Source organism: Chrysemys picta, chromosome 2 (genome assembly GCF_011386835.1).
Source record: "Chrysemys picta bellii isolate R12L10 chromosome 2, ASM1138683v2, whole genome shotgun sequence".
Classification (NCBI taxonomy): Eukaryota; Metazoa; Chordata; order Testudines; family Emydidae; genus Chrysemys; species Chrysemys picta.
In genome coordinates this window covers 199,057,580-199,129,668 of record NC_088792.1, presented here as the reverse complement: position 1 = coordinate 199,129,668, position 72,089 = coordinate 199,057,580, and the positions used below count along the sequence as shown (strand labels likewise).

Here is a 72,089-nt window from a genome sequence, read left to right as displayed (position 1 = left end):
GTGTATGTGTGTGTGTTTATATTTCTTGAACTGACAATCTGGGATCTGAAAGGCAAGGTGTGTTAATTCTAGCTTGTATATCACCAGCCGAAAGAGTCTGCAAATAGAACATACAGTAGTTAAAAATTCCACTGGTAACATGTAAGCCAGAAGAAAATATAACTCATACCTGTATTGAGTCAGCAATACTAGAAGGATTAAAACAATATTTTTTAATGTCTCTAAGAGTAAGTAGCTAATATTTGATTCTTACTATATGCAAGGAACAGATCTTTTGATCAGGAATGTCATTTTAAAATATTTTTTGCATTGACTAAAAAATCCTTTAATGAAACAAAATGACATGCTGCACATTTTCCCCACAAAGGGATAAAATAGTATTGTAAAAGATATGATACAAAAGAGGACAACTAAAATGACAAAGAATGGACTTTCCATAAATATCTCAGTTATTCACAATGGCAATGAAACTAGTTCTGCATATTTGGGTGAGAGGCAGAGTCAATGGGAAGCTCACTGAAGTAAACAAAATATTGGAGAGGAAAAAAAGAAAAATAATGCCAGATTGCTCGGGCACTATTCCAACTAAGAACAAAAGGATGATAAGTTGAGCTGTACTCTGCGTACTGAAAGAACGCAAGCCCCATTTCTTTATACAGAGTAAATAAGGACTTGTCTATCCACGATAGTTATACTGGTACAAATAAACTGTGAGTTTAAACTGCTATAGTTATACTGATATAACTGCCTCCTGTGGACACTCTTATTCTGGTGCAAGACAGCCTTTTTCCAGTTGAGTTTATGGTGTTTTGCAATAAGAGCATCTAAACCAGGAGTCTCAAACTCAAATGACCATGAGGGCCACATAAGGACTAGTACATTGGCCTGAGGGCCGCATTACTGACACCTCCCGCCCCCGCTGCCCTCGGCCCCGCCCCCATTCCACCCCTTCCATGAGGCCCCGCCTCGTCCCACCCCTTCCCACCCCCAGGGGGTGCAGGAGGGGTGTGGGGTGTGGTGGGGGCTCAGGGCAGGGAGTTGGGGTGTGAGGTGCAGGAGGGGTGAGGGGTACAGCAAGGGGTCAGGGTGTAGGGTGCGGCAGAGGGCTCAGGGCAGGGGGTTGGGGTGCAAGAGGGATGCAGGGTGCAACAGGGTGATCAGGGCAGTGAGTTGGTGTGCAAGAGGAGTGCAGGTTGCAGCAGGGGGTTCAGGGCAGGGGGTTGGGGTGCAGGGTGCGGCAGGGGGCTCAGGGCAGGAGGGGTGCAGAAGGGGTGCAGAGTACGGCAGGGGGTCGGGGTGCAGGAGGGGTGTGGCATGGGGCTCAGGGCAGTGGGTTGGGATGCAGGAGGGGTGCCGGGTGAGGCAGGGGTTGGGGTGCAGAAGAGGTGCAGGGTATGGTGTCCTGGGGTGCAGGAGGGGTGCGGCAGGGGGTTTGGCTGCAGGAGGGATTTGGGGGGCAGGATCTGGCCCGGCGCATACCAGGGGCAGGGCAGGCTCCCTGCCTGCCTGCCTGTCTGCCCTGCCCCCGCAAGAGGCTGGAACATGGGGAAGGGGGGGGGCGGAGGGGCTGTGTGTTTCTGTTGCTTGAGGCACCACCTCCAGCAGCTCCCATTGGCCGCGGTTCCTGTTCCCGGCCAATGGGAGCTGCTGGGGGTGCTGCCTAAAGCAACAGCCACACACAGCCCCTCCGCCCCCCTTCCCCACATTCCAGCCTCTTCCCAGAGCTGCGCAGGGCAGGCAGGCAGGGAGCATGCCCTGCTCCCGGTGCACGTCCGGCCGCCGCTCTGGTAAACACTGGGGGAGGGCGGGGGGCTGTGAGGGGCTCACAGGCTGCAGAAAATCACCCCTGATCGGGCCGCGTGAAGTTATACTGGTATAACTATAGCTATTTAGCTCTGCTAATGTCATACCAACATAACTGGAAAAAAACTCCCATGTAGACAAGCTCTAATACAGTAGAGTTTGTTTTTAGTGTTTACAATTTCTTATGGAGAACCAACTCCTCTCTTCCATGATAATTGCATGAATAGCATAAATTTGTTTCCCTCTGCGTCATGCAATCAAAACATTTGGCCTGGTTTTTGGTTCTGAGAAGCAGAATCTTATCTCAAAGAAATATGGGACTGAATTTATCCCTAGCATGAGTTAATAGAGTTACCACCAGGCCCATGATATCTCATCATCTAAACTCCCACAGCAAAAGCCATTCAGCCATCATACAGCCATGGACAATTCCTAATGACTTTCCATGTGGCATCAGAGATACTATTCACTATGGCTGAAAACTTGTTTTATGGCAGTAAAGACAATAATCCTTAAACATATATGAAATAAGTAGAAAATGGGGAAATTGAGTTAAGGAAAAAAGTAGAGCACATAAATGGAACATAAACATGAGTTAAATATGGTTTGATTCTGCCACCATTACTTATATTGATTATAACTTTACTCTGTGAGTAGTCCCTTTGAAATAACTGAGATGCTTACAAAGTCAGGACCATAATGATTTGCTATAGTTTTATTTAGAGTTAGAATTAACTGTTCATTCAGTAAATTATATACAGAGACATTTTGTATTCAAGCAAGTGACACTAAAGCAGTATAAAATTGCTATTAGAGGAATAATTGCAATATCTTAGTGGGAGAGGAGTAACAATAATATTAAAATAGATGATGGACAGGTTTCCTATTAATTCTGGGTCATCTTTTGACAGCTTTTGGAAAACAAGCCTTTTAAAAAAATTATTAATGACATAAATTGACATTTTCACACTGAAGACTTTCTACTTTTGAAAAGCTAAACTCTCGTGACTTTACTAGAACAGAGATGAGGAATTTCAGGCTAAAGTGAATTGTTTTTTCCGCAGTGAATTTGTTTAAGTGAATCCAGTGCTACTGAAAGTTGTTGGATTGACAGTCCAGTCATCTTAAATTCCCATCTTTATTCACAGAATAAATGAAATGTGCTGTACAAACTTTCCTCCCCATGGTGTCATCATATGGTGACATTTATTCCTTAGAAATTTAAACTTTCTGGTATAAAAACCAAAAACCTATATTTTTTTTGGCCAAAACTTTCAGCCAAAATCCAAATATTACGATTTAGAAATGGTTCCATAAGTCTCACAATGCCGCCTGGGAGTTGTAGTTTGGGTGCTTCATGCTCCCATTCTCCTGTAAGTGCAGTGCTTGTGGCCAGATTGAGTCTCCCATGATGCACATAGTCTCCCCCCTTGCTGAGCTGCTGCAGAGGATCATGAGAACTGTATTTTAGCTAAGATGCCTGGTCCATAGGAGAGAATGGAGATATAAAGCACTCAAACTACAATTTCTGTGAGGCACTGCAGCATTATAGGCAGATGCAGTTTGATGTTTAACTGACTTGGAGCTAAATATTTTGGTTGAGGTCAAGAAATGGAAATATTTCAATTTATGTTGAATTTATCCAGAACAAAATATTTCATTTTCATATTCCCGATGAAATGAATGGAATGGGAAAAAATGATTGTGTGGAAACTGCATTTTCATTAAAAAAAAATCATGTCAACAGAAAATTACCAACCAGTTACAAGAGAGACATAGAAAAGGAGAAACAACACCAACAGAGAGGGAAGGGAGGGAATTTCTTTCTGTGATTTGGTGTAGAAATTACCTTGAAATAAAAACAACCACTATATGAACTTGCATGTGATTTAAGTTACTTTTTCCTGTTAAGAGCTGAATTGGTCTCTGCTGAGAAATTTGAAAGGTATGTATATAAGCTGGGAGAGTGAATTCTAAGGTAGAGAAATGCTCTATTTGAAATGGTATTTTCCATTGGCAGAAACAGTTTACAGCTCCAGTGTTATGAGTAAAAAGAAAAAAAAATCCTGTAAACCAGTTCCTCATGATCTTATTCAAATGACACTTGGCATGCAGCAAGTATGTGAACATCCATGATTTTGTGGGACCAGAGTGGATGTTTTAGGGAGAACAGAAACAGAAGTATTAATGCTTTGCATAGGCAGGTTTGTGGACAGTCTCGGAAAACATTATTTTCCAGTCTTAGGACAAAACAGATGTGTCAACTCCCTTCAGTATATCCTGGGAAAGTGCTAATGTTAAGTATGTCCCAGAAATACAAGGCAGCTGTGTATCTGAAGGCGGCTGTGTGACACATTTTTATATTGATGTAAAGACAAAGGTAATAAAAGTGTCATAAAATTTGATGAAAGAATAGAAACATTTATTCAAGACTTTGACCTTTGATATGAGTTGAAGCTGCCTACAAAAAACAATAAGATTTTCAGATCACAATGAAAATGACTGAGATGAGAACTCAAGTGATTCAAAGGTGATTAAAAATAAAAGCAAATCTTAGGCTGTGCAGTCTAGAGAATTCAGTTAGATTACTGACTATCATATCAGCATCTAAATTGTAGCGTACAACTGAGCTGAGAGACACTTTTTTAAAATCTCTATTTAAGTTAATTGTGATTGCTCACCATTTTTCATGCACAAATCCATAGGAGTGATTTTTAACCTTCATTACATGTGCTTCAGTGCTAAAATATTCTATGCACTGTAATGGCCATGAACCGGGCTGGCCTTACCATGAGGCAAACTGAGGCGGCTGCCTCAGGTGCCAGACTGGGAGGGGGGGCACCAGTAGGACCCAGAGTGTAGAAAATTGTGTCTGCTGCTGGTGCATATGTATTCTCTGTGCTCTAGATGCACAGAGATGGTGGAGGGTGCTGGTGGAAGGAGGGCACAAGAGACATAACAGGCAGGCAGGAGAAAAGGTGAGAGGGAATAACAGAAAGCAGCAGGAGCTGCAGGGAGAGAGAGGAGGAGGAGCCTATTATGTACCTCTCTAGCACCCCCAGGAGCCTGGACTGATTAACGCCAGCTTCTCAGGAAGCTTCCTGTTTCCTGCTGCTTCTCTGAACCCACTTGAGGAGAACAGGCAGTCAACTGAAGTAGTAGGAGCCAGTTAGGCCCTTAAGATCCTGATATCTTCCCTCCCTCAGGCCCTGCTACCAGCTTGCTTATTTGTCCCCTTCAATTGAGTGTTGAGAGCCACTATAGCTGGCACAGAACAGCAGTCATGAGTAAAAGAAGAAAATGCCCCTCTGGGGCAGCATTCAGAAAAAGAAAGAAAGCAAAGGAAGCTTTTCTATCTAAGCAGGAAGGAGCTCTCCTGAGATACATAGACACAAACATTCCCGGTGAGCCTTCTCACCCCAGTGAGGATGTGAGTGGTCAGGAGATGCCTGATCTTCCAGTTAGTCAGAGTGCAGGTAACCTGGAAGCTACTGCAGCATCCATATCTCCATCTCAAATGGATGTAACCATGCACATTCCTGAAGAAAGGTGTAGTTCAAAGAAGAATGTGGTGGAGGCACAAGAAACAGCTGCTACTGAGTTTAGTTTCTTAAGTCTAGATGATCCAGGACTGTGGACCCACTTGAGCAGTAGCCCGAGGGACTTCCTTGTACTGCATGGGCCACAGCAAGTGAAAAACTTCATGTTCCCCAAAGACAATGACAATAGAAGTTTCCATCCAACACATTACTGGCGTGAAATCCCCAATGGTGACAAAGTGGAGAGGCCATGGCTTATGTACTCAAAAACCCAGAATGCTGCATACTGTTTTTGTTGCAAACTCTTCCAGTCTAACGTTCCAGCCACATTGGATTCTACAGGAACAAAGGACTGGAAAAATCTGTCTAGAAATCTGACATGCCATGAGAAGGCAGCAAATCTCCAGAGAGCATTCCATAGGTGGAAAGCGCTTGAGATGAGACTAAGGTTAAAGGCCACCATAGATGATCAGCACCAAGAGAAGATTGTATCAGAGTCTATTTACTGGCAAAATGTTCTGAAAAGGCTCATTGCCATTGTGAGAATGCTTGCTACCCAAAATCTAGCACTGCATGGCGCTTCAGATCAGCTGTATGTGCCAAACAATGGAAACTTCCTTAAAATTGTGGAGCTGATGGCTGAGTTTGATGCTGCTCTCCAGGAGCATCTAAGAAGAGTCACCACCCAAGAAATGTACACACACCACTACCTTGGAAAAAAACAATTCAAAATGAGATCATACTGTTACTGGCAACAAAAGTCACACAGAAGATTGTGGCAGATTTTAAGTCAGCAAGATATTACTCTGTTATTCTGGACTGCACACCTGACATCAGCCATATGGAACAAATTACTTTAATGGTGCATTTTGTAACAACAACAGAACCTAGTGAAAATGTCCCTGCAATGGTGACTGTCAGAGAGCATTTTCTAGAATTTATTGACATTAATGATACTACAGGAGCTGGTATGACAAATGTGCTTCTTAAAAAGCTGGAAGATATGGGAATTGCGATAGCTGACACGAGAGGTCAGGGCTACGATAATGGTGCCAACATGAGAGGAAAGAACAGAGGAGTGCAGACATGGATCCGAGAGTTAAACCCTCGAGCTTTTTTTGTCCCATGCAATTCTCTTTCATTGAACTTCAGTGATGCAGCTTCAGCTTCTAGTGAGGCTGCTGAATTTTTTAATGTAATTCAAAGCATATATGTATTTTTCTCTGCATCAACTCATTGATGGCAAATTTTGAAGCAACTTCTGGAAACATCCTCTCTGACACTGAAACCACTGAATGCCACACAATGGGAAAGTTGAGTGGAGGCGATGAAGCCTATCAAACACCAAATTGGGAAGATAAATGACGCCATAGTTGCCATTATGGAGGATAATGCTATGGCAGGGACTGTTCGTGGGAGAACAGTGACAGAGGGAAATGGAATCACCAGAAACATACATAACTTAAAATTTCTGTATGGCTTAGTGTTGTGGCATGACATACTGTTTGAAATAAATGTTGTAAGCAAGAAACTCCAAGGTGTTGACCTTGATATATCTGGACCAATGGAACAACTGGACAAAGCAAAGTCATACCTACAGTCTTACTGTTCAGATGAGGGATTTCAAAACGTTCTGAAGAGTGCACAGAAGTTGGCAGAGGAACTTCACACTGAAGCTTTTTTCCCAGCCATTCAAGAATACAAGAATCATTGAAGAAGAAGACATTTTGATTACAAGGCACGAGATAATCCCATAAGAGACTCCAAACAACAATTCAAAGTTGAATTCTTTAACCAGGTGCTAGATTGTGCAATACAGTCAGTTGAAGAACGTTTCATGCAGCTCAAGGAACACAGCAGTACATTTGGGATGTTGTATGATATTCCAAAACTCCTCACTATACCTGAAGAAGACCTGGACCAGCAATGCAGGGCACTAGAGACAGTGTTGACACATGATGACATGCACGATATTGATGAGAGTGATTTAGGTGATGAACTGGAAGCCTTTTCAAGATACATTTCAGCAGGATCATCTCCAAAGGCTGTTCTGGAATATATGTGCACAAATAAGATGACCCTCTCTTTCCAAATGCTTTTGTTGCTCTGCGCATACTTCTAACACTCCCTGTAACAGTTGCCAGTGGAGAACACAGCTTCTCCAAGCTGAAGTTAGTAAAAACACATCTACGCACCACAATGACACAGGAGAGGCTGGTCAGCCTTGCAACCATCTCAATAGAGCATGAGCTGACCCAGACTGTGTACCTTCAGCAGGAAACAGTTCAAATCTTTGCAACCAAGAAGGCACAGAAAGCGCCACTTTGATTATTCAAACAGATAAAAATGCCAGTGTTTACTATGCAGACAAGAAAAGTTACATTTGCTGTTCAGGCATTTGAAAGTTAAGTGTTACTTAAAATTTTTGAACAAGGCATTTTAAGTTGTTGGTTCTCCTTTATCGGAGTAGGTAGCAGAGCAGTACCATGAGAGGAGTAGAACAGGAAGAAGGCAGAATTGAGCTTTTCAAAGTTTTGGCCCAAGCGAGGGGGCATGGGGGCATCATTTGAGCTCCCCGCCTCAGGTACCAAAATGTTGTGGGCTGGCCCTGACCATGAGAGTTGCTTTGGCTGATGTGAAACTTTCTAGACAATTTTCAAACATCTTTTGTTTCATCCACTAGACAAATGATTACATTTCCCTACAGATGAGGCAACAAAGTTCCTGTCTTGAGACAATGCATACAGTCACAAGGTAATCATTACTGACAAAATCTAAGAGCAAGGTCTCCACCCAGATTTCTAGGAAGTGGAACATTTTTATGACCTTTAAAGAGTTTGATATAATGAAAGTTTGGGTTTATAACAGTGTTACTGGGGTCACCTGATAGTTGTAATACGTTTCTGTGAGTGAAAGAGAGTTAAGAGATAATTATGGAAGAAAGGAATTTGGATGTATTTTTGTTCAGTTTCGGATCATCACAGCTGCTGTCAGAGGTTTATCTACAAAGAGTCTGACAGTCAGTCATATGCCTTCTCAAAATTAAAGTTTCCCCTCAGGGATGGCTTCCCTTATACTGTAGTTGGAGATCTTGATAGCAGTGGTTTCTGAAGAACCCTCTGGCATATTGCAAGAAGATAATGAGGGAGGAGTGTTTTCCTTTGTAAGCTAGAAAGTTATGGAACAAAAAGAGTCAAATTCATCCTACAGAGACTGAGTTTCCTGATTGTTTTTCATTGATTCATTGCTAATGTTAAGCAGCAAAGAGGGATCCAGTATACTCCCTTTTATACCTCTCACTCCCCATCTCTCCCTCAACTATCAAGTTTTGCTTCTTGAAGAAAATATGCCCTCTAGTCATAGTGCTTTGACATTAGACTCATGGTATTGCAGATTCCCTTTGTACACAGTGCTGGAGAACAGCAGGAAAGGAAGCTATTGAGGTTTCAGAGCCCTAGCTGATTTGTTTTTGTGAAGTCACAAATCCTGCCTACTAGTTCTACACTTTTTATTTTTTAATAAAAACAGCAGCTCCCTGACTGTGCACTTCTTTGACTTCAGCTCCCAACTATGTTTTAATGGCAACTCCTCTCAAAATTACTTCCAGTACTGTGAGATCAAAACAGCATTTGGGAACCATTGATCTCACTTGGCCCAGCATAACGGTCAGTGGGGCAGAGGCAGAGCTGGCCCAGGCTGATGGATGGTGGTGAAAGGTCAGCTGGAGAGAGCAGGCCAAAAGCCTGTGGCAGGAATTGGAGTAGGTTGCGGGCCTGCAGAAGGAACAGGAGCAGGCAAAAAACTCAGGCAATCTGTAACACCATAAGGCAGAGGAATAATTCCCAGTCTAGTGACAATGCACAGACTAGCTTGCTGCTCCTCTTGTGGGATTAAATAGCTCTCCCTGGAGGTCATCAGTCCTTTTCGTGGATTGGCTGCTGCAGCACACCTGCAGGATGAGTCATCACAGGCTCTGGGTGAGGGTTTGTCTCACAATAACTGCCCAATTAAAATGAAGAAGACAAACCACACACTGTGCACACTTGACTAAAGAACATTGTGCCAGATTCTCCAGTCATCCTGAGTTCTGGTAAGTGTAGGGATAGTAAGGATGGCAAAAGTAACTTTAACCCTCCTTTGCATCTTCTCATATTCTGGGGCAATCTGGAATCCTACCTGACTACATCTAATTTAAAGCAGTCTCATGGTTGTCAAGAGGCTGCTTCACAGCCAAGAATAGCCAGAACACAGCATGCTGCAGTCTCAATCCTTCCTTCCTACAGCATGGAGGCTGAAAGTATATACAGAGCCTCTCTCTTATCCTACCAAACCAAATAAAAGAGTGATTCAGATTCTGTCTGTAGAGGACAGTACAGCAGTAAAAACAAGCTAACAAATCTCTCATGCATTTGTTACCTACAGTCATATCACCTTGTATTATGTTCCCTTCAGATCATACAAGCTAACCAGTGTCAGGTCTTTTTCATGCTTGGTTGGGAGAATGAAGTTAAGTATCACAGGAAATAGTATGGATGACTTAGGGGATACTCTTCCATCTGCCTCAGGACTGAATCATTGAATAAGCTGTGTAAAGATGGCTGTGTTTCACATCGGTGGTGGATGCATTACTATGGTAGCTATAGTAATCACTGCACTTAGTATGTAAAGGAAGCTTTGAGATGAGAATTATTTCATATCTATGTCTTATCTGAATATTAATAACAATACATATTTTAAAAATACATAAGAGGCAGATTCTATCCTACACTATTGCTCTGCTTGGGATAGGATTGAGGTGGAAGGCATCAAAGAGCCAACACTGACAATGCTTAGATCTGCTGTTGGACAACTGTAAATGTTGCTACTGGAAGAGATTTCTTAATCCCCTAAAAGATGTAGCAGAATGTAGTCCTGCAATGGCACATCCCTGTTCCTGACACATCTCCTCATGGCGGCTACCCCAGAAGGCATAGCCATAGGCTCTTGATCTGACACAGATGTGCCAGACAGGAATTCACCTCTGACAGGGGAATTCTCTGCTTGCAGTTTGCAGGTAGAATCCCCTCTTTTTGCCACAAAAACAGAAGAGAATCTGGCCCAATATACAGTACTTGGAAATGACTTAGTGGTTTAGGGTCCTGAGTAGGAAAGAGGATCTTTTTTTGACAGAGATTAAGCTAATGTCACTGCATATTTAGGGAAGGATGGATACTGAGGAAAAAACACATACACAAAATTAAAAATACTAAAGACAAAGGAGTCTAATTTTCAGAAGTGCCTAACACTTGCACGTTCCACTGATTTTAGTTGAAGTTGTGGGTTTTCAGTACCTCTGAAAAATCTGGCCCCTAGTTATTTCCATCTTCATATTTTTTGGCTTAACAAGCTTTCTGAGTGTATCTGAGCTAAATGGCAGGTGCCCCTGGTGCACAGTAAATAACAGACCATTCAACTGTAAATTCCTCCTTTGAGGTAGAGTATATTTCATTTTGTATATCAGTCATAACTTGTTGCAGTGTTTCCACAAAGTCAGAACATATTTCAACATAGGGGGGGAAGAAAGAAGTATGCTTGAAAAATTAGACATAAAGTATCATTATGTACAAATGTTCTTTCATTGTATATTGAACCTATTTCACTTAATTATAAGATTATAAATTCCTCCAACTATAAGGTCACTTCTTTATTCCTGAATATAATACAAATAAAGCTGACACTCAATGAGAAATGGAATGAGAATCAGAATAGTAGGTGACATTTCTCAACTTTGCACAGATGGAAATGAATACACCAAGTGCAAGGCAGAGGTGGATCAGGCCCTGGGTTTCCTTGGAGTTAAGTCAGGAGAACACTGTTCAAACTATCTGCACTTTTTCCAATATAATCCTAAAAGAGACCAAACCAAACTTCAATTAAATCATAATTCAGGGTAACACGACTTCAGTTAACCATAGTTTATACTATGTACTTGCACGAGAGAAATATTTTGATTACATTAGAAAACTTGCACTAGTGTAACTAATGTCAATCTAGTTGCACCAGTGCAAATCCTTTATAGAGACACAATTAAGCAGGTTAAAATTGTACTTTCACTGATCTACCTTCATGCAGTAATTTACTAGTTTAAAGTTTAAATGCATTTCTATTGCACCAATGTAACTAGCTTTTTTTTACTTATGCCAGTGTACACTTTCTAATATAGACATGGCCAAGGAGACAGAAATGTGATGGATTTGTTATTTAGCAAGTGTAGCAGGTAACATGACAAGTGTATGATCAACCAGAGGAATTCCTTGTCATTGACTCAAATACTTATCTGGATTTTTTTTAAAAGGTGGAAAATGTTATGAACATTTATGAACATTAGTAAAATTGTAGTTATGCAAACAAAGATAAATGATAATTACATTTCATGTTTCAAAGCATAAATTGCTCACCTGTAGCGGTTATCAAGAAATTTTTTCCACTCCTCACATACACTGTATAGAACAATTTGTTAGTTTAGTTGCCTAACAAATTGTTTGTTTTTCTTTGACCTGAAACATCAAGCACTCGGTTACTGTAAAAGGCAGGACCCGATAGCTCTTAATGATCTGAATTGGTATGATAAACATATCTTTTTAGGCTCCTTCTCAAAGAAGTCTAAGTGAATTAGGTGCCCAAATGCAATTCAATGGGATTTAGGTATATAACGTCACTAAGCTCCTTTGAAAATCTCAGCCTTCAGGGCAGAAGCTTGTGGACTTCTAAGGTTAAATTTCTTTTGATCTGAAAAAAGTTGCCTAACTCCTTTGCATGACCTACATTTGCTAAATATTAGAAATAGATCTCAAGTAAAACCCTGAACCCAAATACTCCCAAACTTCAACAAAGTTCAGAATTCAAACCTAGCCCAGATCTGATTTCTTTTAGCTTGCTCTAGTTCTATGAATGTGGTGAACCAAAACTTGGATCCTAACATTTTTGAACTTTGGGGGTTCAAAAATCAGTTCCAAAATTTGTACTTCAAAATTACCCCTCTATATTAAATATATTGCTCATGGATTCTATCTGAATGTCAATGCAATATATTGTACAGTGTACTGGCTGCATAATCTCATGCAGTGCCAATATCTGAAAATTATGGCAGGTCTTGTAAGGACTTGAAAAATCACACATCATATTCGGGATTGTTCATCTTAAGAAATGATTCCTTGCATCCATTTTTAAAGCTTTATTTTTCATTTTAAAGTCATATTTAAATTTAGGTAATGTTATAATAATGAAAATAACTAAGGGTCCAGCCTTGTGAATTGCTGAGCATACTAAGACGGCTCTCCGCCTCGCACTATCAGTCCCTAGAACTTTATTTCCCTAGAAAGAAACAAAACAACCTGAAAATAAGTTCTCTTGACAGCTCTGAGATGGCTAAGATGGTTCACAAACAGTAATGTATTGTTGCTTTACAGATACAGAATCAGTAACACAAGGGAACACAGACATAAAAACAAAATAGAAGATTAATCATAAGCCCAGCAGACAGGTCAGAATGAAGAAATATACATATATCTACCAAAATGTGATCCTATCAATGACTAAAAGGATCAGAAGCTATAAAAGTAAAACAACAACAACATCATCAACATTTTTATAGTGTTTTGACAGCTGAAAACACAAAAAGACATACAACTGAAAGACAGATGAAAGTTTTGGATCTGAAGTATTAAATACCCAGATGAGAACATAACATTCTGAAGGAAGATGGCATATATAAAAGATGAATAATCCAGTGCAGATAAAAGCCCATTCTATATTGGACATATAATTAAATATTTTTAAAGCAATGTTCTATAAGTGAACATACAGACAATTTGCTTCAGATGTCTCTGGTCAATTTCATTGCTGGTGTAACTCTTGATTTCAGTGGACTTCATTATAGTGTATACTTAGGTGATGAGCTTGTGATAGAAAAATAGATTGCCAAAGGTATCATGCCAGGTATTATTTTGGCCCCCGTGTTCAAAATGAATTTTTTAAAGTTTCAAAAAGCAGTTATAGCAATATACTGCCCAAAGAAATGACTTCAGAATGGTAGCTGTGTGTACTGTGAGGAGCTTCCCCATTTCCCATTTGGCCAGTCCCAGTGCCCATCAGACCTGAAGAAGGGTTCTGTGTGAGTTCAAAAGCTTGTCTCTCTCACCAATAGAAGTTGGTCCAATAAATAGTATTATCTCACTCACCTTGTCTCTCCATCAAAGTAAATAGCTAACAGTGTATTGTTAAAATAAGGGCCCGGTTCTCTTATACTTACTCCCATTCCTTGAGTACTCCCTTTAAAGTTGAATAACTTACAACTGAATGGCAGAAAAAATAGGAGAATCAAATCTAATGAAGGAATAAATAATCTGCTTTGGATGTTGGTGACAGCACATTCTTTTATTATGTATGGGACACCAAAGAAAATCAAGTTCAATCTTCTCTTCTTACCTATGCCAGCAAGGGCCTGGAGCATTAAGGCAGTGTGGTTTATCTCTGGGTGAGAACACATCTTTTCACTGACCTCTGGCTTGAGCTAGTGTTCAGAGCAGCATTTGTGGGCACTGGGTGGAGTTAAGAGCAATGCAGGCAAAGGTACAATGTAGGCCCTGAAGTGGCAGGGAAAGGACAAAAGGAGAAAATCTGCGAGCACCGCCCTTGAAGAAAGGAAGAAATGTTTTGCCAGATGTTTTAAATTCCATGTTCTACCATGGAATAGTAAGTGTGGGGACATATTTCATTTTACTTTATCACTAGAGACTTCAATTACTTTGTCAGTTCCATTTTTCACACGTTTTAATTGTCTTTGTCCTGCAACTTGTCTAGTCTCCTTTCTCCAGTCCCTTGATACAAACCGTTGGTCTGCATGTCAGACCTGTCTTAGAAACATTAAAGATAATGAAAAGGAAAATTGCAAAAGAAGAACTAAGGAGACAGCAACTCATATAGAGCCTATTCTCACAGTCTTTGTAGGTTCCTCTGGGTTTTCATATGAAGCACAATTAGAAAGGGCCAATTTTCCAGCACTTCAAATTCATTGATGCTATGGCCAGTATGCAGCAAAATGAACAAAGCACAATGCCAGTGCTGTAATGTGAGAAGAATAGTCACCATTAAATGAATTGGTAAAATATCAGAATTACTGTTGTCCTGCTGACAATGGCTGAGAAACATCGGGCAGGTACTGTGTGTGAAATCAACAGTCCTAATAGCTGGAATTATATTGGCATGATGGTAGTGGTATTGCTCTATTTCCCATTCTTCCTATCACCTTTTTCCTAGTTTATTTAAGAAACATCATTCTTTTCCCTTTCCATTACTTTCTGCGTCGCTTTTCGTTACATTTCTTCGTGTTTTTTGTTGTTGACTCCTTTATGTTATGGACTCTAACAAAAAAAAGATGCGTCTAATAGTGTCTTGACGGTTCCTAACATCTAATCCATATGTTTTAAAGATTCCAGATTGGTGGTGTTTCTTGTGTAATGGTAGGTATTTTGGTGGTTCATCTATACATCCAGGACCAGAATTTTTATACCTAGGTGTCAAAGATTGGCCTCCTCATTCCATATTTTGGCACCTAAATGTCAGTGGCTTGATTTTTAGAGGTGCTGACTATCCCCAGTTCCCACTGAAGTCAGCAGAAATGGCAGATGCTTATCATCTCCAAAAAATCAAGCTAAGTATGGGCTTGGCAGCCACTAGGTGCCCAGGTTTGAAAATTCTGGCCTAGATATTTATGGTCTAAAAGTGTGCCATAGTTAATGTTGCCAGAATTCTCTTGTAAACTATCAGTCTATGGGGGTGTCATGAGGGATATGTGCTAGCTTTGTGGCTGATACATTTCTTTTTTTGTTGTTTGGATTTGATTTGAAAAGAGATTATTATTATTGTGGACTGGGATTTTCAGAAGGGACCAAAAGAGAAAGGCACTCAACTTTCATCAAAAATCAAAGGGATTCGGATGCTGAAAACTCTTAAGGTCCTTTGAAAATCCCAGTCAATAATCATCATCACCACCATCTTCGTCTGTCATGTGTTTTCTTTTAGTGACATATAAATACACCCAATCGACAATGAGAGAGAGAGATTAATTTTTATTTTACTTTCTTGGGACCCCCTGAGGATCCATGTTCTAATCTCTACACTGATATTGTTGTAAGAAGCAATATGACAATTATCAAAGGTCAATTGGTCTAGAAAAGGGGTCTGTGAACCTCCCATCTGGATGTTATCGCCATAGCAAAATGGAAAGCAATTTGATAAGTCTATTTTTGTGATCATAATCATTTATACACAGACTCTTTGGTCTGCTTCTTGGCGGAAAACTCCCTGCTGAGTATCAGTGAAAAGCATATGTTCAATAAAAGATGTTGTTACAGTGAATATGTATTTATTGTTCCTTAGAAGTTTTTCCTAGGGGGAAAAATATCTTCCTATTTTCAATTAAAGATGCCTTTTAAGGTACTTCATGAATATGTATAAACATGAGGTGCTCTTTTTAGGACAGTCTTCAATGTTAAGTATGTTTATCATATATATGTATACACCCAGACACACACACACAAAAACTGTTTGAAAGTTTATTACATTATTTATTGTTACTTATTCCATAGTTTACTATCTTTTCTCTGATTAAGTGGGCTAGATGGGGACTTGAACTGTGCACCCACACAGGGGCATAAGGGGAAGTAAGAACCTCTCCTTCCCCCTTAAATCTTTGTGCAGGCTGTCCTGGACCCTGGGCTTGGGTACACATAAGTGGGCAGGGAACTGGTGGATTAAGATGGTTAGGGAAACAGTGGAATTGGGACTCCACTCCCCCTCCCAAAGTCCTAGCCAGTTCAGTTATGCCAGTGTAGAGGGTGACGTAATCTGCTGTTGGTATAGGCCAATGGAAAATTACTATCTCCTCCCTCCCCCCCACACACAAAGGAGGAATCAGGTAGGAAACTGAATTTCAGAGGAGTGACCCTGAGGCACAGTTCCGACAAGAGGTACTTCTGGGGTGGTGTTGCCATCCATTGCCCAGGGCTTTCGAAAAGACTGTCTAGCTTGATGAATGTAAGGTGATGTAACAGAATATTACCCTTTGTTATTTATAGCTGAATAATTACAGGAGCTTCAAGTAAACAGATCTAGATAACATGTTGAAGGATGATTCTGTCCCAAAGCATTCAATTTTCTTCTCATTTCAACCTGCATAAACCAGGAGTAGCCCTCCTGAAGTAACAAGTTTACATTGGTGTAAAACTGGTGTGAGACTAGAATCAAGACCCATGGGTAATGCAGAATATGTTAGACTTGGAAAACACCTCTGTTACCAACCAGTCCAATGTTCTCCTTCCAGTAGGAGCTTAGCCTAAACTTAATTCCATTTATATTCTATGTAATTCATTTCTGAATACCTCAAATGAGCTCTTCAAAGGAGAAACTAGTAGTTTATTCCCACAGGTAACTTTTTTATCTATTAACTTTTTTATCTATTATTTCATATGTTAATTTTTCAATTTTAAGAATCAGACCCACTACTGTGCATTTCACAGTGGCCTCTGCAAATGGCTCTATTGATCTATTGAAATTTAGCACTCTGAATCTTTCCTGAGATATATATCACCTGCTTCTTTAAAATAAATATTTTCCCATATCAGGGATAGTACAATGATTATTATACCATGAATAACAGGTAATAAATACAGGACATAAATCAAATGGACTAAAATGATTAAACACAAGGATCTATGAAGGAAAACTGTTCTACTTTTCAGGCACAAAGTCCTTTTCTTTTATCCCCATCCTACCTCCCCATCCTTTAAAGAGATATTAACACTGAGCAGGATAAGAAAAATATATTCTGGTTCCTGATAATCCCATCTGAACTGTTAGTTTGTCTAATTTCTTTGGGTGGTCTGTCTGTGTAAAGTCTGGTTAGGCTTAGAGTTTGAAGATAAATACCTGTAGGCCATACACCAGAAATCTTGTGTTGTTCCATTAAGAGTGTGCCTCTTTTCGTCCAGTCAAGCTTTACCCTTTTAGAGTGTAGGCAAGGGATGGATTCAGAAACGGGTTCTTTTTTTCTCCCCAACAGAGTTAGTATGTAAAATATTTTCACTAATTGGATGGCTAATATATGGCTTATATCTATCCTCTGCCTGAAAGTATTGAGTTAAGGTTAGTCTTGTGGTCCATTTTCTTATTCATAACATTTTTTAATTGAGGTGCAAAAGATTTTGCAGCTGGTGCATTTTCAAAGGCGGTGAGCAGCACATGCTTTGTTGGCCACACATTTAATATCATTACATACACTTGGATGCCTGACTGAACATTCATAAACTTTGGCTATGTTTTTGGTTTTTAATTTATCTCAGGCAGTATGACATACAATCCTCTGGAAGTTTTTCTTTTTTTTTAAGGTCATGCTGACTGTCCCATCCCTGGTTGGCTCAGGAGGGATCTCCAAGTTAAAAGAATGATTGAATATTATAAGGAGCATAGTGAGAGCTTATGTTTTAAACACTTATAGAAATTGATTCCTGGTCCAAATCACCTTAGAGCCTGGCCATTGTAGAGAGTATCAGTCACCTGTGTGACCTCTTTATCTATTACCTGTTCACTTTTCAGCCTCCCCTGCTATCATTACACATTTGTTCATTAACTGAATCACAAGCAATCTAAAAAAAATCAGCATCTCTTCATGAATAATTCTATTCCTAGTGAGAAGTTAGAAGTTGCCTGCTGTCTCTGCAAGTTAAGGAAGAAGGAAAGCTTTTCACCTTTAAAGCATAAGGTTTGGGTTTTCATTTCTGCTTTGAAAACAGATTTACAGTCCTTGAAGTTTTGCAGTCCAACTGGCTTTAGACTTTTTGAGCAGGGCCATGAAACTGTTTTTCATCCCCCTCACCAAGCATGACCATCTTCTTATAGAGGTTATGGTGAGGATCCTATGAGCTTTGGGAAAAATCAGTGTCAGACTTTCAACCCTAGTAATCAGGTTTACATTCGTTTGCATTTTCAAGGCTATCTTCCCAAGGGAAAAAAAGCTAGAAATGTACTTAGAAGCAGATTTTTTTCTACATATTAATTCAAAAATCTTTAGGCCCCCTAAATCACAGATGGATTGACTGGGATATCTCTTCTTACTTGCAAGTCACGGTTTTTAAACTGTTTTTTTTTAAGTTGATTTTTGATGATTTTTAGCTAGATGATAGTAGGATTCTATTCGGAGCTGAGCAAATCAAGCCTTTGGCTAGAGGCTAGTGTCCACCGGTCCCATGTGCATCTGAAATCACAAAGCCATTTATGTCTTATGGGTTTTTGGAAATGTTCCACTAGGTACATGTGCTGAAGAGCCCAGAGTGCCTATACATTTCAACCGAGCTGCTATAATGGGCCTAGCTTGAAGGCTTTTGGATCCTGCCATTGTAGCCAGTTCATGGTTGTCTGATTTCCACATTGACAATATACTCTGTAGCTAGGATTTGTTAGGGTACCACTGAGTTTTCTCCTCTGGCCTTTAAGGAGGATTATTTGTTTTTCCTTCCCTTTTAAAATATGACCAGTAAGATGGAGGAGAAATTAAACTTCCCAAAAGTGACATTAAAATAATGTTGTGTGCCTGATTTAAGTTTACAAAGGCAACCCAACTCAAAGTGAAGGCTGAATTTACTGAACTGTCCTGAAGTACTGCAGCCCTTAAGGTACTGCTTGCAACATCACAGATAATTCTAATGTTACTTTCAGAGTAGATCGTAGACACATGGGAGTTAGTTAGAATAGCTAGTAACATGGGAGTTAGTTAATGATAACATTCCAACCATAAATCACAATTTCCTTTCTCAAGCCTTTCTTTGAGCAGTGTGTGTCTGTGTATGATTTTGGACTGTGTTTGTGTTATTTCTACGTGTATGAGTGACAGGTTAGTTAGTGAGTCGTTTCTGAAACCGAACAAGCTAATACTTCTTTATTCACTACAGCGAGTACAGTGAATACATTCTTCTCCTCTTTGTTGTATTGATTTCTTCTAAAGGTGCTGACAAGGGCACCATTTTCCTGAGGACAAGCATCACAAAGAAGGAAAACTAATCAAAATCACAAAAAGTTCAAAGAATAGCTGAGCAGAACAGCAGCTATAACCAAAGTACCATAAAAAGCCTTTAGTGAAAAGCATTTTGGAGGTTTGAGATAAAAATCCATAAATAAATATCCCTCTGAGGCTTCTGCAGCTAATCATTCATGTTTTCCTGTAATACCTGTAATACAGTCAAAAAGTTCCACCTAGAGAAACTGGGCCTGATTCTCATTTATATTAAGACCTCTTTACACTGTTCTTGCAAGTGGCCTTCATGTGGGTTTAAATTACACTGAGTTTTTCAGCACAGTTTATAGAGAAGATTATTGCTCTGATTCTACACGGCTTGTATGGTATATATATATTGTGACAGACCCAGACCAGTGGGGTACAGGAGTCTGGTAGAGGGCAAATATACTGGTCACTGGATGAGTAGTTTTCTGTTCCCTGAGTGACCAGAGCAGGGGCTGTACTAGAGTAATCAGGAACCTGCTAAAACCAGTTAAGGCAGGCAGGCTAATTAGAACACCTGGAGCCAATTAAGAAGAAGCTTCTAGAATCAATTAAGGCAGGCTAATCAGGGCACCTGGGTTTTAAAAAGGAGCTCACACCAGTTTGTGGTGTGAGTGTGAGGAGCTGGGAGCAAGAGGTGCAAGGAGCTGAGGGTGTGGGTGTGGGTGTGCTGTGCTGCTGGAGGACTGAGGATCACAAGTGTTATCAGACACCAGGAGGAAGGTCCTGTGGTGAGACTAAGGAAGGTGTTTGGAGGAGGCCATGGGGAAGTAGTCCAGGGAGTTGTAGCTGTCATGCAGCTGTTACAGGAGGCACTATAGACAGCTGCAGTCCACAGGGCCCTGGGCTGGAACCTGGAGTAGAGGGGGCCTGGGCTGGGCCTGGGTTTCCCCCCAAACCTCCCAATTGACCTGAACTGTGGGTTCTTCCAGAGGGGAAGGTCTCTGGGCTGTTCCCCAACCCACATGGTGAATCTCTGAGGCAAGAAAATCCGCCAATAAGTGCAGGACCCACCAAGATAGAGGAGGCACTTTGTCACTATATATATATATATACAACTGTGTAAAGTGAGCACAAAGTGGGCTAAAATACTACCGAGTCTGAATCCTCCACTTGCATTGTTGGAAACATTGAGCAGCCAGTTGCAGATGTAAATGACCATAAATCTTGTGAGGCAGTGGAGAATCAGAGGCTTGGAGTTGAATTTGAAGAACAGTTGGGGAATTTCAGCTAAAATAGCTTTTGAAAGAAATCCCCCAAAGTAAATAAGGCATTTTATGCTATCTAATAGTTTGTTAAAATGCAGTTAAGAAAAATTGTATAACATTAAAACAGAAATATGAGCATTCTTGATTTGAGTAATAGACTGGACTTTACAAATTATCAATGTGCAAGATCACCTTTTACATTAATTTCAAATCAAACCAGATTAGCCTCCCTCCTGCTAAAATCTTGTGTTCTGTTTTGAATCTCTCATTTGATGTTGGACTTCTGCTGTCATTCACACATAGGCAACCTGATTGGACTCAATATGGTTACATAGTGTAAGGGCAGAATTTGGCCCAAAATTTCAGCTGATACTAAGCAGAGCTTAAATGTCTGAGGTAAAATTTGTTTCCCCAGCAAGTTATTAACATGTAAAAATGGGTTTATAATAAAAGTACTGACATAGTTTAAGAATAGCTTTCACTATCACAAATCCATAATTAGTTTCAGTGGATCAGAATCAATTTATATAACCTGCTTTTACTTATAGGCCTGGGCAAGACCCACTCATTCTCCTGCCATCATTGCAGGTTCAGAGAGAAGGAAGAAAATTTAGGTGATTTACACTACAGACTTTTGTCAGCATAGTTATGTTGGGTCAGGAGTGTGGGGGAAAAAAACCCACACACCCTAGTCAACATAGCTATGCTGACAAAAACCCTAGAGAGTAGATGCAGCTATGCTGACAAAAGAGGGCTTCTGTCAGCATGGCCGATCTTCTAGTAGGTGGTTTTACTATACCAGCAGAACGCCTTATGTTGGCATTCGCTGTCAGACTATGGGGCTCTGCCTATATAGCTATAGCAGTGCAGCTGTATTTACAGAGCTTGTGTAGTGTAGACAAGATCTTACTCTGTTACTGTCATTTTCATTCCCAGGGTTCAGAGCTGGCAAAACACTTATCTGATTTCTCAGATATGCAGATTTACTTTAATAGTTTGGGTCCAGATTCTGCTACCCTTGCTCACCCTGGGAGTGGCTTACTCTACGTGTAGTAAGTAGTAATCTCAGAGTAAGATGCTACTTAGTTCAAGTAAGGATGGCAGAATCTGGCCCAATGTAAAACTGATTTTTGTTACTAAAGTGCCATCATTCTTCTACTGCAGACTACTTTTATTGCTCTGTTCTGAAACAGCACACTTGACGGAGGTGTTAGAGAGGAAATTATATGATTTAATTAAAATGGTAAGTGCCTGAGTTTGTTTATTATTGTGTTAATCTATCCGGAAAACAGTCTCCCCCAACCTCAGATTCCCAGAGTGCCTCATAAACTAAGAAAAAGTAGTATTGAAGGAAGATACTGGGAGTCTTAGTATGTTTCGTGATCGTAGCTAAAGCTCTAGTAGTCTTTTGCTTATTTTTCCCTAGACATCCCTGGACTACCTTGAGCCAAGAAACAGTTCTCTGAAGCAAGGTAGGCAAAGAAGTATTGTTCTGCTGTTTGTAGACTCCAAACATTATCCAATAGTAATTTCCATAATCTCTTTATAATGTATTGGATTTGATAGTCAGCACTTAGCTCCCTTATTGTATATCAGTTCTTTCCCCATAGTGTTTAAATTATCTTCAAATCAGTGTATCTCTTTGAAGTCATTTTGCTCGTGGTGTTAGTCATGTTGTGGGGTGGGATAGGAGGTGGATCAGTAGTGCTCTCCCATCACTCTCTCTCTTTGTAAGAAAACCAAACTGGATTTGAGTTTGAAAACAAGAGAAGAAAGGATGGATGCGCTACTCATTTAGAAGTTTGCCTGAGTATAGTTTGGTATTTTCCCCAGTCCAACACTGAATTCACACACTGTGCAATCGTAATTTTTCAATTTTGAATTTGACAAGACATTGGTGCATTTGCAAAGCCAGAAAAATACTGTCTTTCATTATCCTCACACTCACCAAGGAGCATTAATGTATTGCATTATTAATAATTAGATTTCCTAGCTAATTCTACGGCTATTCAGTGGACAGTCTCTCTAACGGTAAATGCCATACTACTGTTTTTTCCTCTTATCCAAAAAAATTATTAGTCCGAGAACATAAGACATTATGAAAAGATATTATCATGATTTCAATTTCACAGAAATACAGTGCTTAAGAACAAACGTGAACCAGGGCAGAGATGTAGGAGATACATATGAATATTTTTTAAAAGTTATGAACTAAATTTAATTCTCGTTAATTCCTGAATAAAGAGAGAGCCTCTGCTACTATTCCTATTGCCCATGTTGTACTATCCATATGTACAAGTTACCTACTTGTATTTATTGGTATTTTGTGCTCAGCAGCAGCTGTGCAAGCTGTACAATCACTCACTAATATACTTCAGTGTTGACCTGGAGGGACTTGTCCAGGAATCATTTGCCTCAGTGATACCACCACCGAGGCCTTACATGTTTATGAGAATCTTCTTTTTTATGACATGGACACCTGAACTTGCAGAATTTTTTTTTTTAAATGCCACGTGGAGCAGTTCTCTTAGTGATTAATAGGATCTGCATGTTCTACGTACTTCATGTCTGTCCCAAAACAGAAGTAAGTAGTAACATGTGAAGTAGGGTCTCAGGAATACTTTTCCCTCATCTGCTGTAGCTGGTAATTATATCAGAGTATGAAGTTCATAGTGCCTGTGACGGGGTGTACCAGCCCTGCACTGGGCTGCTGGGGGCAGACCAATCGTTGTGGGCGCAGGTGGCCACGCCCCCTTTCCCTTGCTGCGCATGCTCCAGGTGGAGAAGCCAGATAAAAGGAGGCAGCCCATCTCTGTCAGGGCGGATGACAGAGGAGGAAGGATGTACACTGCTGGTTCCTACAGAGGTGCCTGCAACGCTCCTGGCAGTACAGCTCAAAGACCCGGTGACTCTCCAGGTGACTCTCCGACTGTGGAGACTGCCAGGGAAGCCAACCCGCCACCCGCTGAGAAGGCTGCTGCCTATAGACTGTTTGCTTGCTTTGCCCCTCCCAGGGATTGCAGCCTGTTTGCTGCTTTACCCTGCCCAGGGACTAATTCTCCAAGTGCCAGTACTACCCAGACTGGTTGGTGGTTTTGCCTGCCCAAAGACCACAAACTATTCGTTTAATGACCCCATCACAGGGCTGGGACCCACTTGGCCAAAATCACCCACTTAAAAGGGAATCTCGGTGACGGGGTGTACCAACCGAGCACTAGGCCAACAGGGGTGCCCCAGCTCAACCCATAAGGGACCTGTCACACTGCCCTTGAAGCATATTGCATTTATACTATACATGAAACTCCCATTAGTTAGTAAATTATAAAGATTTTGTGAAACCTTTGGTAATGTTTCAAAATGTATAAATACATTTTAAATGCTCACTTTATTAATTCCTGATTATACATTACAGTCTAAGCAAGTGTAAGGGCCAACTTCTCCCCCTTCAATGCATACAGGGAATTTGCCACAAAGTATTGAATAAAAGAGTTGAGATATTCGGCGTTCAAATAAAATTGTACAGCAAATTGTCTATATGTGTACAAAGGAAACCAGAAATTAAAGCAAGAGCTTGGATTATTATTAATATGCTTAAGAATGGCCTACATTTGTAAAACAAGGAAAAGGTCAAAAGGATTGTTCTTCATTATGGTTAGCAGAGAGCTCTAAAATACAATTTTTATTATGTTAAGTAATTAACTCGTTTTATACTGTAGTTCTCTTCCCATTTCTAGAAACATCAACATTTAGGACCTGATCCTACTCTCTGACCTGGGGCACTGCACCTGTGCAGAGCATTTCATGTGAAGAGCTCAGAATCCATAAATATTAAATAGTTAAGCCTTGTAAAACCCTGACAGGCAGGCAAATCAGACACTTTTTACCATTGAATAAACTGAGACCTTAACTGGTTAAGTTATTTGTCTAAGAAAGAAGACATTGTAATATAGGAAAGACATGGAAGTCTGATTGCATTCTGTGTCCACATATTGATAGTATTAGTAGAGCATAATGTGTTTAGATAGCTTTCTCTCGAGTGTTTTCAGCTACCAGAAGTCAGGGGAAGTAAAGAGCATGCCAGTAAGTACGTCTTAGAAGATGCTCAGCAGCATACATGATTAGATACATGATTAGTCCCATGTGGTTTATCTACAAGTTACTAGATACATTTTTCTTTCTACCCTTTCACCATTTCTGGTTTGTTTTTTCTCTGCTTTTAACTGGCTGGAGACAGAAGTGAAAACGCCCAAACATTTGAAAGCAGATGTGTTTTTACAGAATTTTGGATCAAGAACGGTCAGAAATATCATGACAGAGCATGTCCTTGAGAGATTTCTTGCCCAGCTACACAGACACTGAGACATGCAGATGGTATGGATGAAATCTGAATATGTATTCAAATTACTGGGTGATTATTGAAACCAAAGTGAAATTTTCACAATATTATGGTTAGCTTAAATATTTTGTACCTTCTATTGTTACAAGTAACCCCTAAAATGACTAGAACAACAAGAGATTAGAGATTTTTTTTTCTATTTTCTCAGTTCATGTATGCATTAGATAGCAATTAACACTTTGTGTATAATTGTTTTCACCATTTTGTTGCATTATTCTCAAACTTTTCTGGGGACTCTGACACCCCTGGATCTGCAAAAGGGTCTTACTATTTAATGTGTGATTTATCAGGGGATTTTTTTAGAAATAGTACTGTTTCTTTAAATAGACTGTAGCTTAGACTAAAAATGAATGGTGCATGAACCTCTAATAGTTGTTTTGAGATGGGAAAGCACTATGTGAAGTCATTTTGACCCCACCGAATATTCTCTTAAATTCCTTTAGGAAGAGACTGAAGCGTTTGAAAACATCGACAAAGAAGTGGGAGTTTGCAGCATCACACCCTATGTTGTACACTACTGTAGGGGTAATAAGCTGTTACTTTAAGAAACTAAATTATAGGATCAGGAATGGCTACATGATTTACCTTTTCCCCCTACATAGGTTATTTTGTGTGTTGAAATTTTGAGAAATAAACCAGTTCGGTGTATCTTCATAAGTTTATTAAAAGATTAAGATAGCAGTTATAAGACAAATACAAGTTTAAGCAAATATGTCACTAGCTAAGCTAATTTATTGGTTTCCAAACCTAATTTACAATGGTCAAATGCAATACAATGCAGTGGTCAAATTCAGGTTATAGTTGAAATATAATCAGTAAATCAAAAGTTCGATTAATCTAGCTCATCCATTACTCAATTAGTCATTAAATCAATTGATAATGAGCAAGTTACAGAAAACAATTCTTTTAAGGCTTTACGGGAAGGTTAAGGAGAGAATCTGTTCCCTTTAATTTGATCTCTTTAGCTAAGAGCTTGCTGAAGGTAGAAGCTATGACTTGCCTTGGTTTTAAGGAAACAGCTCTTAAAATAATTTCCTGCAAACTTTCTTTTTGTCTGCTTTTTCTCACATTAACTTTTGTTCAATCAAACTTTTTTATTTACCCGATATTTATTTTCCTTCCCTCCTTAACACAATGCCTGCATCTTTCTGGGAACCTGGCACAGACACAATGATTTCTATAATCTCACACTTATAAGCAGCTTTAGAATGATGTTGGTTTAACCCAGAGATCTCTTACTGTTTAAATAACAGATTTAGGGCTTATCTTTGTGACCCTTTCATTTGCAGCAAGCTGGGGTGTGAATCTACCCCCATGCTGGCAATCTACCCTTTCAAAGCAGGGTAAATCAAAGTAAACTAATGAACAGTTAGTGTGTGTCAGCAAGGTCCATATGGACTGTTAGCTCATGGCAGGCTAGTGTGGGGTAGATTCACACCCCCTGCTTGCTGTGAACTAAAAGGTCATGTAGACAAGCCTTTAAGGGTTTAGTGTCCTTTGGGGAACAATTACTAACCCACTCACCCAGGCAATGGAGTGATTCAAGTGTCCTTGAATTGCTTTACAGAAGAATTTTTACACTCTCTTCTTCTCAAAGTCCTTAGCTCATATGACTGGTCTGAGCTTAGAACTAAATTGATATTTACTGGTATCTTTATTGAGAATGTGTAATTTGAGCTCTTTTGCAAGCAGGAGGTAGTCACTCTTTTCTCGCTCTCTAGTTGCAGCTTAGCTAATGGTCAGAGGTGGGGTTTTTTTTTGTTTTTTGTTTTTTTTTCTATTTCTCCTTTTCTGGATGGCCTGTCCAGGGAAGAGAACAGAATACTCTTCAGGTGTCGTCGTGGGGCTGAGAATATCCCCTCTCTCGCTGCATGGCTGGCTTCTGTAGGGATCAGTGACTCCTCTGCTCCACCTCAGGGGAAAACTCTTTTTCAGTTAGGGATTTCAGCTTACTGCCTATAGCTCAGTGGCCAGTGGCCTGGCACCTTGAACTTGGAGTCACATCAAAGACTCCTGTCTAATGTATGCATGTCATAAACCAGTTCATTGCTAACTGCAAACAGGAAGTGCCACATGATAAGACACGTGTAGGCCAACTTCTGCTGAGGCCCCAGACATAAGTGTCTTCATTGTTTAAATATAACTAATGGATAGTCACCATTACACATGAGCTCACTCCCACACATTCTCAAGATAGTGAGTTAATTATGACACTGGGAAAGTACTCCCAGGCTACATCTTCAGTGGCACACCTACTTGAGTACTGGGCCATTTATATGCTCACACATGGATCCCATACTGCATTGAATGTTCACATGCTGTTCTGTACACAGGTGTATGCTCTGGACCTGGGTATATATGCATCCAGGTTGCCTTTTTGGGGGTATGTTTAGTTAGCACTAGCATTTCATGGGCAGTATCCCAGGATTCTTTGCATCACAGAAGACACTCTAGGATCCACCTTACTCTATGTTGGTGGTCATCTTGAAAGGAGGAGAAAACAGCTGAACTTTGGAGAACCGTTAGTCTTGTACAAATGCCCTGTCCCCAAACTGCACCTTTCCAAGCCCTTTCTCGCTGTCATCCCATTGGCCAACAAGCACACAGACTCAGGGGCCATAGTTTACTGATAATTTTTTCTATAGCTTCTGTCAAAAGCTTTATAGTGGTTCACGGTAATTCAATACAATGTTGTATTTACAGCTTTGTCTTGGTTGGGGAGCACGGGGGAGAAGGGAAGATGGTGGATTTCAAGTCCTGCAAGTAGCCCTGGAGAGAAAGGGAGGGGATATTGGCAGGGAAGGTGGAGATTTACCTTACCAGCCGCAGGTTCTGGTTCGTGCTGTGGCTTGCAGAGCCAGCTTTTCTGGGTAGAGCTGTAAGATAAAATGCTCCTCTTCCTCTGGGTCTTCTGTGCCTCATCCTTCTCTGCAGTCCCCACTGCCTGTCTGCCCCAGCCTTCATTTGCATCCCATTAGACAATGAGGCCACTGGGGTTGAGGTGGTGGTCATGAGTCACCTCAGGCTCTATACTAGGAACCCTGGAAAGTGCCCAGCTGAGCTCCTTAAAGATTGGACATGTTGGAGGACCCCTCCTGGTGTGACTGCAGGAGTCTTTTGCCCACAAGTACCAGATCTTCAGGTGCTTTATCTGTTCCTGCACTGGGCTGGATGATACTTCCCAGTACAGGTGTAAGTTCCTGGTGCTCCAGGAGCAGTTGTGAAGGATAGTGAACTCCCACCACCCATTTATAAGGACCTGGGTGTGCTCAGCTGACCTGGCAGCTGCTCTTAGAGGATAGTCTATGGTCACCTGTGCTGGTCAAAAAAGTACAGAGGAAAGCTGTTCTGAATTGATCAATGCAGCTCACTACTCCTGGTGACAACAGGTGGACAGGACCTTTACAGATTTGGGTGGGGGTCAGGCAGGAAAGAGTTCACTGCATTGTAGGAACATGGGCTGGAGGACTATTGAACTTGGGACTGGGTACAGTCACCTTGCCCCCATTCACATCACACACTGGTACGGGAATGGGGCCATGCCACTGCCTGAATCATGTTCACACCCACACTCCTCAAGTGGGCTAGCTTGCCCTGTATACACCTTTAAATCTGTGCCTCTGGGGTTTACACATGGAAGGTGCAGGATGGGTTGGCACAACCATGCGCATGGATCCATGTCCAATCACCAGTGTAGATGTAGCCTAAGAGATGGGAGCAGCATCTAGGAGCAGTGAATAACCTTCTCCTAATAACTTTTTGCCTACAACCAGAAAGCTACTTCAAACATTTCCTAGTCGTGGCAGCTTTTATTAAATATTTAGCTAACTAAAGTCACTCAGGCCTAAATCCTGAGCCTTTGGCCTATGTTTTATATATCAGCTTTCTGAAAATAAACAAAGGACTTCAAGTCCTAGGACTTTTAATTCAGCACATTTAACAAAGAACCAAATTTGCTTTAAAGATAAGTTTCGGGGCGGGCGGGGGGAGAATATATATTTAGAATCATCAGTGGCAGAATTTTGCCAAGCTTGACTGATGCTAGTTTTGTATAATATTTTGATTTAAGGCTTCTAGGGTATGCATTAAATTAGAATTTGGATTTGGGTGGGTGTTTCTGACTTCAGTGGTTTATGAGATGCTGGCAAGTGGGGCAGGAGTACTGTCTATCCAATCAACTGCCAACTGGTGGGTGTCACCTTGGATGTCATCCCAAAGCAGTACTTTTAGTAAACAGCATCACAGCACTACAAAATGCAAATAACCACATACTGTGTCATCATTACAGCAAGTACCGAGGTGGTAATTTTGGGAAGTATATAAAATAAACATGGTTGCTTTGTGTATATAAACATGGTTGCTTTGTGTATCCAAATGCCTGCTGATAGGTGGCATGCCTGCTGATACTTTTCTTTTAACATCATTTTATTGTGTTCTGTCTCTCTTTACAAAAGTATGCACACATTGCTGTCTGCTGCATTGGGGGGAGGGAGGCGGAAGGACGTTAACAATTAAAGTGTTAGTTGCCAATGCCATACAAGTGCTTAGATAGAATTCTGTAGTGCTAATGACTCATTCATTCATACAGTAACCTCCGCACCCTGAGACTATAACAGGAATGAATTTGGTAGAAGCTGGGCACCCTTATTACATAAAAAGGCCCAGATCCTGCAATTAACACCACACAGATCAACTTCTGCACTTGCACAGAGCCCCTTGACTTCATTGTGTCCCGGCATTATCAATGGTGGGATCAGCGTCTTGGAGATTGTTGTGTTAGTTTCCCTTTTGCAGCAGATCTTTAAGATGGAAGACATTAAATCAAAATCAGACTAAGATCAACTCAGTGCACACTTACATTGCTAATCAAATAATAGTTACAGCTGAACAAATAGTTCATTTAATGAAGGTAGTTACCTTCTCTGCTTGTGGGGTATCCAGAAGCACATATACATTTCTCCTCAAATGTGTTCATTACTGGAATTTATTTGATGGCTGTCTTTGCAAGTGCTAACTCTATCGACTGACTGCAAATACTCTGAATTTCAGCTGTGCTGCAGAGTTGTGACTGATCAGAGAAGTCACATATTGGTCTTGTTCCCTGATTGGATCAGTCTACAAGCATTTGCGGTGTAAAGTTTGAAATCAGCTGCTGACTGGACGTCTTGCTAGTTCATGCAAAGCTAACAGAAAAGGGATGCTATGAAAATGTGCTACCTCCTTAGGAGCAGAAAAATGAAAACCAGGGAGAAACATAAAAGGAGTTAAAAATGCATGCTAGCTGGGTAAGAGAAAGTTAAAAGTAGCAGCCATTATGAAATCTTCACTTTAGGGCTGCAGTTGCCATTCCCTACCAAATGTAAAGAGCCAGTCCCCAGAAAGGTATGCTTAGAAAAGTTCTTATAAATGGTCAACATTAGAGTCGGGGAAGAGATCGAACAGTGACCAAGTAAGTTATCCCTGTGGAAGGAAGTGATTTTGTATCTTACATTCCTACTCCCTAGCAACCAAGTAAACATATCTGGATCAAATTGATTTAAAATTTGGTTGAATGTTAGCAGACAATATTTCAGTCAGCTCTAGTAAAAATCAAGAGGAACAAATGAGAAAGGCTGGAATCTCACCAGAAAGAAAAGAGGCAAACAGTAACAATAGGTGCAATGTCCAGTGGAACATAGGTAGTGAACATCAAGAACTTGGAGGATCTTAACCCTCCCCTCAGATCTTGACAAATTTTCATCTTCTAGAAAGTCTGCTGCATTTAACAGCATGGTAGCTTCCTGCACAGTGGGGGACAACTCAATGAAATCTGAAGCTGATGCACCATTCCTGCTGAGTTTTTACATCTCCAGGAGTGAGGCAGCAGGCAGGCCCAGCAGAGTGTCTTTATATGTGTACTTGCTTCATGCCAAAATAGGGAATAAACTGTTGAAGTAGAGCAGAAATCAAGAGGAAGCTTGAGGTCTACTGAAGGAAGTTCACCAGCTGCACACATAAAAGTGTTCTGCTGGGAAAAAACAGTTAACATTCCAAGGACATTCATGGGGAAATACTAACAATGCATTGAGCAAGGAACAGTCAGCTAGTAGATAATGAGCTGGTACAACCAGAGCCATTATAGGAGATTCCAGACACTGGACAAAATGGGGAGAAGATGAGTAAGGGCATGCCAGTAGGGAGAAACTGGAGGCTTAATGGGCTATAAGATGTAAAGAAAGTGACTAGTCAAAGTGTATATTGAGCAATTAGAGAGAGAAAGGAAAGGAAAGTAAGAGGAAAAGGAAAAGAAGAAGGCAGCATAAACTAGCAAGGGGTCAACCATTTGAGATAAAATTAAAATGGACTCAATCTTTTACCTAATATTTGAACCAAGACTTTTGAGTTTTGAAAATATTTGAATAATTTTCTTTTTTCTTCAGTTTCATGAACTTCTGCACTTCCTGATTCTAACTGTGACTGGAAGCGGGAAGTATGTGAAATCTTACCAGCAAGCCTACTCCTGCATTTCCAGCTCAATTACAAACTCTCTTCAAGTCAGTTCAACTTTAAACTGCATTCTCTCTTTGTGATGCATTGATTTATGGGAGAGGTAGTTCGGAGCCTGATGCACCCATTCTCTCCTATGTAGTCTTCCAGGGAGCCTGGCCTACAGGAGGCAATGGGGGCCCAAACTGCAACACCCATAAGGGAAACACTGTTTAAATGTTTTGTTGAACTAATTGAAAACAAAATATTCTGGGTCAGTTTAATGGTGAAATAGTCCAGATAACCCAAAACTACATATTTAATTTCAATTCTCCTAATGAAAAAGTTGAATTATTTTAGCAAAATCAAAATTTTCCTAAAGAAAATTTCAATTTTATAGAAAATGAATTTTCCATTAAAAAAAAATCTTTCCAATGGCAATTTCCCAACCAGCTCATATATATAAATGTCTGTTGACTCATTTCTTATGGCCATTGCTGAAGAAGTGAGTCTGAAGGAAGGATTTCTATAAAGCTAGTGGCATGGGAGCTCAGAGTGATGAGCACATTTCATGTTTTAGGAGATTCATAGAAAATGCATTCAAATGATTGAGAGAGAGGTGGGCAAGCAAGGCATCAAGGCGGGTGTCACTGGTGGAATTGGGAAGGTGACACAGTAAGAGATTAGGGCAGATCAGAAGCCAGGATGGAATTATATAGGTCTCCAAGAGGACAAAAATTTTAAATATAATCTGGCTGAGAAAATGAAACCAGTGAAGGAATTCAAAAAAGGGGTATGACTTGGCCAGATCAACATATGAGTAGTACAGTTTTCATAGCCACATACTGAATAAACAGGAGGGGCATGATGTGGGTACCAAGGAGTTTTGCAGTGCCTCTGAACCTAATAAGCAAAGTGACACTCCGCTAGCGCTGTGCATAATAAACTCCTGTGCTTGACTCTACAAGGTGTCCATTTCTGTTCCTTCATAAATAATAACCTTTATAGTTTGAAGTCATAAGGGAGTCTGATGTTGACCAGCTAGAGGCATTGTAACATTCATATTTTAGCCGATTTCTTCCATTTTTCATACTACTTTTCCTAGTTTATAATGGCTTCACAAATCAAAATAAATAATTTTAGTTCCTTTGAACTTCTTACAAATGTTTAATTGTATGGAAAATGAAATATCTTGTTAACATTTTAATTATTTTAATGAGCTGCAAAGATAAATATATCTTATGTAATAAATATAAGTGGTGCAAATTTGGATATACTGCACTTCATTTTTATTTTATTGTTATTAACAATAGATTTCATAATTCCTAATTTTCTTCTTTCTTCTTCTTTCTATCATTTGCCTTGTGAAACACCAAATATTACCATATCTGATATGTCTCGAGTTTTAGACAGTACAGTCATAAATATATTTCAAGATATTACTTGCTTGAGTTGTATCCCTTCTCAAATCCTTGAGTAGCTTTTTAAATCTTGGAATTATACAAACTGAAACATTGATAGTGGAATGCAGAAATCAATAGTAAACTGGCCCAAATTAAAACAAAGTTCATTTTGAATTTACAACATTTGCAAACCTGGAAGAAATAGTCAATGAATCTTAACAGAGTACCCAACTTAACATGAATTTGCCCTACATGGGACTTTTGCTATGAAAGCTTTTCAGAACTCCAATTACAGAGTTTACACATTATAAATCATACTTATATTAGAAATACTGTCCCATACAGCCCAAGTGGAACTATGCTAATATCACAGTTTGTCAAACTCTATTATCTCATTATGGCCATGATTCATGAAAGTATCCCTATTCAGGACAACACTTAAGCACATGTTTAAAGTTAAGCACATGCTTACATCAAACTGAAGTCAGTGGAGGCTTAAACTAGTGCATATGTATTTTCATCAATTGGGGGCTATATATATATATAGCCCCCAATTGATGAAAATATATATATACACCTCTACCTCAATATAATGCGACCCAATATAACACGAATTCAGATATAACACGGTAAAGCAGTGCTCCGGGTGGGCAGGGCTGTGCACTCTGGCGGATCAAAGCAAGTTCAATATAACGCAGTTTCACCTATAACGCGGTAAGATTTTTTGGTTCCCGAGGACAGCGTTATATCGAGGTAGAGGTGTATATTAATCGGGACCCATCACCACAGTACCTGAGTGCTTCACAATCTTTAATAGATTTTTACCCCATCACCATATTCCTTTTTGACAGAGAAGTATTATAGGATCATAAAATTGGAAGGGACCTTGAGAGGTCATCTAGTCCAGTCCCCTGCACTCAAGACAGAACTAAGTATTATCTAGACCATCCCTGCCAGGTGTTTGTCCAACCTGCTCTTAAAAATCCCCAGTGATGGAGATTCCACAACCTCCCTAGCAGGGCCGGCTCTGGTTTTTTGGTTGCCCCAAGCAAAAACAAACAAACAAAAATGGGGTGGCCAGAACAGCAAAGCCAAAGCACGGGTGCAGGGGGACCGGCTGGGGAGGCGGGAGGGGGAGGGAGCGGGCAGGAGAGAGAGAGAAGGGGGCGGCCAGAGCTACAGCAGGGGCACTGCCACGCGGCCCCTCCTGCTGCGCCACCTCCTGCCGTGAGGGATCCGCTACGGTCGGCGGGGAGGGAAGGAAGAGGACTGCCCTGCAGGGCGCTCTGGTTCTCCATGCTGCCGCCCCCTACAGGCGGCCGGAGCAGAACAACAACAAAAAAAAGCGGCTGTGCCGCCCGAGGATTGGGCAGAATGCCGCCTCGAACAATCTGCCGCCCCAAGCACCAGCTTGCTCAGCTGGTGCCTGGAGCCGGCCCTGCTCCCTAGGCAATTTATTCCAGTGCTTAACCGCTCTGACAGTTAAGAAGTTTTTCCTAATGTCCAACCTAAACTGCCCTTGCGCATTACATAGGTCCTGAGAGGTTAAGAAGAACAATTTTTCTCCCTCCTCCTTGTAACAACCTTATATGTACTTGAAAACTGTTATCATGTCCTCTCTCAGTCTTCTCTTCTCCAGACTAAACAAACCCATTTTTTTCTATCTTCCCTCATAGATCATGTTTTCTAAATCTTTAATCATTATCCTTATTTTATAGATAGGGAACTGAGGTAAAGGGCAGGTTAAGTGACTTGCCCAGAATCACCCAGGAAATCTCTGTCTAAACCAGAGAGTTTAAATAAGTTATTGAGTCCTAGTCCAGTACCTTCTCTACTAGGTCTCCCTTTCTGCAGAAAGACATGCTCAGAGCTAAGTCTTCTCACTGCAGCAGCTTTGAACTGTGAGGGTTTTTTTTGTTTGTTTGTTTGTTTTTCTCTAATTGACAATTTTCCTTGTTTTGACTGATAAAACATGTTTGCTTCATCACTGATAAATGCAGTTTTGCTGAAAGGCAAAGTTTTATGACAGATTCTAAGACATGCAGGAGGTGATGACAGTGACTTGAACTGAATCAAAAAGGTCTGTACAAAACCCTGGCAAGATGAAACCACTGACGTTAGCCAATGCTCTTGGACAATTTCTTCCAAATTATCACATGTCACAAACTGATCAACTATGAGACTCCTCTGCAGGAGATTCTCTCAGTGCAAGCTTACTGTAAGCAACAGTTTACATTCCAAAATGCAACATTGTGTGATATCCACGTCTTTGATATAAAAGCATGGCATGTGTTTGCTTCTTAGCTATGGCATGCCACCTAGCTTTTGACAAGCTACTGCCTGAAGCAGACATGTGGCATAATTTTCAGTTCAACTTCATGCTTGCAATAAAATGTTTCATTCCCCTCCTCATTTTGGATAACAATTTATTTTATTTTGTTATGTCACACATGTTCATAAACTATATAAAGAAAACAGATGACAATTTGCTCAGCTCTAAAAACTTTAAATTCCAATGATATGGCACATTGTGTTTTATATGTTGTGCATGCATACCCTTGGTGAGTGGTGCTTCTGGCCTATGGAGATGTCAGAACTCTTTTGAGTCAAATGGGGTAACATATTCCTTTGAAACAGCATAAAATATACGGGAGCAGGTTTATGTTTGACAGATTTTACATTTCTTTTGTTTTTAGGGAATCAACTCCTGTCCCCCACAAAATCCACATGAGGTTATTAGATGCAGGAGCTTGTATTGGTATATTTTCCTACTTGTGCAAACTCATATTAGCAATTAGCTCCCTATTAGCTCCCCATGAAAAATGAGTGAATTATTCTACCTGAGGTGCACTTGAAATAATGTATCTGTTAAATATGTCTTGGATTGCACAATTTGCATGAATGCTTTGTTTACTTTACAACTTCTTTCTGTCATGTGGAAGATGTAATAAAAATACAGGTTGATATGAAGCATACTTTGACATGTGAAAAAATAATAAAAAATGAATAAAAATTCAAGCCATCGACACTTGAATCACTTTTCAAAAATAAGCATTATAGATTGAATAGCAGAATTTCACCCTAGAATCCTTTATTGTCCTGTATTCTTCTGAGTAGGGTCTCCCCACCCTTTTTTTTTTGGCAAGCAGTCATGTCTCAGCTATATGCAATAATGTGAATTCAGTGTTATAGAACTATATTGTGCTTCCTTTCATTTACATCTGTACAAGAATTACAATAAAGAAAACATATATTCTTGAATAATTATTTTAATCCCAAAATGCTAAATTACAATAAATTCTACAAGCAATGTATTCTTCTACTATTTCATATTGAAAGAGTATTATCCTTATTGCCTGGGATTCTCTCTCAAAGCCATCCTGAGCTTTATCCACTGCCCATTGAAGTAAATGAGAAAACTGTCATTAACATCAGTGGAAACTGGATTAGGCGCCAGGTGAAAAAGCATTTATGTAGTACTTTATTAAGCTCTCTAACATTAGATGTCTGTGTTGTATTGGTTAGAGTAGGGATCTGGGAGTCAGAAGTCCTGGAGTTTTATGCCTAGCTCTGTTATTGTCTCACTGTGACACCTTGAACAAGTCAGTGAAAATTTTGATGCCTCAGTTTGCCCCTCTATAAATAGGGTTTCATAATACTTGCCTACCTCAGGGAGTTGTGAGGCTTCATTAATTAATGTTTGCACAATACTTTTACAGTCTATGATAAAAGGTATTGACATAAGTAAAACTATTATTGCTTTTACTATCGCTTCTCTTCATAAGGCCTGTCAGAGGAGTCTTAAATTTTCTCTTCCTCCCTTCCCCTGCCCTTCCAACCAGTCAGTCAGACAGAAGAGGATTAGCAATGAATTGGACAAGATGCATCTCCAGCGGCTTTCTGCAGAATTCTACAGCTGCTGCTAAGACTGTTCCATCAGTGTGCCATAGGCAAACATCTGTTGCTACCTGTCTTCCCCCACTATCCAGTGTCTTCTGATCTTCTTCTGGCTCCTGTATTCCCCAATGATATTTTTGATTTTCTTCATGATTTAGTTTCTAATATCTTGCATGAATTTCCTTTAGTCACTTGCTCATTTTTATTAGGTTTCCATTTTGTTATTTTGTCACTATCTCACCACCATCTGGCCTGCTAATATTTCTCTGGCTTTTAGTACTTTACTCATCGTTGCCTTGTATACATCGGAAAGAAGTGAGTATGTTTCTGCTGTCAGGCTTGGAACCCACCTTCCTCCCGCTCCCCCAAGACTACATTTCTCTTCGTCTGATTGTGCTTTGCTTTATAAATTTGCAGTTATTAGGAAACAGACAGTTATGTTGCTATTCACTTTATTTTTATAATTAACCTAGAGGAAATATGGGTAGTGATTAGGGTAGGCCCCAGGGAACACTTGGATTCTACACATGGCTCCTAGCCCTAATTTGTTGAGTCACAGTGCTGAAGTCTCAGACTGACACCTTCAGAAATGGTCACTGCTTTGGATGGCTCAGTTTTTGGTTGCTCGGCCTGAGACACATGGGGTCTGATTTTAAGATGTGCTAAGTATCCACAGCTCTAAATGAAGTTAATGGGACAAGCAGGGTCTTAACACCACTAAAATATCAGGCCAAAGTGTCTCAGTTTGGGTCTTCAAAACATTGAAGAACCCAAGGCCTTAGTTTACCCATTTTCCGTAGTATTATGACAATTCCATACTTCAAAGGGGTTATATAAAGTTTACTAATCAATATTTTAAAGTACTATGAGATTCTGAGATTAAAGCTGACATTTACTATATATAATTATCTCAAAGACTTGGGCTCAGTTCTTTCTACATCTCTCCTGTCTCTAGTATTCACTACTAAATGAGGATATGCACTTTCAAGAGTCCTTTCATTGTTAATTGTCTACAATTTATAACTACTACTTGCTGTTAATATTTCAGACTTACAGGGTTGCCTTGCGCTAGTATCTGAGTCATTGAACAACCTATCTGCCTTCTCTTGCTTCACTTATGGCTCAGTACGCCAAGGTTCTGAGCACTTCCTGAGAGCATTTGAGACCTTCAACTCCCCTTGAAACTGTTGAGCCAAAGCTTGGGGCCACCTGCAATCCTCAGTTGCATGGAGTGGAATTGTGTGCTGGCCTGATGCAATTCAAGATTGTTAGGCTATTGCAGCAGAATATGCAGGGTGGCTGCTCAGCTCTTCACTAGCAAATAAAGCCATGTTAGAATACACCTTTGAAGGGGTGAGGTGGTTGAAGCTATGAGGGTCACCTTAACTGAACTAAATCTGAGCCTTTATCTTGGTATTGGATTTGATTCAGGGAAAGGATGCAGTTTGAGCTAGTGCTGATATGAGCCAGTACACCCACCCATAATAGATTTTTCATTAAGGAAGCAGCTTAATGAAATATGGCAGGCAAGCAGCTTGGCTTAGTAGTGAAATCTTCAGTGAGCTTAAACACAAAAAGGAAGTTTACAAGAAGTGGAAACTTGTACAGATGATTAGGGAGGAGTATAAAAATATTGTTCAAGCATTCAAGGGTGTAATCAGGAAGGTCAAAACACAACTGGAGTTGCAGCTAGCAAGACATGTGAAGGGTAACAAGAAGGGTTTCTACAAGTATATTTGCAACAAGAAAAAGGTCAGGGAAAGTATGGGACCCTTAATGAATGGGGGAGGCAACCTAGTGACAGATGATGTGGAAAAAGCTGAAGTACTCAATGCTTTTTTCCCCTCAGTCTTCACAAACAAGGTCAGCACCCACAATGCTGTCCTGGGCAACACAGTATGGGGAGGAGGTGAGCAGCCCTCAGCAGTGAAAGAACAGGTTAAGGACTATTTAGAAAAGCTGGACATGCACAAGTCCATGGGTCCAGATCTTAATGCATTCGAGGGTGCTAAGGGAATTGGCTGATGTGATTGCAGAGCCATTGGCCATTATCTTTGAAAACTCATGGCGATTGGGGGAGGTCCTGGATGATTGGATAATGGCAAATATAGTGCCCATCTTTAAAAAGGGGAAGAAGGAGAACAAGGGGGAACTACAGACTGGTCAGCCTCACCTCAGGCTCTGGAAAAATCATAGAGCAGAAGCTCCATCCTGTCATGGAGCAGGATAACACTAAGTTGGGAGGATAGGTAGATATGTTGGACAGTAGGGATAGGGTCCAGAGTGACCTAGACAAATTGGAGGACTGGGCCAAAAGAAATCTGAGGTTCAACAAGGACAAGTGCTCTGTGAGGCCACATCTGGAGTATTGCATCCAGTTTTGGGCCTCCCACTACAGAAAGGATGTGGACAAATTGGAGAGAGTCCAGCGGAGGGTAATGAAAATGATCAAGGGGTTGGGGCACATGACTTACGAGGAGAGGCTGAGGGAACTGGGCTTGTTTAGTCTGCAGAAGAGAAGAGTGAGGGGGGATTTGATAGCAGCATTCAACTACCTGAAGGGGGGGTTCCGAAGAGGATGGAGCTCAGCTGTTCTCAGTGGTGGCAGATAACAGAACACGGAGCAATGGTCTCAAGTTGCACTGGGGAGGTATACATTGGATATTAGGAAACACTATTTCACTAGGAGGGTGGTGAAGCACTGGAATGGGTTACCTAGGGAGGTGATGGAATCTCGATCCTTAGAGGTTTTTAAAGTCCGGCTTGACAAAGCCCTGGCTGGGATGATTGAGTTGGTGTTGGTCCTGTTTTGAGCAGGGGGTTGGACTAGACGACTTCCTGAGATCTCTTCCAACTCTAATCTTCTATGATTCTATAATTCTCTAAACATCTATTCTTCTTTTGCAATGAGTATGCTGCTCCTGACATGGTACAGAACACAATGCCGTTCTGGCTCAACTTTAATATCATTGTCTATTAAATCAGCTGCTACCATTACAAACTTTCTACAATTCTGTATGTGAACCTATCGTATGAGCCAGAAGCTGTTTGACTGCTTTCAGATTATGTGATGATTGTCATTGTTTGATGGAACAGTTCTTTACTATCAAGGTCTTTGAAGTTGGAATTGTTTTCATCTTGGGAATCTCTCATGACCAACACAGCTCTTCTCTTGAGAGTAGTTTCTCCCTGGCAGTTTTACTAGCTACAAACTTCTTTTAAAGAAGTAGTATTTGTAGTATTTGCTTTTGTGAAATGTCTCAATATCTGATTCAATTGTTCTGCTTAAATAGCATAGCAGAATGTAAATACATCAAATGCAAATGTAGCCCCAGGAGGCAAGAATGCTTTTTTCTCCCCTTCCCATTGTCTGAAGAAAAATGGCTTTGACACAGCAGGTACATCTTCATAGCAGAGATGACAATATATATGTTGCAACTACAATATATAAAATGTTTCCTCTAACATACATATTGCACCTAGAAATATTTGTGCAAGTTTGAGGTATAAACAAAGGTCAGCAAGTAGATACTTTTGGTAATTTGGGAATTCCCTAGCATACTGCACTTGGTTCTGAAATCCGAATAATGAAAATTATAATATAACACTGCTTCTTTATATGCTAGCTGTGAACTGTACAGTCCTTGATGGGTAAATATTTTTAACTCATTTTTGCCTCAAAGGTTGGATTAAGGTCTTAAATTGTTAAATATTCTACTTTTACAATCAATACTTAAAAAGTGTATATTACATGCTGCTAACTGTACCTGGTGCCATTAATGCACTTTACTCCAGCAAATGTATATTGTCATCTTAATTCACGTCATCAGCAACATTAGAGAACCTCTTAATTAGCTTGCTGCCTTTTAACTTACAGTATGATATTATTTCGGATAATGGCCATTTCATTCCTGGTAGGGAGCTTTCCTGGGAAGGTGTGAACTCTCTCAGAGAAAGGGAAATCAACACAAACCTTCTGTGACAGGGTGCACTTGCCCTTCACTCGTCAAGGGGGAATTAACCCCATAGTGTGGGCAGAGGAAGCCACTCCCCCTCGCCCCTGCTCCAACTGGAGTACCAGTATAATAGGGAGCAGCCCAGCTCAATCAGGGCTCACCGCCGAGGAGGGAGGACACATGCTGCAGGCTCCCACCTGGGAGCTACTGGAGCCCAAGACCATGGAGGCCAAGCCTGCCAGGATCCAGACAGATATTTGGCTACCTGTGGACATCCAGGAGATGAAAGAAACCACTGGGAGCTTCACAGGCCAGAGACCCCAGAAACACAGGAGACCCAGAGACTGCGCCACTGGAAGACATGGTAGGAAATAGCCCAGGGGAACTAGACATTGATCCGGTTGTAGGATTGAGCACTAAGTCAGCGTGTTGCAGTTGGATCCCTCTGACCCAGTGGTGAGTACCCTCCTGCTGACAGGGCCCTGGGCTAGGACCTTGGACCGCCTACCCTGCCCCCTCTTTGGTGGTGGCACATCCCCCTCTGACCATTAGGCCGCATGGCCCTGCAAGAGAGGGCAACCATAATGACTCTGGCCATCAGGCCACACAGCCCTGCAAAAGAGGGCAGCCGTACTGACTCTGGCCATTAGGCCGCACAAACTTGAGGCTAAGGGTGGTCAGGTGGACTTAGGCACAGGGCTATGATGTCCTTTCCCTATCCCTAAAGGGGGCTGGGAGCACTTGCCCCGCAACACATTCCTTAACTTTGGTTGCAGAATTTCAATAGGAGCCTTTGATAAAGACAAGGTGGTTGAAACATGCAAATAGGATTCAGGAGACATGGGCTCAATTCCTAGCTCTATCACAGAATTTCTGTATGTACAAATTACTTAATCTCTCTGGGTCTGAGTGTGCCACCTGTGAAATGGGGATAATACTTCCTTTCTCCCAGCATTTGCCTCTTGTCCATTTATTAGTGCCAAGTGGCAATTGGATTTTCCATTCCATACAAAACATTGAGATTTTGAAATGTTTTGTTCTGTAGCACATGGCAGGGGGAGAGAGAAATCTCAAAATGGCACAGTGGCAAGCCAGCTGGGTGGCTGAGGAGCTGGGTAGTCCACCCGTCTGCTTCCCAGGTGGGCAGCACAAGGGAGATGTCTAGGTAGGGAAACTGCCACCCAGTTCCTGGGGGAAGCCAGTTTTCCTGGGAGCCAATGGTCCCTGAAGCCCTGGTTCCATGGTAGCCCACCAGGTAGACTGCCAAGGAGCTGGACAGCCAAGCAGTTATATAAAGTTTTCCCATGAGAAAATGATGTTTTGAAGATTGTATTTTCTGTTAAAATCCCCAACCAGCTCAGCTCTTTATGCCATGAGAGCTCTAGGCAGGCATTGTCTCTTACTATGCAGCGTACAGTATACTTAGCACAATGGGGCCCAATTTGAGTGGGACCTGTAGGTGGAACAGCTATATAAACAAATGAATTGGGAATCCCCCAAGGCTTCTTTCTATCACATCACTGATAACAAGGGAATGAAATTTTTGACCAGTATAATTAATAGCTAAAGTCTCCATCTTTCTTTTAGTCCACTAACAAGGATGGAGGCTGAATGTTAGCTCTCCCCTTAAAGATGTCTTCTGAAGACAAAAATTACTATAGCACAGAGCTGGGGAGACGGGTGCAGAGATTCAGTATTGACATCTGTCTGATATCATTTAGCAAAACAAACTACTTAAAAATTTTAAATGCTCTCTTGCCACTGGGTGAGAGACCTGTTTGTGGATAGGGCTAGAGGAGGAGTAGATCAGAGTGACTGTAAAGTCAGGCTGAGAACACACCATTGGCACTGACTGAAGAATAACTAAGAATAGCTTTAGTAAGGTTAAGCGCTTACTGTGCTTACAGTGGGCTATATTCCTCCCCTGAGCTTGGGGAAAAGGATAAATTATGGAAGACTTCACGGTAGTCTGGGTTTGTGTTGCTGAATGCTTTACTAGGGATATTTCAGAACTAACTACAGACATTTTTAGAGACCAGTCAAAGTTCAACTCTGTCGTTGCAAAATAGCTGAGGGTAACACAGCCTTTGAGACTGACACCCATAGAAACCAAATGTGAGACGACACAGCCTTATAAGAGAAATTTAGTCACTTTATAATATAGTTTTCCACTTGATCTGTAGCTGAACTGAACTCAATGTGTCTGGATTTTCCATCTGGGTTTTATGCAATGAATTCAGGTTAGACAGCATGATACATGGAGATCAAAAAGAGGTGAAATATTACAGCAAGGACTTATAACTAACTGCGGATTGGTATGGACGATCTAACAAAAATGGTGGCAAGTGTGCAGAGGGACCAATAAAAATTGGATGGCTGCTTCCATTAGACAGGTGGCTGCTGAATTCCTACGCTATAAATTAAGAGAACAGTTGGAACTCACCTTTAAAAGTCTGTTATCTTGTCTGAGTAATAACAAGGTGATCTGTGCAGTTGCCTCATTTACAATGAGATCTCAAAGACCCGTTCTTAGAATCAAATCCTTAGATTTAAATAAAACATGGCTCTGTTGGTACTAAGCTGTATTCCCTAGAATATTTCCTTTTTTAAAAAGTAGAGGGTCTTTAGTGGGGAGGGATAGCTCAGTGGTTTGAGCATTGGCCTGCTAAACCCAGGGTTGTGAGCTCAATCCTTGAGGGGACCACTTAGGAACCTGGGGCAAAATCAGTACTTGGTCCTGCTAGTGAAGGCAGGGGGCTGGACTCAATGTCCCTTCCAGTTCTATGAGATGGGTATATCTCCATATATTTATTTTTTATTTTAACAGATGATTGATGGTGTCTATCCATAAAGAAAATCCATTTTTTCTAGATTAGTGTCCTGCTTGAGCTCTGGGATCAGATAAATCAAAGGAATAATAGAAACATGGTAAATGCTGTTTATATTTTTTATATGAATGGTGAAGTTTGGTAATTATGAGTAGAACAATGAGTAGGAAGTGCATAAAAATGAGCTAACTCCTATCTTCCTTTAATTCATTTGAGGTATCTATTTATCTAGGTTCCTATTCTACTGTGCATCGTTGTTGTATCTAACCCCAACACCAAGCTACCACAAAAGTACAACATAATTTTGGATCATTACCCCTATACATTAGGAAACCAATTCTGCAAGCAATAAGAACACAAATACATTTACTTATATAAGCATCCCATTGAGTTTCATAATCCCATTTAAGATTTTATAGCATTTTACTCAAGTTCCTATCTGTTGGCTGGAATAGGCCCTCCGTTGGCAAGTTGCTGTTTGTTGCAGATTGTGCAGTGCATCTTTTTTTAAAGAATAAAAAAAAAAGCCACTTTGTGAATACACCCAGGGACACCATAAACCTCCTATTTTGTCCAAAGGATTATAGGGGTCTTCGCATATTAATGTAATTATCCATTTTTGCTGGAGGTTTCATCTTTCTCAGACTAACAACAAGAAACTTTTGCCACTTGTCAAGGTAAAAATCTTTTTTCAATCCCAATTAAGAACAGAAAGGTTGTTTAAAAAAAAAAATTGGGTGAGCTACTAAGTGTATTGTACTTTGAAGCTCCAGAGATCACATTGTTTTAAACAAACAAAAGTCCTCTAATTAAATGGACAAGTTAATTTTTTTTAAATGTCTTGAAAGTGATATTTGTATTCTGCTTTACAAGGTTCATTTCAGGCTCAATTTGGCCAACTTTTTTCACCTACCTTACCTGAGATTAATGAGACTAGTTAAATAATAAGATGCTATTCAGTATTAATAGGGCTGGTAGAATTTGGCCATGAAGGATTAACTCTGAATGTATGTCCGTGTGATAGGTCCATGCCTACATGCATTATAGATGGTGCAGATAGTGATACCTATAAATAAGGTTGCCAACACTATCCATTATGAGATCCTCTTTTCAGTTCCTTATAACTTCGCCAAACAAACTGTTCAGGCTGAAATTTTCCATGCTAGGTGGCCATGGGAAATGATGATATGTGATCATGTAATTAAAGATTATCATAATGCATAGTCACAATGCGTCTGAATTAAGGTTGCAAAGACATTGCCTAAGTGTTGAGTGCTTGACTTTGCAACCTTAATGCTCTTTTAATGTAGTTTTATTTGTATGGGATATATACTGAGACTATGAAATGCATTTGCTTCCACCTTTTACTTCGATAAAAGCTTTATTCACAAACTCCAATATTTCTTTTTTTTTCTTTATTTGAGTATGTAAAATGTACAATAGTGTTAACTTATAGTCTATCTATGCAGTGATAGGCTATAAGTGACAACCCACATTATGGCTTGTCGGCAGGGATAGAATCCTGGACCTTCAACACAAACCTTTGCAAATACTACCACTAGCTTACAGAACTAGTTTACTTGAATTGGTAGACTCTAGCAGTATGTGAGCCAATCATTAAAGTCACATACACACACAGGAAGTTTGCCCCAAATGCCTCATCTCTATTGTAGTTCAAGGTATAATTTTGGTGGCTGGGTGCCCAACTTGAGACAACTTAAAGAGACCTGGGTTTTAGGAAGAGCTGAGTAATCCCACTATGAAAATCAGGCCCCTTCAAGATGTCTCAAGATGAGCTTCCAAAAATTGAAGCAACCAAAATTACTAATCATTTTTGAAAATGTATGCCCAAATCCCACCCGGGCCACCATGATGTCATGATTCTCTACTCAAATTGTAAGATTGGCCAGAATCCTGGACCTTCAACCAAAGCACTGACCTCTAGCCCTGGAGTTAGAGTAACTCCTTAAGTTCCAGTGGTAAAAGTGACCCTTTCACGTGTCTAAGTTTAACCCTGCTCATTTATGGTGGGGTTGGTTACACTTACACATTAATGCTTCCACATATTCGCATTACAACCCTTCATATTTGATTTGCAACAAGCCATCTTTGTTGAGTTATTTGTAGAAACCATTATATGCCCAGTCCTGGAAGAAGATAGGACGTCTCTGGTATTTCAGACACTCTTCAGTGATTGCTTTTTTGGCTCCCTTTTGCATAGGAAGGACTTAGACATCCTTTCACTAGCCTTCAAGAGCTTTGCTGTAACCTAATCTCCTACAAAGAAGAGAAAGGTGTAACACAATACAATGGTTGAAAGTTGAAGCTGCTGGACAAATTCAGATTAGAAATAAGGTGTAAATTTTTCACTGTGAGAATAATTAACCATTGGAACAATTTACCCAGGTTGGTGGTGGATTCTCCATCACTGATACTTAAAAAAATAAAATCAAGATTGGGTATTTTTCTAAAAGATATGTTCTAGGACAGTGGTCTACAACCTTTTTATGCACAAGATCACTTTTTGAATTTCAGTGCAAACCAGGATCTACCCCGCCCCTTCCCCAAAGCCCTGCCCTGCTCATTCTGTCCCCCCTTCCTTTGTTGCTCACTCTCCCCCACCCTCACTCACTTTCACTGGGCTGGGCAGAGGGTTGGGGTGCAGGCTCCGGGTTGGGGCCAAGGGATTTGGAGTGTGGGAGGGGACTCCAGGCTGAGCCTGATGCAGGGGGCTGGGGTGCAGGAGGAGGTGAGGGGTGCCAGGTCTATGAGGGAGTTTGGGTACAGGAGGGGGCTGTGGGCTGGGGAAGGAGTTGGGGTGCAGGAGGGGCGCGGGCTCCTGCTGGGCGGTACTTACCTTGAGTGGCTCACGGGCAGTGGCGCAGCAGGGCTAACTCAGGCTCCCTGCCTGCCCCGGCCCCACGATGCTCCTGAAATCACCAGCATGCCCCTGCAGCCCCTTGTGGGGCACGTGGCTCTAAACGCTGCCCCTCCCTGCAGGCACTGCCCCACAGCTCCCATTGGCCACCATTCACCGTTCCTGGCCAATGGGAGCTTCAGGGGCAGCGTTTGCAGGCAGAAACAGTGGGTGGAGACCCCTTCCGTTCACACAGGGGCATGCTGGCTGCTTCAGGGAGCAGCATGGGGCCAGGGCAGTCAGGGAGCCTGCCTTAGGCTCGCTGCACTGCCAGACTTTTAACAGCCAGAGATTGTGGTTGTCAGAAGCTCCAGGATAAACCAGGCAATTGTGATCTAGCAGTTGGTGACCACTGTTCTAAGAATTATTTTGGGGACATTCTATAGCCTGTGTTATACAGGAGATCAGACTAGATCGGGGTGGGCAAACTACGGCCGTGGGCTGGATCCAGCCTGTGAGCCATTTTAAGCCAGCCCGCGAGTTCCCGCTGGCGTGCCGGGTCGGGGGCCACTTCACGCGGCCCGGAAGCAGCTGTATGGCTCCACTCCGGCGCTAGCAGGGTTGGGGGTCGCTCCACGCGTAGGAGCGGAGAAGGGACATGCCACTGCTTCCGGGAGCTGCTTGAGGTAAGCTCCGCTCAGACCCTATACCCCTGAGCCTCTCCCCACATTCCAACTGCCTGCCCCAGCACTGATCAGCATCCCGCTCTCCAAACCCCTCGATCCCAGCATGAAGCACTGTCCTGCACCTTAAACCTCTCATCCCCAGCCCCACCCCAGACCTCACACCTCTAACCAGAGCCCTCACCCCATCCTGCACCCCAACCCTAATTTTGTGAGCATTCATGACCCGCCATACAATTTCTATTCCCTGATGTGGCCCTCGGGCCAAAAAGTTTGCCCACCCCTGGACTAGATGATCACAACGAAATCTAGGAATCTTTATCTTTACCCTGTGCCCATTGCTCATTTCTGTTTTTGAAGCTGGATAAATCAGATTTAGAAAGCTTCACTGCCTTCTTTTTCTCCTTGATGCCATGTTAAATGTAGTGACTCAGCTCCTTTATCTCTTCTGTTAGGCAACTTCACAATAACCTAATGGACTCAGTAATGCCTGGCAGGTCCAGCCCTGCTGTGGAGATGATCCCAGGCATAGCTCTGGAAGGCATTGTACCATCAGGAGCACAGGCCCTCCCATAGCTCTGAGGCATACCTCCTGCACAGTCTCTTAGGATGATGCAATGTGCTTCTTTCTGCATGCCCAGTCAGATCTGCTGGACAGTGCCAAGTAGGTTGAGTTCATAACTGTAGGCCTGGCTTGACATAAGTAACTTGCCTTATTTCTTAGTGGGCATAATTGGGAAGGTGAATGGAAGGTTAAGATGTAAAAATAGGGGCTTGACAAACAGTATGCTGGAGTCTGATTATCTATGCTAAGATAAACAGTAACACCCTGACACTAGGGATAATGGACAAGATAAACCTGGAATGTAAAGAGCAGGTTCCATGTAAACAGAACATGGATAGAGCAAGCTGTATAGGGATTGATTCCTGCAAAGTAACCAAGCTAAGTCAAAAATGTGTGATTTAATGCAGTGGTTCTCAAAGCCAGTCCACCGCTTGTGCAGGGAAAGCCCCTGGCAGGCCGAGCCAGTTTGTTTACCAGCCGCATCCGCAGGTTCAGCTGATCGCAGCTCCCACTGGCCACGGTTTGCTGCTCCAGGCCAATGGGGGCTGCGAGAAGCCACGGCCAGCACATCCCTCAGCCTGCAGCACTTCCCGCAGCCCCCATTGGCCTGGAGCGGCGAACCGCGGCCAGTGGGAGCCGCAGTTGGCCGAACCTGTGGACACGACAGGTAAACAAACCAGCCTGGCTCGGCAGGGGCTTTCCCTGAACAAGCGGCAGACTTGCTTTGAGAACCACTGATTTAATGTGCAGCAAATGCAATGTGATGTGTAAATGTATAAAATGGAAGAGGTGGTCTGTGTAACTTTGGACGTGTAGTATGTCCCCTATGCTTGAATCTGATCAATTCAGCGTAGTTTTGCTGCATGCCAAATAAAGGAATTTGAGTGTTGAAATCCGGAGTCAAACTGCATGTTTTGGATCCCAGAGAACTGGATGAAATGTTCTCCCAGAACTGGGCAATGTCTTCTATATAAGCCAAGTGGAAAAGGTATTGGAGGGAATCCCACAAATAACTCACTCCTCTGTACAGCTTCCTGCTCCCCGTAGTTGCTAGGAGCAGTCCCTGAGCACAGGACAGTCCCACAATACAGCTATACCTAGCCTTTGCATGCACTACCTTGGCCACTGTTAATATAGCTTATGCCTAAAGCTACCCTAATTCTAACTCAGTTCTTTAAATCAGAAATTGCCTTCACTTTTCCAGAGTACATTGTTATAGATGTAGGAAGAATGTATTCCTTTTCTTTCAGATACTACCAGAATGCTAGCTACTGTATAACAAGAACCACTGCCACAAAATGCACAGAGAGTGAATCACTGCATCCCTTCTAACAGGTGTTTTAAATTAGTGATGAACCTTTAAAATGGTGTTAGGATTGCTTTAGATAAGACTCTTAAAATGTGGATCTTTGGTCAAACATATTAATAGTTTTAACTAAACTCATACGGTGTTAGACATTTATTGCTACCGCCACAACAGAGATTGTGGATAGAATCCTGCAGCCATGTTAGCCAAGACTCAGATTTGCATTTGGTTTCTTAATCTTCTGTCAGTTCAGGGCTATTCAGGATTTTCTTACTCATCTCAACAATGATAAATGTTCTGTTTGTGAAAAAGCAGTAAATGTCTTTTTTTTTTATTAATGCTGGGAGATCAATCCTTCATGACAGCAGCAATCATGCTCTCAACAGCATTAATAACAAGAAAGTTTAACTCATTTTAATTAGTTATTATTTGAGCAGTGCTTTGAAAATGTAGAGTGCTATATGCACACTAAGTTTTTATTACCATTTTACACAAGTTTTTTATTGGGTCTATTGAGGGAAATTTGAATTTCTCACAGGAAATTGGACCAAAAAATTGCCATCAACCAGTAATCCTGGGAATTGAGCAACTAAAAGGATTAAACAAGCTGTAAATCTGACAACTTTTACCATGGAATTATGGATTTAGTTTTTAATAGAGATTGGCTCTAAATTCATTTAAAATGTTAATACAGGAAACAATTAAGAGCAGCAGAAGGATTTGGGCAAACAAAGAGATTAATCAAGGTTTCTTCAAAATGAAAAATCTCTTTAGAAATTATGTGAAATACCATGTGGTAGCAGAATAAAATCCCAATTTGTTCTAAAACATACTGCAGAACAACAAAAGTCCAGATGGAAGAAGACTTGAAGTAGTGCATTCATTAAGGCTGATAAAGCAAATTATTTTAAGATGTACCAAATTATGTTGGATCACATTGTACATTATACTATAACCCCCAAAATACACTCTAATAATCACGATTATGGGCGTGGCTATGCAAAGACTTGAAAACTCAGAACCCAGCATCATAATTTTATTCCTGAAATGCCACGTGTGAGCCTATTTATTTGTAAAAGTTTTTAAAAACTTGATCCTCCCCTCCTTTAATTCTTTCCCCCTCCTGACACAGCTTTTGGTATAAACCATTCATGATATTTCCCACAGAGACAGAGGATGAGGAACTTTCATAACATTGTGACGGTGCATTTCCTTTCTCTAGTCAGCTTGGAAAAGTGAAACAGAATGAAGTGGTTGACTAGGGATTCCCTTTTGTGCCATAGATATTAAACAGCTCACTTCTGCTCAACAACTCAGTTTGCATTCTTTGACCTAGGAAAATAAATGTGTTCTAAACTTCCTGTTTGGCTTTACAAAACTATGTCCATCTTCCATAATCGAGACAACTTAGCAAACTTTCCTCATAGAATATGTAATGGGTTATGCATATGAAATTTGACTTCCTTATTGCAACATAGACTTACATTGCTGTAACAGATCATACAATATTCTTGCACCCCTTCCTTATGCCTTGATCAATTCGAGTATTTATTGCAATTCCCTCTTTTTATGATGCTGAACCATTCTCATCTTCAGGAGGTCTGGAATAGTATAGCAAAACTGCTCCCTTGCCTAAGAAGCAGGGCCATACCATCCATCTCATTGCTCAACTGTGTGCGCTACCTCTTCATCTCCAAAGATAAATAAAAAATATCCTTCTTGTTTTCAAATCTCTCAGTACACTTGCATGTCCCCATACCCTGAACATCAAAGAAAGGATGGCGAGGAGACCAAAATTAAATGGTTAATAGAATCATAGAAGCCAAAGATGGAATAGGCCTATTATATAATTTATGAAAACATCTGCAAAAGTACTCTAATGGTTTGGAAGTCTAAGGCTTATTTTCAAACTTGACTTTGGCACTTAGGAGCTAAAGTCTCATTGATTTTTCCATGAGACTTAGAGAGCAAGTCCCATTTTCAAATGTGATGTGGGCATGTAGGAGCCTAAGTCACATAAATGTTTTTTTTAAATTTTACGCTTAGGTCTATTTCCTGATCAGTGCAGGACTGTAACTTGTGCATGTGTTAGTTTTTGTCCAGTTACATTCTGAAGGTCCTAGCAATGGACTTCCCCTACATCTCTTGAGATACCTTACGGGTCTTACTGTTGAGAAGTGATCCATGATATTCAGTTTCATTTTCCTTTTCTTAATTTCTTCCCATTATTTCTGTTATTGTAATATACTTTTTATCCCAGCAGAACCATACAACAGACTACAGGAAAACTCAATAAGGTAAGATTTCAGGCCACAATTAGAAAATGTAATAGGATATTTGGGACTCTCTCTTTGACTTCTTTCAAAAGAGTTGTAGAAGAAGGATGACAGACAAAGCCCCTTCAGGAAGTGATACAAAATAGAGATATGTCTGAGAAACCAAGAAGAGGTAAGGGGAATAGTGTAGAAAAGCGATTAGCTAAATATGCCCAGAGCCATGGAGATGTAATAAAAAAAATAATTGAAGAGAAGAATCATCCTTTGCAGTAAATATATACTGTGTTTCAGTGAAATCTGTATCAAGAGATATATTTACATGTGTAATACAAGATGTTGCTATTGCTTTAAACAATTAAGATCAGATGGGTCACTTGTGCTATCATTTTGAAGAATGATGGTCAAGTATTCTTGGCTGAGAGCTGTCATTTGGAAATTCACTTTATTATGTATTAGTGGGCAAAGCCTGAGTTCTATTAAATTTTAGGGCCCAATGTAAAGCTAATCACCTCTTCAGGCTTTTGCTTGAGAAGGATGATGGATGGAAATAAAGTAACATTTGTGGAGGTGCCATTGAAATTGACATTGGTCAAAATGTTTATCTTTATATTATTACACAAGAGCCCTAAGTCTTATTGCTGGGCACATTTTTTTCTAAATCTTAAAATAAGTGAGTCTTGCAACTGTGTTTTAGGACAGTGGTTCTCAAATTCAGTCTGCCACTTGTTCAGGGTAAGTCCCTGGTGGGCCAGGCCAGTTTGTTTACCTTCCGTGTCCGCAGGTTCGGCCAATCGCGGCTCCCACTGGCTGCCGTTCGCTGCTCCAGGCCAATGGGGGCTGCGGGAAGTGGCACAGGCTGAGGTATGTGCTGGCCACCCTTCCTGCAGCCCTCATTGGCCTGGAGCAGCAAACCGCGGCCAGTGGGATCCGTGATTGGCCAAACCTGTGGATGCGGCAGGTAAACAAACCGGCCCGGCCCACCAAGGGCTTTCCCTGAACAAGAGGCGGACCGACTTTGAGAACCACTGGTTTAGGCAACCTGAAGACAACTAATGAAGAAAGTAGGAAAGCTCATAAATAATTCATTACATTTATTGACTGATAATTATAATGGATGCATTGATCAAAGTCTGGGTATCTCCTATCCTGGGTATGGAGCATAATTGGGCTAGAATTACTAATACTGGTGGAATCCAAGCACAAATTTCTTCAAGGACAGTGTTAGTGTTGAAATGGTGGGCAGGGAGTCTAACTGAAAGACTCCTTTTGGATCTTATATTCATTCAAGATAATAGCCAAAAGAAAACAGTAAAAATAGAGAGACAGGAACAGGTAAACATGCATAAGCCATAGACAGTGGTTCAAGACCAGACTCTCAAGGTTGCTTGTAAGTTTAATCAACGGAGAAAAAGTGACACTTGATAGTGTTACAGATTTGGCTTTCAGAGTCTAATAATGACTACCTGGGAAAGAGGTGCAGGAGATGAGAAAGGTGAAAGATGTGGCTAATAGATTTTGTTACAGCTGTGAACTGAAGGGAAAAAAACCAGTATAAGCATTCTCTGACAGGACTTCTGACTTGTGTGTCTGTTGATGCATTGTATATTTGTTCTGGATGAGATTAAAGCTAGGACTACACTTCGCACCTTACAATGACGTGGCTATGCCACTGCAGCCGGGCTGTGGTAAGGTGTGCTGTGTGGCCGCGCTTTATCGCCTGGAGAGAGCTCTCCCGGTGACAAAATAAAACCACTTCCAACGAGGGGTGATAGCTTCATCACCGGGAACACAGCTACTGCCAACAAAGCACTGTCCACACAGGTGCTTTTCATGGCTAAAACTTTTTTTGTTCAGGGGTGTGAGCGACAAAAGTTCCAGTGACGAAAGTGCTAGTGTAGACAAAGCCCCAGTTAACCTTAAAAACATTTTACTGACTCTGTTCAGCTTCTTGTTTATAATTGCCGAATCCTTAGTATGTATATGTGCCCCAAAGATCTTTTCAAGATAAAGACAGACATCAATATTTATAACTGGACTATCACTGAAGTTTTTTCCTTTCTATTTCAGGAATTCAACTTGCCTTATTTTGACAACTAATCTATTGTGAATGCTTGATTATTGTCTGTCATCTAGATTCTGTAATTATAATGTTATTACCATACTAATTGACTTTTCAAAGAAAATTCTAGAAAGACAAAAACAACAAGGAGTCTGGTGGCACCTTAAAGACTAACAGATTTATTTGGGCATAAGCTTTCGTGAGTTAAAACCTCACTTCTTCGGATGCAAGCTTATGCCCAAATAAATCTGTTAGTCTTTAAGGTGCCACCAGACTCCTTGTTGTTTTTGTAGATATAGACTAACACGGCTACCCCCTGATTCTAGAAAGACAGGAAGAATACAGAAAAGATTAGCATGGTGCTGGTGCAAACATTTAATGCAAATTCTTGAAGTGCATTTTTTTGGTATTTTGAGTGAAATTTGAAGACATGGTCCTGATTACCTGTGGTCATTAAAGCTCCTCCAGTACTTTCAGAAAAGTAAATGTATTGCCTGCAGTTTCCAGAGAAAATTCCCAATTGAAAAATCACTTAGGGTTTGTCTATACTACCCGCCGGATCGGCGGGCAGCGATCAGTCCAGCAGGGGTCGATTTATTGCATCTAGTCTAGACACGATAAATCGACTGCTGAGCACTCTCCCATTGACTCCAGTACTCCAACGGAGTGAGAGGCGCAGGTAGAGTCAAGGGGGGAGTGGCAGCAGTCGACTCACCCCAGTGAAGACACCGCGGTGAGTAGATCTAAGTACGTCAACTTCAACTACGTTATTCACGTAGCTGAGTTTGCATAACTTAAATAGATTCCCCCCCCAAAAAAACACACACACAGTGTAAACCAGGCCTTAGTGTCTGTTCCAAATCATGCTGAAGTCAATGAGAGAGTCTTCCTACTGGCTTCAATGATTATTGCCCATAATGGCTACCGAATTAAATCTTCCTGCATTTTCAATTGGATAGAGCTCCATTTCCTTTCCGGAACTGTCATTCAATGTTGTTCTATGCAATTATGATCGAGGTAGATACATGTTAATGGTTGGTAACATGATCCTTATATATCCTTTACCTACATCACAAGGTTTTGTGATATCAGCTGCTTAAAGTTTGTAAACAATATTGATATCCACAAAAAGGTGACATAGAAAAGTGTAAATTATTATTACAGCTTGAACAAGCCTTTGCAGTCTGACTTTATTTGATTGAGGAAACAAACATCAATCAACTAATTTCTTAATTATTTTCTTTCCTGTTACCCAGCAGATCAACCAAAATAGCTTTAGTTTTTACCACTTCTGAACCCAATTATTTAATTGGACCTTTTCAATGATATATACTATCCAAAATCTCCACTCTACCAATCACATACAGTAGTCATTAGACAGCATGCCTATCTTTGTATCTACAAACCTATAGATACTCTCATACTATTAGAAAGACATTTTGCTTTTCTGTTTTCCTCCCAGGTATTATGGGTGTTAGGGATTACTTTCTTTCATTGTGTAAAGTCTTCCACAATAGTTATACTAGTAACATAATCCCTATAAACAATTGCAATGTCTGTTGTATTTCTTCTCTTCTTATTGGTTCAATTACAGGGCAGATTCAAAGGTTAAATTCACATGTACAATGAACTTCTCTTTTTTAATAATTGGGTTCTTTTGTTTTAAATGCAAGCTCATTGATTTTTCCTCATTTTGCCTACATTTCTGATGGACAACAAGGCCAACTTTCATAACGTTTTACACGGTTAAGTGAATGCTTACCTTTGACACATCTTTGGCTTTTAAGAGGCAAATCCTATCCTTATTGGAGGCAGGTGATTCAGAGGATGGTATCAATGTTTTGCTAGTTGTGCATGCTGCAGAGGAAGCAGGATTGCTTGGGTCTGGTGGCTACTATAATTATTTACTGGACATATTTCTCTTTTTCTAGGTAGGAGCAGTTTGTTAAATGATATTTTCTTAGCTAGAGAATGCAGCTGATGGCAGCATATATGCTGTCTTGGCTACTAGCTATGCTCTGATCAGCTGGATGGTACTCACCCTAGTGTATTACAAGACAATTACTACTTGTTTACTTATGTATGGCCTGTCAGCTTCCTTCTGCAACCCAACTGTATCATACATTATGCTTGTTATCTTTTTTCCCCCCTCCAAGCAAGCACAATAAAGAGCAATATTCAGCCGTACATGTCCAGGGCTGTCGATCGATTGAGAGTATTCAGTAAAGATAACAGTTTGGATTTCCTTTGCTTTTAGAGAAGGGTCCATTTCATCTCTTTATGTCTTGTTTACACTCAGTGCTGCCACCTGAGGACAAACATCAGGGTTACTTTTCCCAATAACTCACATCTAATGTTTTGGCTACCTTCCTACGGACTGCATGAGAGTCCCTTCGTCAATCATCAGTATTCCTAACTGAGTCAGAGGGGTCTATTTGAGGAAACCATGTGTTGGTGAGCTGTAAAATTCCATAATAATTTTCCAAAAATATTCAAGATTTGGAACTATCAGCACTGTGATTTATACTGGCATCTGACCGCACTGCCAAGTTCTCATGCAAATACCACATGTTCATAGTCCTAATAACACTTGAATCTATTGGCAAAACACTGTGCCAGTGATTACTGGATCTAATGATAAAAAATGAGTTTTGTCAGCAAAAGGAGTTTTGCTATGCTTGGCCTCTATAGTTTGCAATTGTTTATTAGCTTGTCTTCATGCTTATTATAATGTTTTGTTTATATAAGAGCATTGTTTAGTTTATATAAGAGCATAAGAGGATTAATGTTCTCTGTGTGCAAACAAGCACATAATAATGTTAGCTTTAAAGCACAGTGCACTGTATGAATTCAACACAAAGTCACTTAACATGTGATATATTAAAATGATCTATTGGCTATTTACTGTGCATCTATGGGCTACAGCTTCATTTTAGAGGTTTAATTTCACCTTGATATATGTACTTAATTCACACTAGCTGTAGTTCAAGATACATATGTGTTTTGAGCAGAGCTCCCAAGCAAAATTCAGCCCAAGTATAAGTGGATGCAACTCCACTGAACCTTATGGACTACTGTACTAGGTTGAACTTGGCCATTGATTCCTTAAAATGTACAAGATTCTAACTATCCCAACACCTACATTTGAGACAATTATTTTAATTGTCTATTTTAACTGTTTGTAATTTGGACACATATGAAACCCAAGGAGCCCCAATTGTTTATCAAGAGTTAAAATATCAAAGGCAGAAGATTATGTCCTTAAAGTTTCAAGTGGTTTTTTTTTAATGAAAATGTAAACCTCATGATTGAGAGTACAACCCACAGTAAAGATTGTACTTCTTGCAAGCTATATGTTTAATAGCAAAGACGTCAATAAAGACAGTAGCAGAGTTCATCTTTCCATCTGTATTCTTGTATTAAATTCTTGTATTTCATTTAGTGGACATTGCGATGTGAGTAATTACAAGTTAAATCTATAAATAAAAGGGAAAGAGGCAACCTCAATACAAGGCATAATAAATGCACTATACAAAGGCTCCATGGCACATTAAGACACCAAACTTGTGCCACCAATGCTTCTTTGTCACTGTTTTTTTTAAAGTTACATGTAGAAATGGGCCACAATAAAATATTTGAAAGTAAAAGATTTGCTATTTGTGTTCTAGTCACCCAACAAGTCCCAGTTTTTATTTGTGAAAGGTTAGCCTTGCCTTGTTTATGCAATCTCAAGCACCTTGATTGCCAGTTAATTTAGTAAACACTTTAGAATCAATTTGGTACAGCAGAGCCTCTTTGACAGTTTGATCCAAAACTCAGCCAAGCAAACCTAGCCTTCCTCAGAGGCACCCCCTTGAAATCCTGTACATCACGTCTTAATGATGCTCCCAAAGAAGTGTCTAGTGCCAGAGTTCTTCCCAAGAGATACTATGGAAACTGATGCAGAGAGAGCACCTGTCACCAGGGAAAAAACTGCAATTGAGGGAAATCATTTCAACAGAAAAAAAAATGAATGGGAACAGCATTGTGGAACACCACATAACATCTGTGTATTGCAACTAGAGCTCTGTTAAACCCTCTGGGGGGTTCAGGTGAACATATATTATGGCCAGCCCTTGTATCAGGACCATGTCCCTTTTTGAGATAAGCTGTTCTGCCATGGCTAAAATCTCATTCCCTATATTCAATGAGTATAAGAAAGCTTTGCTGCTGAAGCACCGGACTGGGAATCCAGGACTTCAATGTAGTTGAGCTTAGTAGGTTTAAATTCGTCCTTTGGAGTTTGGGTTCAATTTGTCTAATTCCCCGAAATCCTGACTATTTTATTTAAGGGTTATCCAAACAATCCAGAAGTCCTGAGTCTGACAAATATGACTGGGATTCTTGCCAGTATACCAGTCAGGATTTCTCCTGAGATCCTGTGCATTTCCAAGGTTGCTAGCTCTCAGGGTTTCATCGCAAGTCTCACTAGCTTAGCTTTTTAGTTCCTTGGTACAACTGATTTCATGGGAATCTCAGCTTTCATTTTAAAAAAGAAAGGAATTTTTTAGCTATGAGAGTGTGGCCAAGTGTGGCCCAAAAGGCTTAAAAATGAAAGGCAAAGAACCCAAAGTGTATTACTTTGGCTAAAAATTATCAGATTTTTAGCCAGTCTCATGACTTTTTGCAGCCTTACTCAGTACTGTATTTCCTCCTTTCTATCAGGCTATATTGTGAAAATAGCCTTTCTTGGGGTATTTGTCTCTTTGGTAGATTGGGATATGCAGGTTGCGTATCACTGCTATTTGCAGAAGAGTCTGTTCATCACAGGTATGCTCCCTCTTGGCTCACCTTTTGTCCATCCCCTTCCAGAGAAATCCCAGGTCCAATATTCCAATGGTCTAGTAGTGTTATACCAGATACTCAGCCCATCTTCAGGCTTTTGGGGCCTGTCAGCCCTTGGCTCTGGAATCTTCGTGCCATGCCCTTGGTGGACCAATAAGGGATTATTTTGGTAATATTTTTTATGAATAGTGTGCATGGCAGTGACTTACTTGACTAGGGATTGCTACCAGTGGGTGCAAAATAGTTCGGGTGTCCTTGGGGTGGAGCAGGAGACATGAGTTGTTTGTGTCTCATAACTGTCCGGGATGGTATGAATGGATAATTAAGGACTGGCTGAAACAAACCCATGTCAAGGGAAGATCTGAAAAGACAACGGGAACTCCAGGGATTGAACAAATTGACACATAACACTTGGACAGGCAGAGCATGTGAACTCCACAGGGGTCTGCAGGAGGAAGACAAGGAACTGAGAGATGACAAATGGCTAGGATGAGAGCTGGTCTCTGGAGACACAGGGCTATCACCTGGGGCTGACAGAGAGGCAGAGACACAGAGCCAGAAATGGATTCCAAGGTACAATTTGGCTGGCTGATTGCTCTGGCTTGGCCAGTATGAACTGTGTCTTAACCTTTGTTTCTCTATGCTAACCTAAGGACTTTCTGAGGTTGTGTTCCAATTGACTAATAAACCCTACTGTGTTTTTGAAAAGGTGGCCTGGTGTCACTGCAAATACTTACTGAGTAGGGTAAAAGTCTCTGACTCAGAATCTCTCTCTGAAGGATTCTCTAGACAGAGTTCATGGTGTGAAACAGGAATGCTAGAACGCAAAGGCTCCGTTTCAGAGGTATTGAGGCTACCCTTAAGAAAGAGTGGGAATGCTGCAGAGTCTGGCCCACTGAAGGGGCCAGACTTCTCCAAGAGACTTGTAGCAAGGTCAAGACTCACCATTGCAGTGCCTCCTGCTGGTTTTCCTGGGAATTAGCTCTTTTCCAGCCTTAGAGTGTCCTCTGCCAGCCGGTTGGCTCACCTGCTTCAGGCCTCCCATGTCCCTCCAGTGCCCCTTTCTCGGGGTTCTGCCCACCACAGTGCCCCCACACTCTGGATCTCCCCTCCCAGGGGAACCACCAAGCCCTTATACCAACCTTGCCTCAGTGGCTACTGCCAGTCATCATCTGGCCCCCATTCTCTGGGGCATACTGCAGACTATAATGGCCACTTATCATTGGCAAGGGGGTATGACCAGCTGCCTCTTCCTGTCCCCGAGCTACACCTCTGCAGCCCCGGTACCTCTGTAGGCCTTCACCAAAGCCTGCAGCCTGGGGGGTTACCAGGCTGGAGCTCCCCATCTCCTCTTGCCCTTCCCCCAGCACTGCTCTACTTCTAGTACCTTGCTCTCAGGCAGCTAGCCCTTCCCGCTCCAGGACTAGAGTGAGACTCCTTTCACTCCTGGCCCTCCAGCCCTCTTATCAGGCCCAGGAGTGAAAGGAGTCTCACTCTAGCCCTGGAGCGGGAAGGGCTAGCTGCCTGAGAGCAAAGTACCAGAAGTAGAGCAGTGCTGGGGGAAGGGCAAGAGGAGATGGGGAGCTCCAGCCTGGGTCCTGATTGAGATGGCCACACCCCAGGGAATCCTCATTCCTCTTATCAGGTATAGCAAGCTTCCCACAACTGCATTCAAACGAATACCTCATCCCTAATCTGAAGGAATTTCTTCGAAGGTTACAGTAGCTCATTTTTCATCTCTATTCAGACCTTTGGCCTCTGTGCATGCCTATTAGTGAAATTGACACATGTCCACTAGAACATAAAGTGGTCTCTCCAACCTAGGCTAAATTTGAGCTAGTGTCCAATAGATAAATGCAGGAGTGGCGCCAGGGTTTTTGGCGCCCTAGGCAGGGGTCCTTCCACGCTCCCGGTTGTCATCGGCAATTCTGCGGCGGGGGGGTTCTACCGCGCTCCCAGTTTTCCGGGCACTTTGGTGGCGGGTCCCGGAGTGAGTGAAGAACCCGCTGCAGAATTGCCGCCGAAGTCCCGGAGCGCGGAAGGACCCCCGCCGCCGAATTGCTGCCTAGGTCGCCTAAATGGAAGCGCCGGCCCTGGATAAATGCTCTGTATGCTATTTCCCAATCCCTAAGCCACCCAGCCTAGCTCTGTCTAACTGTGCTTTCCTTTTGATACTGGATCATCTATTTGAAGCATTTTATTAGGAAAATCTTATTGAGAAGAGCAGATTGTACTGAAACAGTTTGTAAGGGATAAAGGAGATTGTCAGTAAGATATTTATTAGGCCAAAGAGGAACATCAGGATAATGTTAGTGAGTGTGAGTCAACATATGCAGGATTTGAAAGAAAAAAAAAGTACTTGCACTACATCTTGCATGCTTTTATCCCAAGATTCCTTGGCAGGCCACGATAATGACTGTGCATGAATATGATCTACTAGGGACTCAGTCATATAGTACATTTAAAGGGACAGTTGAAATGGTTAGGAATAAAGAGACTTAGATGTTGCAGTCTCACAGCTGGAGATGTAAGTATAGAGGATTTCTTTAAACATATTAAAAACTGGGATGAAATGTTTGGAAACAAGAATAGAATTCAGAAGGAAGAGCAATGCAGAAGCACATTGAATTAAAGCAAGTTTCTCCCTCAAAAAGCAGCATTAAAATAGGTAAATGTGCAGCAAGAGGGCACACTGGATAGAGGGCAGAAACTTGAAGACTTACTCATGAAAAACTTCCATTGAATTCAATGTGAGTTTGGTCTAAGTATGAATTTTGGGACCAGCCTTGAGATAGTTTTTTTTGTAGGTTTCTGGTCAGTTTGCATTCACCTGAGACACCCTGGTGCCTCTTGAGGTTATACTTCCATGTCCTTCCACTCCCCCACATAGGCCTGGCTCCCAAGCCAGACTCCATCTCCCATGACTCACTGTAGTCTCTTGCTGATGTTGCAGTCCTGCATGTATCATCGGACTTTGTTTCAGGTTGATAAAATAAATTTAATTGTTTCAATTCAGGAATATCAGAACATTATTTTTTATTTAAAATGTAACAAAATATTTCTGAATTATTTTTTTCTGAAATTTCATTATGTGAATAGTTTTGATACTTTGACTTTCCATCCTAATTCAGAATGAAGACAAAAGTCAGAATGTCAGAATTTCTCCCAGGAAAGGAATTTCATTTTTGATCAGCTCTAGAAAGGGATTTAACAGTAGGAGTGCAGGCACAAGAGCAGGATTTTATTTAGATAACCCAGGCTCAGTCAGATTTATTAGTCAAAGATCAATAGCTGTCCTCGGGACCCAAAAAATCTTACCGCGTTATAGGTGAAACCGCGTTGCATTGAACTTGTTTTGATCTGCCGGAGCACCTCCGACCCCCCCCCCCCCCCCCCCGGAGCGCCGCTTTACCACGTTATATCCGAATTCATGTTATATCGGGTTGTGTTATATCGGGGTAGAGGTGTACTTTACCAATCCAACCTGGAAAACAAAGTCTCACAGCATTCAATCTGTTCTGAAATTATGAGCTCACTTCTGCTCATTATATACTACCCTTGTTTACAATGAAATGGAAGATTCACATATCCCACACTATTGCCTAGGATTCATGCCCCAGATCTGACCATTGTCTTGTTTGGAACATAGTTTTCTAGAAGTCAGCAAAATTAGAGACATCTGCAACTTGGTATAGTCTGCATGTTGGGTAAGCATCAACAAGACTATTCATCTTTATCTTGTCTTTCTGGTATATCTCTGTGCCTAGCACTGATATTACACCACTTCATACTAGCCCTTGGTTAAACAACCTAACAAAGTAAAAAGTGTCCTGGGCACAACTTAATATGAATATAATTGACAATTATTCAAAAACACACTTGATTTATTGACCATATTTATTGACTATTGTATTGTCCAGCAGAAAGGTTCCTATGCTGCAGTGCTACTACCTCAAACCTAACACAATTTTCTTATCTAGTTTTTTGAGATTTTTGCAAAGCATAAAAATGCCTTGCAAAGATACCATCTGGATATTCATCTTTTGCGAGCCTCAACATATATCTTAATTTCTGACAGCTTCCCCTTGGCTTTCTGCACATACAGAGATTGCAACCATCTAATTTCTGTGCAGTTCAAAGTTATAAAGTTTAGCATGAATATAAAAGCAATCTAAATATAATATGCTCTACTTATTTACTACTAGCTACTTTCTTATGTTAATTACACAAACACCTTATTCAATCATACTTACAGTTAAAGCAAGGAAGTAATTTACATTTTTCTTAGTACATCTGCTTTTGAGAGCTGTTTTTACAGTCTTTTAGTACCACTCCAGTCCTTATATGGAAACTGCCATTGCAACATCATCCCAATAGCTTCTAAGACAGTATTTTCCCATTTGATCTAGCCACAAAGCATTATAACACTCTGGTTCAGTTTGCAATGGAGTGGGAGGAATGATAAGGATTCATTATGGTCTAGATTTTGGGAGGCCACGACTGTCATTTGCTATATGTTTGTACAAATCCTAACACAATAAGGTCCCAATCCTTACTGGGGCTTCTGGACACACCAAGAAAGTCATGGTAGAGCAAAGAATTATGAGGAAGCAATATGTGATATCCCACATATCATGATAGTATACCATAATACCATCCATTTTTTTGCATAATATAACTGTGTCCTCTTATTGAATTATTTGTTGCCTACTCTAATGCCCATAGTCTAGAATTCAGTAATCAACCAGTCAATGAGAGTCCATTTTTAGAATCTGTTTCCTAAATCTGGTTACAGTACATACACGGAGATGCAGTAATCAGATGAAGGTGTACATTTGTACACAGAATAGAGCCCATGATAAATTTATGAATGGGATCATATGATGGGATTGCCTGTGATCGCAGGGGACTGGACTTGATGACCCTTCTAGTCCTATGTCCCTAAGAGATGTTACATAGAAAATGGTGTACCACAGCCAGGATCATATTTGAAACTGTGGTGTTGCAGCTCTGAATTCTAATCCCTTTCAGTGCCCTGATTCAGCACAGCACTTAAGTATATGCCTCACTTTATGTACTTAAATACCTGTGTGAATCGAGGCTCTACTACCTGATGTAGTCCTGCACATTTTCCACAATAAGAGGCAGAGTATTGCAACATCTGACAGCTTGTGTCAGAAGACAATAGCAAACTCACTAGGAACACACTTTGTGGAGTGGATAGCAGCTACAATGGAATTGCTGAACTTAATTACTTTTTTTACATTTTATTTTACCAAGCAAAATCCATTGGCTTCCTGGCTGGGACAGCAGTGTTCATTTACCAACCCTCAGGTTATTATTAGATGTTCTTATCGCTACATACATTCATTGCAGAAACTTCCAAATAAATCAACATTTTCAAGTGTTACAGATGAAACTGCTTACAGCAATTTGGAAAATTAGGTTCAACTTGATTTGGAAATCTAGATTTTGACATGAAAAATTGTAAAAATTGTGTTGCTTCATTTAGTGAATAATTAAACCAAAGTTAGGATAAAGTAATAACAAAACCACACAAACCCAGACTGTAATAGAAAAGATCCACCACCCCTTCACAGTGATGTTGGAAGTTTGCTTTTCAAATTAGTCTGATGCTGCAATGAAAGACAAAGTATGCATTTAAATGAAGATGTTTTGATAGAGTGAGATCCAAGACACTTAAATTAGGTTTCAGCAACAGATTTGCTTTCGACTGAATGACATTTCATTGCTAAATTAGTTCTTTTTCTGTCATAGTGGAACTGAAAAGGTTAACGAGAAACTACAATTTACAGTAGAAAGTTACTTGAAAAATTGATTTATCTTTGTTTAAGAAGCCTTGTACTGCCTAGCAGGGGTTGTGTTTCTAAAGCACATTTGTTGGAGCTGTATACTTAAAGAGCATGTTTACCCAGGCCAAGTCAGCATCAATCATAATTACATGTCAAGAACTCTTACCCTCCGTGTATGTACTGTAACAGCATGTCCTCCTGATTGCTGTGTGCCCCCCCCTTCAGTCTGCCACTCTGATTTGTCTCTGAGGGAGTGTGTTGGTAATTCTCTTGATATGAGGTCCACAGGAAAAGTACCATCAAAGGATGCCAGCCTGGACTTCCTCCTTGACATATGCTGACTTGGTGACTAGGAACTAGGAATGATGTATTCAGTAGAAGTGGCAAAGACAGGGGAAAACTCATACAAGAAACATTCAAAACCAGAAAGAAATGGTTGGGCCTTCTTAGTTCCAGTTTGGATTACGACCCAAGGTCGTTTTAGTGTGTAACATACACTATTCCTTTCTTACAAGCCTAATTCAAGATAAGAAGAAAAAAGAAGTTCCACACTGGGGGCATCTGACCAGCTTCTCTTCTGCAGAAAGACATGACTGAGCAATTTAATAATAGATTATTGGATATTTTTAACACCAGGCTTACAGAGAATTAGGAGGTCAAGTAAATGTTTGGGGATTTGCTAAATGCATTAATTTAGGGCCTGATTCTGCCATCCTTACTCACATTTAGCCGGGCAATCAATGGCACTTCTAGTGGAGTGAGATAATACTGAATGTGAGTAAGGGTAGCAGAATGCAGCCCTTATGTTTTAACTCATATACTAACAAATCTTCCCCATTGCTTTTTTGAATTTTAATAAATCATGTAAGTACAGCTGTTTTTATACAGGAGGATCTGAGGAGGAGCAGCACATACAAAGATTCTGTGTTAATGATCTTATTCAGGAAAGCACTTAAGCATGTGTTTAAATCTCAACAACTGTAATGGAACTTAAGTGGCCTGTATGAATAAGGATGTCTTCCTAAATCGGAGCTTAATAGAGTACTTACAGCTCCCGAGTCTTACTGACCAGAACTGAGCAGTTGGTGGAAAAAATGTAATTGTGATCATGTTTGCTAAATCCAACTCATAACCTGATCTGAAAATATTTGTTCCTTTTTTATTTGATTTTTTATGAGAATTGGGGCCTTGAGTTTTTGTCTGCACAAGTGTTTAGTGAAGAGCTTTTTTATTTGTGTAAATACAGTTATATGTGTAAAATCAAAGGTATTTGTGCCAGAAGCAGTGGTAAGAAAAGGTTGTGAGAAATTAGGAAAATATTTTAAAATAGAGCTACAATCCTGCAAACTTTAAATTATGTCCATGCTTAACTTTAAGCATGTGTGTAGTTCCACTGATTTCACTGTGAGTAATCAAAAAACTACTCATAAGATTGAAGTTAAGCATGTCTGCAAATATTTGCAGGAGCAGAGCCTAAATAAACACATCACCATGAACAGCAGTGAGGGGGAGACGGCAGACAAGAGGCCCCAATTTTGTCAAGTAGTGGGATGCCTGGATATAGCACTTTAGATATAAAGAGTAAATTTCCATTTCATGTACACCTGTGCAATCCCTTTGAGGCCTTTTGAGGAGATAATGAAAGCAGAATGTAGCCCATAAAATAGGGTTAAAGGCTGGAAAAATATCTTAAAAAATCACTGAAATGTCAACAACATTTATTTTAATGTTATAATTTTGCCCTAAAATTTTAGGACTTGCTGCCCTTTTCTCACTAAAACTCCAGCTGTGCTGATTATAATGAGTCTTTATAACACACTAAATCATAGCTTTACTACTCACCAAGGAACAAATATGTGACACTATCCATTAACATGGGTGAAAGAGACCCAAAATGAGTGAAGAGGAAGAAGTCTAGTTCCACTGATTGTGCTACAGATATGGCTTTTTTATTGTGCTTCAACAATAAAGTAAAATATTGTCAGGTTAAAAACAAAAGAAAAAATGACCTGTTAATGGTTAACCATTTATTATTTGTGTTTTAGTGACTCCTTGGCACTGTCCATATACACGGGCAGCCAGTCTCTGCCCTCAAGACCTTACAGTCAAAGAGAGGCACTGCTAGCAGTCAGGAACACCTCTCGTGTACTTATAGGGTGCTAGCAATGCTCAGCAGCCTGAGGAAGGCAGAAGCATCTCTTAAGGCATTCCTGGGATACTTTCCAACATGTTGTGTATAGAATCAGCCGGCTCTCACTCTGCCTCTAGATCAATATATATACTTCAGAGGGATTTTTCAAGCCTTGGATATACACCACAGTAAAATGGGGTGGGGAGAGTGGAGAGAGAAAAAACATGATGGCTCTTTGTTCATAAAGTACTGTGCTTATTTCACTTACAAGAATGTGTACATCTATGGTCAGTTATTTCTTACCTAGCATTTCAAAGCTAATTTAAATAGATGAGCAAGTTCTGCTGGAAAATTGAGGCGCAACAGTGCAACCTTGGCACCAGGGTGACATGCTGAGCATTTTAGGAACGGTTTTAAAAATGTGAAGGATCCTTGTCAATGGAGGGTTATTATGGCCAGAAAAGTGACACAGTAAATAATAACACCTTAGTTCCATATTTATTTTCTATTTATGACCCCCATATCAAATGTATTAAGTTTGCAAATTTTGATCAAGGGTCCCCTAACCAAGTTCAAAACCTACCTGTTTTTTTTTCTGCTTCATACATCATTAGTAACCACTATAGGTTAGGTATCAGAGGAGTAGCCGTGTTAGTCTGAATCTGTAAAAAGCAACAGAGGGTCCTGTGGCACCTTTAAGACTAACAGAAGTATTGGAGCATAAGCTTTCGTGGGTGAATGCCCACTTCATCAGACGCAAGACCCTCTGTTGCTTTTCACTATAGGTTAGCACTCTTCTCTCTGGAATCAGAGTTTATCTGTTGATTCCTGAGACTGAATTTGACACAGCTTGCTCGTCTGTTGCTATTGTATATTAACTTTGCTGGGCAAAGAGTAGTAAAGTGGCCCCCATTGAAAAAGGCTGAGGAGGTCAGTACTAAAGGCCATATGCACAGAGTTAGTTTTCTGATTATAACTGAACTTGAAAAATTACTTAAGAAAATTCTGCTTTGCTCAATTCACAGCTTTCTTTGTGATGGTTTTTATTCTTTTGTAACTGTTTTCCACCTTATTGCCTATAAAGTTGCACAGAATTTGTTCACAAAGTGAAAGCTTGTGTTACAAGCTGAAGACCAGGGAAGAAAGATTTTTGTTCCAAGAAGGTTATGGTTGAAGGTTTTCCATGCACTTATGTTACCCGCACAACCTAGGGCACCCTGCCTATATCCTACTGAAAGGTTTCAGAGTAGCAGCCGTGTTAGTCTGTATCCGCAAAAAGAAGAACAGGAGGACTTGTGGCACCTTAGAGACTAACAAATTTATTAGAGCATAAGCTTTCGTGGACTACAGCCCACTTCTTCGGATGCATATAGAATGGAACATATATTGAGGAGATATATATACACACATACAGAGAGCATAAACAGGTGGGAGTTGTCTTACCACCTCTGAGAGGCCAATTAAGGGCTCAAGACATGACCCGGTCAATTTAGACACCCCTACCCTTTCCCTTCTGAGGGCTCGGGAAGTAAAGCACCTACTCAGACCCATGGAGCTCAGGGAGAAACCTGATCTATTTAAGTACCTGCCCTTTCCCACAGGGCTCAGGACTCTAAGGGTCTGCAGAACCTTTTCCCAGTGAAAGAGCCTTACACAGCTGTGCTCTAGACATCTATTTATTAGCAACACAAACAGAATAAATATACCAAGCAAATCTCTTATGCTCACCACTCCCAATATACAAATTTCACAAGATGGCCAGTCAGGATCCACTAATCTAGGGGTTCCCAGCCATGCCTCTGCACATCACAGTTGTGCAGAGGGGTCAGAGTTCCAGCAGCTTGATGTTGAAGTGGAGTCCGGAAATGGTTTCCAAAGAGCATTGTTTTTCATTTACATGATATGGGTAAAACTAGCTTTCTCCTTCCAATTCACTATCACATTATCCCCTAAGTCAGTGGTTCTCAAAGCCGGTCTGCCGCTTGTTCAGGGTAAGCACCATGGCGGGCCGGGCCAGTTTGTTTACCTGCCATGTCCGCAGGTTTGGCCGATCGTGGCTCCCACTGGCCACGGTTCGCCGCTCCAGGCCAATGGGGGCGACGGGAAGAAGCGCGGGCTGAGGGATGTGCTGGCCACCCTTCCCACAGCCCCCATTGGCCTGGAGTGGCGAATGGCAGCCAGTGGAAGCCACGATCAGCCGAACCTGCGGACGCTGCAGGTAAGCAAACCAGCCCGGCCCGCCAGGGGCTTTCCCTGAACAAGCGGCGGACCAACTTTGAGAACCACTGCCCTAAGTAACAAAAATGTTACCCAGATAAACACTGGCACCTATGTGTCCTCCTTCCTGCCAAAGTTTCTTACATTTAATCTTTCGTGCCTAAATTGTAAGTTACTTGTGACCTTCTCCATTTCTGCAGATGGTCAGCATAAATTCACTGGTTAGAGCTTATCTTACCATTTGTTGAGTCTCTGTATGCTCCCTAAAATTTCCCAGGGCCTCGATGTCTCTATTTTACAACCTTGGTGGTTATAACTCTTGTTAGGGACATTCCTGAGGAGGGGGTGCTTTAACAGAACATTCTATTTTCTTCCATTTTAGTGGGGAACTCCCTGAGTTTCACCCTAGGCTGATTTAATATGGGGGGCGGGGGTGCTGATTAGGTTCCAGGCCTACACTTACATTTTCATATAAAGCCCACAAACACCAGTACCTCAGATTGAAGCCTGATTCAGGGCTAGGTTGTGCCTTTAACCAAAGACTTGAGCAATGGAAGGGGAGTAAGCAGAGTGCTCCCAGAGAGGATTGCTGATTGCTGCAGAGGGTGGACACAACCATTCCTTCACTGTTTCCTGACTAATTGCTTCCACGTGGGATAGGGTTACCATATTTCAGCAAGCAAAAAAGAGGACGGGAGGAGCCCCGCCCCTGCCCCTCCCACTTCCCGCCCCCCCAGAACCCCCAACCCTCCCCCCGTTCCTTGTCCCCTGACTGCCCCCTCCTGGGACCCCTGCCCCTAACTGCCCCCCAGGACTCCACTCCCTATCTAAGCCTCCCTGCCTCTTGTCCCCTGACTGCCCCAACCCTTATCCACAACCCCACCCCCAGACAGACCCCTGGGACTCCCACGCCCCATCCAACCACTCCCCACCCCCTGACAGCCCCCCCCAGAACTCCCAACCCATCTAAACCCCTCTGCTCCCTGTCCCCTGACTGCTCCGATCCCTCTCCGCACTCCTGCCCCCTGAAACCCCCCCCCAGAACTCCCAACCCATCTAAACCCCTCTGCTCCCTGTCCCCTGACTGCTCCGATCCCTCTCCCCACTCCTGCCCCCTGACAGCTCCCCCCCCAGAACTCTCAGCCCCCCACCCCGCTCCTTGTCCCCTGACTGCCCCCTCCTGGGACCCCTGTTCCTAACTGCCCTCCAGAACCCCACCCCCTACCTAAGACTCCCTGTTCCTTGTCCCCTAACTGCCCCCTCCTAAGACCCCCCCAACTGCCCCCCAGGACCCTACCCCCTACCTGTACCCTGACTGCCCAAAACTTTCTCCACTCCCCCCAAAAAGCCCCCCCCCCCCGTTTCTTGACTGCCATCTCCAGAACCTTCCTGCCCCCTGGCCCCCTTACCCTGCTGCTCAGAACAGGGTGTTGGGCTCTGTGCGAGCCGCACACGTGGCTGAGCTCCCCAGCACAACAAACACGTGGCTGAGCTCCCCAGCACAACAAAACTCGGTCCCTGGCCCTGCACAACAAAACCCGGTCCCTGGCCCGGACCGGGCTGCAGGGGAGAGCTGCTCTTGTATCAGCACAAAGTGCTCTCGCTCCCGTTTTGCTACGCTGCATGGCAGAAACCGCTCCCAGTTGCAAAAGGGGAGGGCTGCACTTTGTGCTGATACACTTGCTCAGAATGCAGGGCGGATCCGGCTCCTCTACAGCTGCTCCGGAGTCCAGCCCGGGACTTTCCTGCAGCCCTCCCAGCCGCTCGCTCTGCTCTGCCGGGGGAGGGGGGAAATCCCGGACATTGTGAGTGCTTTACAAATTCCCCCCGGACGCTATTTTTAGTACAAAAAGGAGGACATGTCCGGGTAAATCCGGACGAATGGTAACCCTAACGTGGGAGAACCCCGCATGCAACCCCATCCGTAATACCTAGAACTATGCACTAGGCAGGTCTTACCCAGCTGCACAGAGGCAGTAGGGTGGGGTGTTATTTCTCTTTATTCTTCTGCACAACCACGTTAAACTGGAACATGATCCAGACCTCAGTTTGTCACAAAACAAAACTTTCCACAAAACAAAAATCAAGGCTTAAATGTTGTCCATTTAAAAATATACCAAACCACTCCATCCCCATTAGCAACCCCCCTTGGTGAACTGAAGTTGCATTCTGAAATAAGGAAAAGAACATACTGATTGTATGATAAGGTTTTACATCTGGGATGATGCCTGTGTCCAGTTCAGAAGCTTCTGTGTTGCATTATAGGGATAGCAAAGAATGGTGCACATTTTATGATATCCCTTATATCTCTAATGCTTTGGAGGGCTTGAAGTCTAAAGATTTTCCTATCATGCCTGAACTTTTGTCCCCTTTTCAACCCACATGCTTGCTAGCCAGCCAGACAAGGTGCTTCTATTCAAAAGTACATCAAAATGCATCACCACAGCTGTTGTTACAGTAAACAGGAATGCAGCAGTGCCAGGATATTAAAGGGTTTTGGTTGTAGTTCCCCCTCCCCCTTAAATCAGTCAGTTCAAATTCCCTTGAGTGTGTCAGGAGGAAGCCCAGGCCTCTCAGTCAATCACAGCAGGACATTATCCTTGGAACTGTCAGCTCTGGGATTATTTATTTTAAAAGATCTGCTACAGTATTAACCACACTGAAGGAAAAAAAGTGCCCCTGCTATTAAAAAATACAGCATCGTCCTGATGTATTGTACTATTCTTACCGTTATTTTCCCCAAAGAAGTCCAACAGCTTAATATACACTCTCTTTCCATTTTCCATCTGCACTGATTCTTTCTCAGTTCAGTTCTTCATTTATCCCCTCCGCACCTGGAACTGGTAATTTGGAATTCCCATACACACGCCCTCAAAAAAAAATCAACCTAATTTAATTACTGTGTTGGTTTTTTTTTTAAATGTTTCAAATTAAAGAATGAAATCTTTACATCAACATATTGCTGTGCATGACTGATACTCCTTCATCTCTCATCCTTTTTGCCCTGGAGAAGTCCCATTAGGAAAAAGAATGTGTTGGACAATCTAACATTCTTTTATATGAGTCTTTTTTAGTGTTATTATGTATACTGGCTAAGCTGCCGTGGCAGATCTGTGTTTGTCTGGATAAAGTATTCATTGAGTGTCTCGTATCCTTTTCCTGGAAGAACTGACTTCACAGAAGGCCTAAGCTTTGCAATGTCAGAGTGTTGTTAATATCTCTTCAGTAAACTCGTAAGTGAATCTGACAGTTGATAGTGATTATTAACCTTGCACTGAACCAGTAATTAATCCATTCAGGCTGTAAAGGAGGAAAAAAAAAAAAAAAGCTAAAGTAAACTTGAGTGCTCTGGCTCAGTGATTCTGCTGAATCCAAGTACCTTAATCTGATATTGTTTTAACTCATTAGCATTCACTATGTAATCTGGAGATTTAATTCATTACATATATCATTTCCCTATAGCCCAGACACCCATTTGCAATTCCCAAAACACATTTTTTCCTCTATACATTTCAGTCTTGGCAGAAGAAAATGAGGTTAAGGAAATAAATATCTGACGGGGATGCTGTTTAGAGGGTGCTAGGGAAATCCTACACCTTTGGCAGAACTATTAAATTCAGTAGGCTTGCCCTTGGTGCAAGTAAGGGCAATATTTGGCCCCATATATGTTTAAGACAATGATTTATATTCCTTATAGAACTGTAAGGCTGATGTTGTTGTGTTTTTACTATGGTGCCAGATATTTTTGTTCACAAATCATTTCTAAGCAGG

At 41.3% G+C, this 72,089-nt stretch overlaps 1 long non-coding RNA gene across 1 annotated transcript; it reads left to right on the top strand.

The window, feature by feature from the left end:
* The first annotated feature begins 21,800 nt into the window (after window positions 1-21,800).
* Window positions 21,801-25,870, top strand: LOC135981150 (uncharacterized). Its single transcript, XR_010598112.1, has 4 exons — window positions 21,801-21,885; window positions 22,069-22,114; window positions 24,877-25,013; window positions 25,482-25,870. It is a non-coding gene; the product is annotated as an uncharacterized LOC135981150 (long non-coding RNA).
* The last annotated feature ends 46,219 nt before the right edge of the window (window positions 25,871-72,089 follow it).